The sequence below is a fragment of the Palaemon carinicauda genome, chromosome 16 (assembly GCF_036898095.1).
Source record: "Palaemon carinicauda isolate YSFRI2023 chromosome 16, ASM3689809v2, whole genome shotgun sequence".
Taxonomy (NCBI): Eukaryota; Metazoa; Arthropoda; class Malacostraca; order Decapoda; family Palaemonidae; genus Palaemon; species Palaemon carinicauda.
In genome coordinates, this window is record NC_090740.1 from 127,392,298 (window position 1) to 127,452,297 (window position 60,000).

The following is a 60,000-nucleotide window of genomic DNA, read 5'->3' on the forward strand; positions in this document are numbered from 1 at the left end:
CAATGATTGAATTTTGCTTATGGTATATATTTGGCAATGTATGATTAATGGAACCAAAAATAAAAATAAGTTTGAAGGTTTTAGCAAAAGGAGAAGAATGATAGTAAGAATTATGTTATTATGAGCAGTGAGTTTTGATGTGGATTGTGCATGCAAAGAATGAATATAGATTTGGTAATAAATATAACAGGATCGTAATATGATAGGTTGGGTCATAGAACAAGTGAAGTAAAGATAGCTGATGTTTCAGAAAATACGGATAACCCTTGTATTGTATTGTTTCCTTTCCTCACTGGGCTACTTTTCCCTGTTGGAGCCTTTGGGCTTATAGCATCTTGCTTTTCCAACTAGGGTAGTAGCTTAGCTAGAAATAATCAAAATAATAATATGGGAGCAAAGGTGTGAATGTTTAAAAGGATTACTGAGCCAAATGCCTAATATAGAAGTAAAGTTAGTATCTTTTAAGCTTATGAAAGAAAACATTTTGAAGCTATTGAGATGAAACTGTTCGCATAGTAGATGTGGTTTAGGCAGATTTGAAATGATGCGAAATATGGAGATGATGTAGTAAGAATGTTGGTGTGAGTGAAAGGATGGACCAGGAATTTTGAATGTGTTTGTTGCTTTGAAAGGAATGAGGGAAATGTGAAGTTTTATGAATAGAGGGCTCATCTATGATTAAATTGTTTAAGTATGAACTTTCATTTCATTTTGGGAAAACCACTCATATTATAGGAAACAACTTTGAAAAAGATTATGTATGCATATATACAGGTGTGTGTATGTGTATATATATATATATATATATATATATATATATATATATATATATATATTTATAGATATATATATATATTTATAGATATATATATATATATATATAGTGCGTGTGTTTATACAACTCTTTATATTTATAGTGTGTACTTATGTCTCTCTCTCTCTCTCTCTCTCTCTCTCTCTCTCTCTCTCTCTCTCTCTCTCTCTCTCTCTCTCTCTCTCTCTCTCTCTATATATATATATATATATATATATAAAAACAGTAAATGTTCCTGTATTCTAAAGGTTTAAATGTTTAGTTGACAATAATGGGAACCTAGGTTCGACTCCAAGGAGGAGAGTATAGAGCAATGTGAGCACAATCTTTCAACACCCACGTTACCTTTCATATTTCAGTTGTAAACTGCGTACCTGGTAGTAAGTAGACCCTAGTAGGTTTTTATCATTGAAGAGGTGAGCATGGCTTTGGGCAACTTCATCCCCAAATAATACAGAAAAAACAGGTGACATTTTTTTTAAGCCATTTAACCTCGACAAAATTGTTTAGACAAACGAATAAAGGAGGAATTAAGTAAAATGTGAATAAAAGCATGTAATTCTTTTCATATTTTTTTTCAGGCAAGTTTGCGTATTTTTTTTATTGATATTAGTTTTTCCCAAGTGATTTTGTTTGATATCTTATTCTAAAAAATAAAATATGAATAAATGCATATAATTCTTTTTATATTTTTTCAGGCAGTGTTTGCATATTTTTTTTATTAATATTAGTTTTTGCCAAGCGATTTCGTTTGATATTTCTTTTTTTATTCTAATGGATAATGTTATTTGCAGATGGTGCATTCGACTGTCTGCTTAGCGTGACACCAGTTACAAGAGGAGGAGGAGGAGGAGGTAGGCGGTGAGAGGGGGAGTGAGGGACGGCGTGTGTGGGTGGCGTTTGAAGGAGATGGAATCGTGGCGCCCCAACCCGCGGGCGCCGCCTTTCATTCCCCGTCGGGCACAGGGGCGTAGAGGGACTTATGGCTCCAAGAGTGGCTTCGGGAGCTCCAGCCTGACCACTCTCCATCACAGACATCTCCCTATTTTCCCCAGAGGAACCAGACTCGCTAAACTCTTTCAGGTAATATTCCCTAAACTAAATTGACATATATATTATATATATTTACATGTGTGTATATTATGCTTTGGATATATACAGTATATAATATTTATTATTATTTTTAGTATTATTATATATATATATATATATATATATATATATATATATATATATATATATATATATACATATATATATATATATATATGAATGTACGCACACGCTAATTAATTAATATTTTTTCTTAAGTAATAATTCACTTTTAAATTCTTACATTTGATGATTGAGTTTAGTTAGCTTTAAGCATAAAATCCCAAATAAAATTAATATTTTGTAATTCAACATTGCTTAATCCTTTAAATTAAATGCACATGAATTTTACATAAATGTCAATCTAACACAAGGTTGTCATGTGACATTAAATTGTTTAATTCCTGCTACCTAATATCCCCACGTATCACACGTGGTTAAATTGCAATATCTTGATGTATTGTATCCAGGGCGGGCTGATGCTTGTGCTTGTGGCGACAATTGCCATCAACGTTTCCTTTATCGTGGAGAAGACACGACAGCTGAGGACTCCCATTGCAACTATTGGTAAGTTTGACGCTTCGTCAATACCACTCGTCCGTCCTCAATGTTCGCTTTACGTCCTTGTAATACGCTGACGGTGGTGTTTGGGATTCTGATTTATGTTTTGTGAATATATAAATGTACTTGTAAATATATATGTATGTATCTATACTACTCATACATAAGTATATATATATATATATATATATATATATATATATATATATATAATGTATGTATATATGTGTATATAATGTATGTATATGTGTATATATATATATATATATATATATATATATATATATATATATAATGTATGTATATATATGTATATACTGTATATGTATGTATATATATATATATATATATATATATATATATATATATATATATATATATATATATATATATGTATATACTGTATATGTATATATATATATATATATATATATATATATATATATATATATTATGTGTGTATATATATAATATATATATATATATATATATATAATATATATATATATGTGTGTGTGTATATATATATATATATATATATATATATATATATATATATATATATATATATATGTATGTATGTATGTATGTATGTATGTATGTACGTACGTACGTACGTATGTATTTCAACATTCTGTGCATGTAAAGATGAGGTATGCTCCTGTAATTGTTCTTCATAAAGTTTTTGTGGATACCTCGTGTGTGAGCCTTTGAGCCAAGTTTCTTTTATCATATTTCCTTTCTGGGAAATATTGTGAATTAATTAATAAAAAACCTAGGTCTTGCACAATTTAATAACGTACATATTAAGCAAATGCATATGAATGTATTTAAAGAATGTATTTCATTTTATAGCCTGAGATAATCAAATTTACTGTATGATATTTGGTTCTGTTTGATAAGACAGCCAATAGAGCAGGAAATTTATTTTTGGTTCCCCGTGCCTTTTTTCAGAGAGTGACGGAAACGGAGGTGGTGCAGGTGTAGGACGGAGGAATAATCTGCGTTTGCAGGAGTCACCTCCTAAAACCCTTACTGTTGATGTCGTATCCAGTCAGAGTAGAGTTTCTGTTACCGTTGATGGTGCTACAGTAAGTTACATTTATATTTTAAAGTCACTATGGTCAAGTGATATAATATTTAATGTATATTTTTAAAACCTATTGGAAACTCCCTGACTAGCAATCTATTGGATGAGGGTTCAAGTCCCTCTCAAGCTTGATAGTTTCTCATGGTGTCTGTAACCTCACCAGCCTTGTGAGCAAGGGATGCTGGTTTTGGTGAGCCTATATATCTAACTACCGAGTCATCAGCCATCATTGCCTGGCCCTAGCTTGATAGAGAGGGACGTAGGCACCCATCATATGTGTATATCGTCAGCTTCGAGGACATTGTCGTGTGCCTTACAATTGCAATTACCAATGTTACGAACCAGCACAATTCTGTTACGATTCACTTGAATCTAGTAAATTGCAAGACTTTATGATTTTCTCCTATTATTTAGGGCTTGAATGTGACTACAAAATAATTTTAGTTTACTGCTCCTAATACAGCAAGGGAAAACAAACAAAACTGCTGGAGTGCTGGATGTATTGTATCCTTAACAATATACAGTACTTCTATATAATTGTTGCACCACAACTGAGGTCAAGTCCCCAAAAGAATGGTGGCCTGGCAATTGTTTTTGTTTCAGAAGGACGGTGAAATACATCTGATAGGTGATATATATATATATATATATATATATATATATATATATATATATATATATATATATATATATATATATATATACTCACACACATTTGTGTGCGCTTATTATGCATGGCTTCTTTATTGTGAGGTAACAATAGTTAAACTTATAAAGTAACAATAGTTGAATATAGACTTCTTAGATTTCTCATAATAAATAATTTTAGTTTCAATTCAAGAATATTTTACTTCCTTGCTCAGCCAGTTGCTACTATTGTATATTACTAAAACTGAATTTGCCTGTTTTGTTTCCAATTTTGTTGTTGTTGTTGAAATACCTCAAAGTTACTGTTTTTTAGGAAATAATTTAAATTTTAATTTTTCAAATACCATACCACCTGATTCTGTAAAAATTTATTTATTTCAGATTGTGGAGGAAAGTGATGAGCGGAAAGGCCGTGGAATCCATGTCCTTGTGCTTCACCAGGCAAGCGGAGCTGTTATGGCTCAACGGGTGTTTGATACTTACTCTCCTCATGAGGATGAGGCAATGACACTCTTCCTAAATATGGTTTCCCCAGGAAGAATATTGGTGCTAGCCATAAAGGTGAATTTGACATGTGTTTCATCACTTTAAAAACTTAATTTCATTGATTTTTCTCATATCGTTACAGAAATGTATTGACTGTGGTTTAATTAAATTTCTATAATGCATTCAAGTATTGTATGTAAATACTATATTTGTGCTTTCTGGAAGTGTATAACAAAATTATTTTTGTTTCAGGATGAAGGTACTTTTCAAATGAAGGGTGGAGGGCGGGATGCTCTGAGACGCATAGGTAGCAGTCATTCACATGAACTTGGATGGCGGGACATGTGGGCTTTAGTTGCTGTAAAAGGAGGTCGTGTTTATGGAGAGCAGTTATCCCGCAGTCCTGATTTCAATTCATGGGGTACACCTATTATGCTTAGGGCAGAAGTACCACTTGTACCTCTAGAAGGTTAGTTGCAATAGTTCATTTCAGAACCCCTATAATCTATGAAAAGGAAAAAAGATTGTGTAGGCACTTACTATTCATCGTTTATAGAGAAATTCATTCATTATTTAGAGCAATTTGTTCAATTATTCAAGTTAATATTGAGGTTATTAGATGAAGATTCATGCTGCTGAAGTAGGAAAGGTATAATATCGACTAACTGGAAAAAAAAAACTACCGTAAATGTTGAGTCTTGCGCATATTTTAATCATGCATTGTACTTTAAAAAAAGTATTGAAAGTCAAAGCAAACCTGTGACTCAAAGCGTAGATTAGCTTACAACGTTAGTATAGATTTTTTAAAAGTATCCTCAAATCAAGTTTGTAATTATTGAAATAACTGAAAATTTTACGAGAAAATAAGTTAGAAAACATTTTAGCATTTATTATTCTTAAAGTTTATTCAGATGGCAATGACATATGGCCACGATGAAGGCTCACTCCAATCTTATTTTTCATCATTGCTACCTATTTTCTACGTACTGTATTTTCAATGATGACATTTTTTGAGGTCATATCTTATTAACACTACAGTATAGCCTTTAATGTTCTTTCTACTTTATCATGTATGAAGTACTGCTAATTCTTACCCTTATAGCTTCTTTATGATATTCAGAAAACTGTGATATATCTGGAGAAGCATTAAGACACTTTATTTCAGGTGTTCTGCAGAGTGTTTAGTTTGAACTTGGAATGTTAGCTTTATTACACATTCTGAGATGGCTTTTTTAGTTTTCCCTCAAGTAAACATTTTGTAATAATGTTAATATTTTATATCATGTTGTTGCAAATTATTTGAATAATCGATTTTATCCATAGAGAGCGAGTGCACCTGGCCAGACACAGAAGACCATCGCCGCCGCCGTGAATTTTGCAGCCATATTGAAGGATACGGGTCAGTGTGTTCATGTACAGATCCAGCTCCATTGGCTTTCACCACAGAACCTGTAAGTAATTTTCTTTACCAAGTTATATAACAACTGAATGAAAGTATTTTAGGTTTTCTCTGAAGTGTGTAATATTTCGGGATAATTACTGGCAATATCCAGTTCACAAAATAATTTTTATGGAATCCTTTAACTATTCACTGTTTGTCTACTAAAAAGAAATCTAAGCCAAATTGCAAAGTTTACCCCGGTTTTTTCTGTTACGAAGTAAAATAGACTTATTACAGAGGTTTTCATTACTACCTGAGGTAAGTTGTAAACAGAATGTCTCAAATAATTACACAAAGATGTCCTAAGTGAAATAAGTACCAAATTCATGTTGTCAAAATTTCTAGATTAATGAATTGTAGCAGAATATCTTTCACTAAACATAATAGGAGTTATTTGGTGCATGTAAGATAATCTACCAGAAAGAGAAAACAAGGAAAATTTATAAATGAAAGTAATTTTACAAAACAATAAAGATGAGAAACATTTTTGTGATAAAAGATTGAGGGTAAAGAGTGGCATTGGTCAAGTCAACCTAATGATAGCTACAGGTATTGAGCATTATGTAATTGTATAGGTTAATTGTGTAGGATATTGATTCATAAATCATACTTTTATCCTTTTTTTTTTATTAGTAGTTTTCTTGAAAAAAAAAAATATTTCCCTTTAAAAATAGATTGAAATTACCTGTTAATAATGGATAAATCCATAGAGAGGTTGTGTTCACGATGAAATTCAAGTGTAAACCTTATTAATTGTGATATAACTAACCGAATCTGGTATGTATGATTGAGAAATTTGGATAGAAGGATAAACCAAAGAATATTTGAGTTAGGAGTAAAAAAAGGGAAGAAGTAAGAATTTAAATGGACAGACTGTTGACTTTGTAGTACTTGAATTCTTCTACAGGTAGAAGTAGTAGTAGTTTTACTTATGGTTAGGATAATGCACTTAAATTTTTTCATATCAACTCGCAGGCACCAGTGATCAATTGTAATTACCACATAATATTTTGACTCAATGTAACTTGTATTCAGATATATTTGCCTTTTTTTAGTACAGGCATATTGAATACTCGGGATACTACAAGTACACAAAGTGAAGGAATTGTTCTCAGAGAGGGAAGGAACTATTATATTCCTTTTTGGAAATTTAATTCTAAACTGCTTTATTTTCTTGCAGCTGCTGAACAATCAAGTTCATGATGTACCAGTGGCTATTATTGCAAGCAACCGTCCACACTACCTGTACAGGTAAGATCTCTAATGGTACTGTTCGATCTGCCTACTTGTGGTGTGAGTTTCGTTTTCCTTGAATGACGCACGTATTTACGCCCAAGTTCTCCCGAAAATAAGTCATGTACAATGTGGCAATAGTGTCATCGGATCACTTATGGCAATAAATGTTTTTCTGCTTCATTGGATCACCAGAGGGTTAATGAAAATGTTCAAGTTTAGATAATTCTTTTCAGTTAGTTCCTTACCTTCATTAGGGTACAGTATTTTGAAACTTCAATATTACTTTAAAATACTGAATCTTCAATAGTTATGTATAAAAACGAACACAAATTACAGTACCTACTGTAGTATTAAGAAATGGGCATGTACAGTACAAATGATGAAATTGTATGGAAAGTAAATACACTACCAATAAAACTTCAGTGAATTAACTGAAATGTGAAATAGTTGACTTAATTCAAGAAGCAAGAATTGATAAACTAAACTGAATCATTGAGTATGAATAAATCTAAAATTTACTTAAGAGAATGGAAGAATAAGGGAATTTTAATAATAATTTGTTTCTATACTTCCTTGATGTTCATATTACTCGTCTCCAGATCGTGCTTTATTGACATTTACCCTTAAAAGTTGTACAAAAAAGTCCTATTTTCATTTTTTTTAATAGACACAAAGTAAATTAATAACATATACTAGCAGTTAATGGTAAGAAGAAAAGTGCCAGGGCCTGTAATTTCAGTTTGTCTGTCACCATCGGTACAACTCAGCGTACCCCTCTTCCTAATTGAGACCAGTTTTATTGTGTTTGAAGTTTCCCTCCAATAGATTTGTTAGTAATTACTGCACAGGGATAGTCCTATGATTTAAATTATCATTGTGAGTAATGCAATTGCCTTACTGTTCCTCATAAGCAAAGTATATATCAAGTTTGAGTGGTAATGAAGCTGCTTTTAGTTCAGGGAGAAGAGAAATACATAGAAGGCTAGGCTAGTTGTTTATAGCAGAGATGGTGATGAATATGACATTGCAGCACTGATATCTAATACACACTTAACAAGCCAAGTTTTGTTAGTGATGTGCTTCAAAGTTCTTAACTTATGGTATTTACCAAACCCTGTTTAATCTCCAAAGGCCAGTGTGTCTTTGCATGTTGGTTGAATACTGTATTGACTACTGGGCACCATAGTACATCAGTTGAATATATAGCACTGAGCCATGAGTGCTAAAGGTCGTGAGGTCAACGGAAGATTCGTGGAAATCAAACTGAATGCAAGTAGCTGTCCTGGAAGCTATCTTGGATGCAAGGGAATAAGTTTATCTTCTTGCACAGTACAACAAAGGCCGTAGAACACGGTTGTTGTATTTGAGAGCGAAAATACAGTTAGGTTGTGTTATTGCATTAGCCCAATGTCATTTGAGGTGGTTTCAGGATAATGCTCCTATTCAGCATAACAACAACTTGGCTTCTTATTAAAGATGCTGATGGTATTGTAGATTAGACAATACTGTGCTCATGACCAAGATAATTCAGATTGGTTCTTGAATGATTCATTTACAGTGGTTGCATTATCACTGGAGTAGTTCATCAGGCTTCTACTAAAGGGTTGCAAACATTCATAGTTGCTACATAATGAGAGAGCAGCCATCTTCAAAATGGTGGCATCTAGATATTTGTAGACTTGATATTTCCCATGAGGTCTGAGGGAGTTTAGCTCATGGCCATGTTTTGTAAGTGGGAGCAGAATGTCTTAGACAGGTAACTACTGATGCAACTTCACATATGTGTTACTCAAGGGTCTTTGCAACATCCTTTTGATCGTTAGGTGCATTTGCTTGTTAGCCTTTTAATAAACCTCTGTTTCTGCTTCCTTTTTTTCATGTTGCTATCGCTATTCAACCTCCCAACTTTTACTAAATAGTAGAACTGCTGAGTAATCCTTCAGTTGCACATGGGTGACGAATTGCCTCCCCAATCCCAGTGTTTTGGGCTTATGAATCAAAATTCATAATTCCATTCCCCCTTCAAAAAGTCTTTCCTCCTCCGTAACATTATCTCCTTAAGGAATCAAATCCTCTCAGTACAGGTAAATTACTGTTAAGTTTTGATTTATCGTAATTATTTTTTGTCTATTTATACAGTACTGTACTATTTAGTGTTCAAGTATATACAGTACATAATACTCCATTATTCAAATACCGGTAACGCATTATACAATGTAGATTTTCTGGGGTTTTGGAATGGATGAATTCAATTTCATTACTCCTTGTGCAACTTGGCGTTTTCATTACTACGGTCCTTCTGTAAAACAAATATCAAGGAAGACTTGAGGTACTGCTGTATACATAAACTATCATTCGAAACTCACATTCCTGGAATATTTCTGTGTCATCTAGTAGTGTCTTACAACAGTACAACTAAGAAAAGTAGTTTGTTAATATTGGCAAACAACGCTACAACTAAGAGAAATGTTTTGTTAACATAGACAAAGATTAGGAATAAAATATTTAATTTGAAGTTATTTTGGTAAGGTTTTGTTTACTTGATACGTACAGTATATCTGATGTAAATATTCCATTACTGTATATTGTTTTGTTTTTGGCTTTGCATTATATAAGATGTTTAAAACCAATGAACAAGTTACCAGAGATTTGTAATTTCCAGTGACTCCATTTATTTTTCTGTTAATGGCAGGTCATTGCGTTCCTTGTTAGCAGCCCCAGGTGTTAATCCCGAAATGATAACAGTTTTCATTGATGGTTATTATGAAGAACCTCTTGCTGTCACCAAGTTGTTTGGTTTAAGGGGTATACAACACACACCACTAGGGGTGAGTTTAATTTTTCTTTGTACTGTTTTTACTTATAGAGAAATAGTGTTTTGGAATGAAACTTAAATATTTCATCATATCCTCCTACACCTATTGATGCAAAGAGCTAATTATTTAAGAGACAAATATTTAGCTCTGTTTATAAAAGTAATTCATCTTGTCTATGAATAATTAATGAATCGGAAACCCCAGAATGACAATGCTGTACAGTGTACAGTATCTGTAATAGCTGTCTCTTTTCACAATTATCCCACTTTCAAAAGGCAGACTTTGATTTTGTGCCTGCCTGTATATATATATTTGAACTGTCAGTGTACTGTTATGTTAACTTTTGAGTTATTGTTTAGCATTTTTTTAACATATTGTAATTCCACCACTTTATTCATGGTACATGAAAAAAAATCAATACTTATGATTGTCCAAATTAACAATGAACACTGAATGATATCTTTGGCACCAGTACCAGATTGTATAGCTCAAATAAAAAAAAAGATCCATAAATCCAAATTAACTTTAAAAGAGTAAATGAGATATGTAATCAGTGGCTGTTACAAATGAACAGAAATGTGGATAAACGTTAAGACATAACATACAGTACCTACCTCTTATGGGTAAACTAGCATCTGTATATTTTAAAAAGTAGTTTTTAGAGTGGAAATAAAATCTCAATTCAAAATTACAGTTATTGTTTCGAGATAACTAAACCTCGCCTAAACTCATTTCTAGTGTTTCACATGTACAGTATATGACATATCATAATTCTAAAATGAAGCATGGAATGGGGGGATGATGACTGTAACATGTAATTTATAATACAGTACAATACTGTACATCATATTTCAATATAATGCAATTTATTATACAATACTGTACAGCATGTGTATTTAAATAAAACTATGCTTTCTATAATACAGATGTAGTACAGTACAATACATCATGTATATTTCTGTGAAATTATGCCATTTATTAAGCAGTTCTGTACTTAAAGTATAATAATTCTGTAATACTGTACTGTAATGTGATATTAAGTATCAGTAGGAGTCAGCTTAGTACATAGTTTTTATATATCATTGCAGTATTTTCCACTGACCCTCTAATTAATGCGAAAAAATTTGTTTTCCAGGCTAGAAATGCTCGTATAGCACAACACTACAAAGCTTCCCTCACAGCTACATTCAACATTTTTCCAGCTGCTCGTTATGCCATTATATTGGAAGAAGATTTAGATGTATCACCTGATTTCTTTAGGTAATTTGAGAATCATTAAATTGGAATTGCATTACTGTTTATGAAACAAAAATTTAAGTACACTGCCTTTATTGTGATTATATATTAATTGTAAAACAGTAATAAGAAATTTTGATTATTTTCCTACATTTGCATTAATGTCCTGTGAACTTTTATATGAAAAAGTAAAATGGTTGTCATCTTGCTGTTCAATAAGAAGGCACTTTCAATGTTTCAATGACTACATGTCTTTGTAATGTCCTATTTCACTTCTATAAGGTGAAACTGTGAAATGCTTCTTTGATACACCTTTGCTATTACAGTATTCATTTTCAATATTTCTTATTTCAGCTACTTTAGTCAAACATTGAGGTTATTAGAAGAGGACCCAACTGTATATTGTATTAGTGCTTGGAATGACCAAGGTTATGAACATACGAGTACTGACCCTGCTCTACTCTACCGAGTAGAAACTATGCCTGGCCTGGGGTGGATACTTAAACGTTCATTATACAAAGAAGAACTGGAGTCTAAATGGCCAACACCAGAGAAGGTATGTTAAATGTTAAGTTTTGTTTTAAGGAAATATGTAATGTATATTCATATAAAGTAGGTGCTGAAGATCTATTAATCAAGTATTTTTGTGATTTGTTTTTTCATGAAAACTAGTGTTGGGTAAGCCCTGCCCACCCAACAGTCCACTGAGTAGCCCCTTTGATTTCAGCTAATCAAGCAGTATTTATGTACTCAAGTTCCTGTAGTCTAGAGTTTTTATACCTGTTTTAATTGTTCTTTTTCTGTGTGTGCTTATTTGTCTCTCTGTGATAGATGTCCCTTATAAGCCTGACCACAATTGTGGATAGCTTATGAGCTATGTTGATGTGGACCCATATCTCTTGTGCCCTTTGTACAGTGAGGATGACTGTGCACAGTTATAACTCGCTTACTAGTGTAAGATATGGCCTCTGGTGCAATGGTACGGAGTACTGTCAAGGAGGAAGAAGTCATCTAAGAGAGACTGTGGCTTCAGGGGCATCTAGAATGGAGTCTTTGAAAGGAAAACCAATAAGGAAGGGCACCCAATTTACTCTCAGGACAGGCTTCAGTAAAGGAAAGAGTATCACCATCCCCTAGTGAAGTTAATACCTCCCTGCCTCGTCATCGAAGTTTGCCTGCATTTGTGACCAGAGAAAGTTTTGACCCTCATTAGGCAGCAATGACGATCCATATGAAGATAAGGTACTGAAGGTGTTAGCAGATGCTAGGACCTCCAAGACTTCAACTGCTGTACCCTACTCTTCTACTGTTGAGCCTTGGAAGGAGCACTGAGAGACTTCCAGAAGCACGATCTGCAGGAAACAGGTCCCCCATACCTTAAGTATTCACGCAAAAGGCCTTTACTCGCTGACTCTGCTTACTAGATTTTTTTTTGTTCCTGCTTACCTTAAATTAGGACTACTTCCACAAGGTTTTCATGTGCCAGTTTATCCAATGCAAGAACACCATACATTACCATTCTAAGCGTGATCGTTCATCCACCGAGGACACCACACGTAAGGACACCTTGCGACAGTGCCCCCAGTCCCAGAGCTTCACAAGACTGCTTACCACTTGATAGGACTTCTCACTATTCCTCTAACGATCACAACATAAGTGTCACAATACATTCGTCACTTGCTCTTCTCAACACTTGAATTATCATTTAGGGATCCACGAGAACATAAGAGATTTTCCTACTAAATGGGACCATTCAGGTCCCAGAGACTTTACGATGCAGAGATCAATCGTCTACTAGGGGATGTTCCTGCATGGCCGAGAGAGATCTAATGCATTGGAGTAATGGGTCAAGATGAGGAACATCACAGGATTGTTACAAAGTCTTGTATGAAAGTTGACAAGGTACACCAAGATCACATTGTAGAATGAATGAATGATTTAAAGTTTTCAGGCATCCTGACATCTAAGGTCATTGACGCCGACATTGTAGAAATTCCTGTTTCCACAGACAGGTTGTTCAAGGATGCAGCCATGTGCTGTATAGTCCTTCAGTGATAAAAGTACATAGTGATTTGTCATAAAAAATGGATGTGAAAGCAAAAGGCACCCCAGCCTCTGAGGAGCTGGACCTTCAGACTGTTGTCCCCTTCTTAGGGCTACCTTCCTGGTTTTGTTCCAAGTACAAAATAGGAGTACAGTACACGAGGAAGATGAATCAATTAAAGGAACATGTTGAAACCTCTCTCATGAGAGTATTAGATTTGGGATTACATTTATCCTTTAGCATCTAACTCTGACCTTCACCTGTGGAGACAGAGAATCGCTAAATGCAGTGTACATTCGTGAAGATCTTTGCTCTTGTTTGGGAGTTCAATGACCTTGGCAAGGCTACCTTAGCTCTCCCATCAATGGTGGGATAATCTCCATTGTCAGAAACCGATGACCAACTCATACCATCCGAGTTCCAGGAAATCCCTTGCTGTACAAGCATGGGTAAAGATGTTGGGAGAACACTACACTAGAAGTCATACCGGATGGTTCTCCAGGCCTTTACAATCTTCTTTTCCTGGTAGAAAAGTCAATGGGGGGGGGGGGGGGGGGAGGACTTGTCATCAACCTCTCCCGTGATCAATTTTGTCCATCAGACTCCTTTCAAGAAGTAAACGGTGCTCACTGTATGATACGCCTTCAGGCTTTCTATAGATGTGAAAGATTTGTACTCTTATCCCCAGTGGCCACTGGTTTTACAGGAAGTACCGCTTTGTCCCTGGAGAGAGAGAGAGAGAGAGAGAGAGAGAGAGAGAGAGAGAGAGAGAGAGAGAGAGAGAGAGAGAGAGAGAGAGAGAGAGAGAGAGTGAGTGAGTGAGTGAGTGAGTGAGTGAGTGAGTGAGTGAGTGAGTGAGTGAGTGAGTGAGTGAGTGAGTGAGTGAGTGAGTGAGTGAGTGAGTGAGTGAGTGAGTGTAGTGTACCAGTTCAAAATTCTGTGCTATGGTGGACTGGCCATCACTCCCCAAGTTTTCCCCAAGTACTGCATTCACTATCAGCTCTACTTGGGTGAACAAGTGAACCCCAATGGCCTTTGTCATCTGAGAGATATCTTTAAGATTGGTTGATTCTGTTCTATATTTGTTTATGGATCAAGACGGACTTCTTTCCATTTGCCTTAGCCTGGGGATAATGGTTAATCAGGAAAAATGCAGTTTCATGCCCCAGCAGACGATGAGATACCTGAATGTGCTGCTAGACATGGCAGTATCGAGAGTGTTTCCATCAGGCAACTGTGTAAGTAGGATCTGGTAGGTAGTATGACCTTTCCTCACCGAATGAGAACTTCCACCTCAACAATCACATTGACTTCTTAGACAGCTCATCAATGGAGAAGCTTCTTCCTCTTAGGCGACTCTTCAGTGGTGTTTGAATTGTCACTAGTCAGTAGCTAGCGATCTGCCTCCCCATCTTGTAATAGTGGAACGGGAGGTACGGGACAATCTAGCCTAGTGGGTGAACAGCGAGAAATTCATTAAGGGAACTCCACTAGAGTACCCTCTTCTGGAGATACTGCTGTTCACAAATGCGTCCAAGAAAGAATGGGTCGCACATCTGAGGAAACTAATGGCATAAGGGGCCTGACCTGAAGGAAGTTAGACTGCATAAGCTTTCAGACAGTGTCTGTGCGTTAATGAGCAAAAACAAGTAACATGACCTATAGTGGCCTGTCAACAAGCAAGGAGGTATGGAAGTTTGCAAAGCAGTTGCCAAGACCTGTCAGTGCGGTTTATTCTCTGCAAAAGGAATGTTCTAGTCGATGCACTCGGTCATCAGAGAAAAATCGGGTGCAGAATAGTTTCTTCATCCGTTAGTAGCAGAGAGGCTTCTTGCTGTGTGGGATGGCCATCGATAGATGTATTCGCCTCACAGTTCAACAAGAAGCTCTTGATTTTCTGCTCCTCAGTTTTGAACCTGTTAGTAGCTGTAAAGGTTACCTTCCAACATCCATGGAACTACGTCAATCAACATTTTTCTGCTGTTCTGATTCAACGAGTCAGCAGAACATTAACCAATGAATCTCTGAATAAGTCTGGTGACTCCTAAGTGGTCATACGCTGAATGGTACCCATATATGCTCATGCTCCTAGTTAAAGTACCAAAAGAAGTACCTCAATGGCCTGACCTACTTTGTCAGCCCCATCTATAGAAGCACCACTACTCTGTGGCATCCCTTTCTCTTCCTGGGTGGCTACTAACCAGAGTCTCCTTTGCGCAAGAGATTTTTCATGATTCAATGCACAGGAGATGTCTGGATATATAAAAAGATCCTCTACATCTGTCTATCAGGAAAAGTAGTCCATATTCTGACAGTGGTGCAAGTCTTGAAGGTTTGAGTCTGGAAATGCCAGATGACCTTCACCTGCCACTATCCTTGGAAATATACCCACACTTTCCTGGATATGTTTACTTTCAAATTGGTGGTTGCTGCTTGACAGATTGTGTAATGAACCCAACTCCCTCGTGGAACAAGATTTATTTTTTTCCCTAAGATAGTGAGTGCGACATGCCAAGGATGAAAGGTGAAAGTGTTTGGTTCTCTTTCCTCTTTCTTTCCCCTCTCTTGCTGTGCAGTGGTTGTGCCGTTATTTGCCAGATTGGCCATTTAATACAGAAAAGCCTCCCAACCAAGCAACTTTATTGTAATTTTAAGTGTAGAAGTATCTCTGGCATTCTCCTTAGTAGAGGGATAGATAGAGATGTATGCAAACCCATTACTTTAGATGATCATACATATCAGACACCATAAGTTCTTCCTGACCATCTTGTTAAGACTTAGCAGAAACCTAGCCTTAGTAGCAAAGTTCCAGCTCTAATTAATCCTACTCCTGTTAAAGAAATCAGGTATACAGTAATTAAGAAAAATACAAAATTTTAAAATTGTGATTTTTCATTTCTGCAATTAATGGAGTGTTTGTTTAGGGGATTATAGAACATTTTATAACATGATATTCATATTTCTATATTTAGTTTTTATGTAAATTTTGTCATGCAGTATTAAGAATAGTTGTTTGTAGTTTATGTTCATCATAATTATCATACCCACATATAGTAGCCAGATATACAGGGACTTTAATACTTAATACCTAGTGAATTTTATAGTCTAGCATTGAAAGTACAAGTAGTCCATTCTTACTGGAGTCTCGGTGTTAGAAGGGTATGGTATGCACTGCTTTTTGCTTAAAAAATAGAAAAAGAATAAAATTGGAATTTGCCTGTCTAATGTATTTCAAAATTTCCATATATGTTTTTATCTATCAATAGTTATTTGCAGTTGGTTACTGTAATATATGCACTGGCTTTCTGGTTACAAAATTTGAAGGGATTGTTCCCACAGTTATTGATATTTCTTGCTAAAGTGATTACTTTGGAGTACTTTCACGTAATAAACATAATGCTGTATAGTTCACTTCACTTTTTCTGCATGTAGCGTGTTCAGGTAACTCCCCACAGTGTGTAGGTAACAAATTCCATAGTTAATAAGCAATCATAAACTCATACATGTTAATGTTTTTGTGCTTGTGCATTTGCGAACATATTAACATGTACGGCACAGTAATTTTCATATATTCACACTAAAGTAACCAAGGGGGATATGAATAAGAGCAAAAATTAGGATAGAGACAAATAATCAAGGCTAGCCTCAGATATTATTGGCATTCCAAGAATTGTTACCGATTACTTTACAGTAAAGGTATGTTCATTATATTTCTGAACACAAGACTAACCTCAGAATTTATTAGCAGTCCAAACATTATTGTTGTTTAATTTACAGTAATCATATTTCTTTTGATTGTTTTAATCCCATTACTGTTTCTTTGCTTTCTTGAATATGATCCTCTGTAAACAAAATTTTTCAATATTAATCTTACCCGATGATCATGTAGCTGTCAACTCTGTTGCCCGACAGAAATCTACGGTCGGGATACGCCAGCGATCGCTATACAGGTGGGGGTGTACACAACAGCGCCATCTGTGAGCAGGTACTCAAGTACTTCTTGTCAACAAGAACTCAATTTTTCCTCTGTCGTGCCACCGGCTAGACCTACTTGGATACGCTGTTGATTCTGGAGTTATTGTTCACGATTTGGTGATGTATTTGCTCTAGAGTTTAGCCTTCGCTATTCAGGAAGCTTTATCATTAGCTTAGCAAGCTTTTGGAATTAATTTGATTTAATTATGGTGACGAAGAGAGTATGGACTCTCTTTCACTTTTAATGGCCGACCCTTCCCTTAGACGGAAGTGTTGGTGTCGAAGAGAGTATAGACTCTCTTTCACTTTTTATACCCACCCTTCCCTTAGACGGAAGTGTGTTTAGGTTTTTGGTAATTTTGCTTAACAAAGTTATAGATTTATTTTATATCTCTCCGCCATTTATAGGCCTCTTCGATTAACTCAATTTTAGGCGGTCCTTACTTGGAACCGAAGTTAATTAACATTGAGCCCGTCATATCGTTTTTCCTGTTAAGAATTTATGCTATTTTAATTTTAATGTTTTTGAAAGAATTTCTTTGATAGTCTCGTACTGTTTTCAAAGTTGAACTAACGTTTTGTTTAGTCTCCGCAGTTGTTGACGTTCAGAACGTTCAACTTGCGCTCTATCGTTACGATAGAGAGAGAGTATTTCACGGTTTCACGTTGCAGTAAGTGTAAACCGATTCTAGCGTTTCGTTCATTCTTTCTTAGCTTAAATGGTTTTAATTCTAATAAAGGAACTTTTTATTTGGGAAACCTTTCAGTTTTTTTCCTTTAACAAATAATATGTTTTAACGATATATATAATTGGGCTCATCTCTCAGGTTCTAAGTCAAGAGAGAGAGAGAGAGAGATAGAGACGGAGGGAGAGAGAGGAGGATAAACGTTTCGTTCAAGCGGGTAACGTTCTCGTTTTTTGCTTTTCTCCCTAGTCGCTATAGGGGAAGAAGGTAAAACGTTTCTAGAGTTTTATTCTTGTTCCCAGGCTTTATGCGGTGAGAGATTTTAAACGTAGTTTATTTGATCTAGTGTTTAGTCTCTTTTCCAGCCACTGAATTCTTTATCTTTCATTATGTTTTTCTGTTACATTGTAATACTGTTTTCGCAATTACTACCTTTTAATGAAGGATAGGATTGCGTGTTTCAGGTACAAACCACTTAAAGTTTCGAGTTCAGTGAAATAAGTGCAAACAGAAAATCAAAAGTGATAAAGTGATATGCGCAAAGTGTTACAGTGTTGCGTTCGAGAGTTTGTCTGTTCGTGCCAGTTGTTCACCTAGTCCGATACCTCTTACAAGCTCCCAAGCCCAGGGGAGAAGTAATGTCGAAGGACTTATGGGTTCCACAGGCCTTGATCAACGAACAGACGTTTCCCTCCGTGGTTTCGGGTGTATCTACACACGTTGCCGACGTGATCACCCCACCCACACAAAGACGAGAGAGCCCATTTATTCCTCGTCTGCGGAAGAGGTTTCTCGCAGAAACCATGGACCAAATCTTGCAGCTTTTAAGTGCAAGTCGGTCCCTTCCGCGCAAGTCCAACGGCCTAGGTGTAGCCACTGGGTCAGTTCGGACTTGCTGCAGTACGACAACTGCACACCTCCCAAGAGAGGCAAGGTGGTACCGCAACAGGCAGTAACTCCGTCTGTTGCCGCACCAGCGGTTTTAGACCCTCAGTCACAACGGACAGTAGCTCCGTTTGTTGTTGTCTTTCATAGACCCTAGTGGTCCATGCTGCAGACTATACAATCTCAGCTTGCTCCTTCATGCAGGAGTATCATGCTGGGAGGTTGACAATGCACCTGTTAACCTACAACCCGCCGAGGTTGTGCGCTCAGCAGATACTGCGGCTGCCTGCTCCCACCCTCCACCTGTGAGAGCTCCACCACCGATGCGCAGTCCACCCTGCCAGACGCATGTTCTTGCTGCACCATCTGCTAACATGCGTGAGCTACCGCATCAGCAGTGGGAAGGTTCTGTAGAGCTGCCGGGTTCCAGCACTATGCGGCATTCTCCGCAGCCCATGCAGCATGCTCTGCATACCTTACAGCATGCTCCGCATACCATGCAGCATGCTCTGCATACCTTACAGCATGCTCCGCATACCATGCAGCATGAGCCGCATACCTTACAGCATGCTCCGCATACCATACCGCATGCTCCTCAACCCACTGCAGCCCCTCCCACGCTCCAGCACTCTGCTTTTGTTGTTGCTAGCTCCCACACTCCGACTGCGGAGAAGGTTGACGATGCACCCGTGGGCCTACACCTCCCACGGTTGTGCGCCCGGCATGGCTTCCTGCTCTCACACTCTTGTTGTGAGAGCTCCTCCACCCATGCACAAGTCAACCCTGCCAGATGTATGATACTCCCACACACAGAGCACTCCGTTGCCTTGCGTGAGCTACCACAAGCTGCCGTGTTTTGACACGGTGTGTCAGCCTCCGCAACACACTGTGGTTACCGCCACTCGCCAGCAGCAAACTAGTCAGTCAGGAGTTGAGGCTTCCCCACACAACTTTGGTTGTTGCCAACTCACAAACTGTCATACAGTTACATGACGTTGCCTTCTGGTCTGCTACTTATACACCAGTGCTGTATGTCCTCACGCTCCTGTTGTGGTTGACAGTTCAGTTTTTGACAGTTCACAGACTGTCAAGCAGTTTCATAACGTTGCCTTCTGGTCTGCTGCTTTTGCACCAGTGAAACCCTCATTGAGAGAACCTAGCTTTTCTCGGATATGGTTCCTGTAGATGAGAAAGTGCTGTTCTCCCTCCTTCTGATATTCCCTTGAGGACTCTGTCATTTGGAGAGGAGCCTTAAGCTGCTTAGCCTCCTATGGACTTTTATTTAAGCATAACATGCTTCCAGGGAGGGTAAATGGTTCCGCTTCAGTCGCTAACCCCGTCTGTTGCCACACCTGCTCCCATAGACCTTGGGCTTTGTTGCAAGACATGCAGTCCAAGCTTAGTCCTTGATAGAGGATTTTTTACGGAGTCAGTGTGTCACTGGGAAGACGTTCAACAACCAGCAGAGGTGACTTGTTGTGACGCAGTGCGGCAACCTCAGCAACCCGATAAGGAGTTGTCTGTACTACCCAGACAGTCTAGACAGTTTCGGGTTGTCGCTGTACTTCCTCGCTTCCCCATGGTTGACAGTTCACAGACTGTGCAGCAGTACCATGATCTTGTGTCCGGCTCCGTCACGCATCCACCAGTGCGACCGGATTCAGCGAGTCAGACGTTGCCCACTCCGTTGCCGTTTCCTCATCAGTTTCGGATGAGGAACCCTCTGATGAGGACATGGCTGAACGAGAAGATCAATCCCCAGCCCTGCTATCCATCCAGAAGATGCTGAAGAAGGAATATGGCCCTGTCAGGCTGTGGATGAGTCTGGTTAGGACACTGTCATCCGTGGTGCATTTGGTGTCACTTGGAAGACTACACCTCCGTCCTCTTCGGTTTCATCTAGCTCTTCACTGGAAAAGGACAAGACGCTACAAGCGGTCTCGATCCCGGTTTCCGGAAGATAAGTCTGGGCTAACCTGAGGAAAGGACTTTATCAACCTTTTATAGGGTCTTCCCCTGACTGTTCAGACTCCCAACCACGTTCTCTTCTCAGACGCATCGGACGTAGGCTGGGGTGCGACCTTAGGCGGTAGGGAATGCTCGGGATTATGGAACTCGCGTCAAAGGACAATGCATTTTAACTGCAAGAAGCTTCTGGCAGTAAGTCTGACCTGGAAAAGCTTCAGGTCTCTCCTTCAAGACAAAGTAATGGAGGTCAACACGGACAACTCCCTGCTTTGATGTTCATCTCCTAGCAAGGAGGGACCTACTCTCTGACATGGTGCGAGTTCGCTAGTGACCTCCTCTCCTGTTCAACAGGTCTTGACTTTTCACTAGTAACAAATTTCTTCCAAGGCAACTTGAATGTCTTAGCAGTTTGTCTCAGTAGGAAGGGACAATAATTCCAACATATTGGACCCTCCACAGAGATGTATGCAAGAGACTTTGGGTCACTTGGGGCCATCCAACCATGGATCTCTTCGCAACCTCGATGTCCAAGAGGCTCTCAACAGACCCAGCAGTGGTTCTTTTAGATGCCTTTCTACTAGATTAGTCTCATCTAGATCTATATGCATTCCCTCCGTTCTAGTTTATCAACAAGGTACTGCAGAAGTTCGCCTCTCACGTTGGGACAAAGTTGACACTAGTTGCTTCCCTCTGGCCCGCGAGAGAATAACTTACCGAGGTACTTCGATGGCTAGTAGACGTTCCCAGAACTCTTCCCCTAAGGGTGGACCTGCTACGTCTGCCACGCGTAAGAAGGTACTCCAAGGCCTCCACGCTCTTCGTCTCACTGCCTTCAGAGTATCGAAAGACTCTCGAGAACTAGAGGTTTTTCGAAGGAGGCAACCAGAGCGATTGTTAGAGCAAGGAGAACATCCACCCTTAGAGTCTACCAATCGAAGTGGGGAATCTTCCTAAACTGGTGCAAGTCAGTATCCGTATCCTCGACCAGTACCTCTGTAACTCAAATAGCTGACTTCCTCTTATATCTGAGAAAAGAGCGATCTCTTTCAGCTCCCACTTTCAAGGGTTACAGAAGCTTGTTGGCATCAGTCTTCCGTCACAGAGGCTTAGATCTTTTTAACAATAAAGATCTACAGGACCTCCTTAAGTCTTTTGAGACCACGAAGGAGCGTCGTTTGGTTACACCTGGTTGGAATTTAGACGTGGTTCTAAGATTCCTTATGTTAGACAGGTTCGAACCACTTCAATCAGCCTCCCTGAAAGATCTCACCTTTAAGACACTTTTCCTGATATGCTTTACCAGCTAAAAGAGTCAGTGAGATTCATGCCTTCAGCAAGAACATCGGATTTTCATCCGAAACGGCTACATGTTCTACATCTTGGTTTTCTAGCCAAACACGAGCTGCCTTCTCGGCCTTGACCAATATCGTTCGTTATTCCAAACTTATCGATATGGTTGGAAAGGAACTAGAAAGAGTATTATGTCCTGTAGAGCTCTTAAGTTCTTTTTTAAAAACCTTTATGAGGCCCGTCTGAAGCTTTATGGTGTTCAGTTAAGAATTCATCTTTGCCTATGTCAGAGAATTCTTTATCCTATTATTTTCAGACTGTTAATACGAGAAGCTCATTCCCTTCTGAATGAGGAAGACCAAGCTTGGCTGAAGGTAAGGACACACGAAGTTAGAGCTATCACAACTTCCGTGACCTTTTAATAAAATAGATCTCTGCAAAATATTTTCGACGCAACCTTTTGGAAAAGCTAATCAGTGTTCGCGTCTTTTATCTTAAGAATGTCCAGTCTCTTTACGAGAACTGCTACACTCTGGGACCATTCGTAGCAACGAGTGCAGTAGTGGTGGGGGCTCCACCACTACAATTCCCTAATTCCAGAACCTTTTTAATCTTTCTCTTGAAATATTTCTGGGTTGTCCGGAAGGCTAAGAAGCCTTCCGCATCCTGGTTGATTTGGCGGGTGGTCAAATTCTTTCTTGAGAAGCGCCTAGATTAGAGGTTGTGATGAGGTCCTTTAGTATGGGTTGCAGCCCTTAATACTTCAGCACCTAGGAGTCGCTCAGCATCCTAAGAGGATCGCTAGGCTCAGTAAGGAAGACGTACTTAAAAAGGCAGAGTAATGGTTCAAGTCGACTTCCTTACCAGGTACTTATTTATTTTATGTTTGTTATTTTGAATAACGGCTAAAATAAGATACGGGATACTTAGCTTCTTTGTTAACATGTATGCTGGTCTCCACCCACCACCCTGGGTGTGAATCAGCTACATGATCATCGGGTAAGATTAATATTGAAAAATGTTATTTTCATTAGTAAAATAAATTTTTGAATATACTTACCCGATGATCATGAATTTAAGGACCCGCCCTTCCTCCCCATAGAGAACCAGTGGACCGAGGAGAAAATTGAGTTCTTGTTGACAAGAAGTACTTGAGTACCTGCTCACAGATGGCGCTGTTGTGTACACCCCCACCTGTATAGCGATCGCTGGCGTATCCCGACCGTAGATTTCTGTCGGGCAACAGAGTTGACAGCTACATGATCATCGGGTAAGTATATTCAAAAATTTATTTTACTAATGAAAATAACATTTTTCTATTTTTTTTGTAGATGTGGGATTGGGATATGTGGATGCGTTTAGCTGAAGTTCGTCGTGGTAGGGAGTGCATCGTTCCAGATGTTTCACGGACTTATCACTTTGGGTCCTCTGGACTCAACATGAACTCTTATTTTCAAGATACTTACTTCAAAAAACATTCTTTTAACACATTGCCATATGTTGAGCTGCGGGATTTAGACAAGTGAGTTGATACAGTTAATGTGATACATAATATTACTATTTAAGTGTAAAATATTGTTATTGTTATTATTGACAGAACAGTATCTTTAAAGGTTAAAAGATATATTTTTATTTTTTCACTGTCTCTGGTTTAATTTTTTTGGGAGAGGATAAGAATTGGGTGTCTTAGTATAATGTAGGTTGGGTTAATACAAAGATAGTGAAGTGCAGAATCTTTAGTTACATGACATAGTAATGGTATCAAATGTTAGTTGATCTAAATAGTTTTAAGTAAGATAGTATAACACTGAGCTATTGGCATTTGCTTTTTTCTTTTATATGATGAAATGGTAGTATTAAAATTAAATACAGTATAAGTAACTATGTAAAAATTTTCATCAGGTAATTATTGGGTTTGAAGTTTCGTTTTTTCAAACTTTCCTAGGATTAGAATCAATGAACAAGAAAGAGCTATTTAAGAGGGTATGAAAACTACAGACATTAAGAATTGGATTGCAAGGAAGGGGGTTAGAATAGTGTAGGCAAGGCATGTGGTTTGCATAAGTTGTGTTAGTGTTATTATAGGATGTTGATTATAGACTTCTGAATATAAATTTCTGTAAAAGAACAGTCCTGTAAAAGCTATTAAAGCTGAAAAGGGACTAAAATAATCGTAAATGGTAGAGTGTATTAAAAAAAATTTAAGAATCTGGAATAAATGTCTAGAGAAATTGCTGGAGGGATGAACATGAAGTTTGACCAACATAACATTTCAGAAACTTTCATAAGATCTTGAGGGTTATCAAATGGCATTGGAAGGAATGAATGCGAGTGCCAGTAAGCTAATAATGTAAATTTGTACGCAATTTTTCTTTCAGTGAAGAAGCCAAATTTTTTAATTTTGAAGAGAAATAAGGTAGATTCTAGGATTTATAATATTTTCGTAGGCATCTGTTCTAAGTAGTTACAGTAGTATGATATTTTACACAAATGGACCTTCAGTGAAGGTCTGATATTTTGAAACTTGTTAAAGGCATGCCAATCAAGTTTTAGAGATATTCCAATTAAAACTGAAAATACAAGAATCAACTAATAATGTCCCTTTACTTTCCAACTTGCTTTGAATTTAGCTTGAAGAAAGATGCATATGAAGAGTTGGTGAGTGACATGTTACGTCGTGGAACGGTATTGGATCACACTCGTAGTCCATGTGAAGAAAACTTTGTACCAGACACAACAGGTCATATTTACCTACTCTTTATTCAGATGGAACACCACAAAGATTACACAACCTGGCTACAAGTTGCAAAGGTTAGCTGAAATAAAATCTTTGTTCTAGATCAATGTTCAAAATTATTCAAAATAAAATATTACATATAATATCAATACTGTATTAGAATTTTCCACATCAGTGGAATGTGAAAGTGTAATTTAATCAATTTGACAACCAAAATCATGCATAAAAGAAACTTAACTATTTTGTATGTGTCTTGTAAACCATCTATAGTATTGTGCAATACTAGTCTCACATTTTTAGTTTTATACTATGGTATAAGGATTGGGCGTATGTTGTTTTTACTATATATAGTATCTGAAAAATTTTAATTTACTAGTCACCTCAAAAGCTGAAGGAGATTGTTGAAATTTAGCATATTAAATTAGCCCCTTGTTATATATTCTTTTCAGGGTTATTCTTCAGTTTTGAAATGAAAAAAGTTGTTAACATTAATTCAATTTAGTGAAGTGGCTGTAGAATTCATGAAAACTCAAAGATCTCTCCTTAATGTACTTATAATGATTCATAATTACTGTACTCGACTAGATCTCAAAGCTAAAATAATTTGAAAGACCCATTAGGTTGGATACTATTTTTGTTCTCGATATTCTTCCGTATGAAAGTGATAAAATAATTTTTAAGTCAATTTAAAGAAATTTTTGAAGGTTAAAATGTGCCTCATATTTTTCAGTGTTTACGAATTTGGGATCTAGATGGCCGAGGATACCACCACGGTATGTGGCGACTCCATATCAAATCTAATCCTCTCCTTATAGTTGGTGTTCCTTTTTCACAATATTCGTAAGTACTGGAAGACTGTTTCCTTATACAATGGTTAATGTTTATAATAGTCCCCTGATGTTCAGTTTACAAATGAATTTGTTTTATAGCAGGCTTTTAAATGAAAGGTAAAGATTATTTAAATTTAGAAGTTTTTAATTTGGGAAATCTTGAGCAGGGCTTGAACACTGATCAACTAAATGAAAATCTTGGACGTTTCTAATATTTCAACTTGGAGTAAAGTCACAGCATTGTAAAATCCAGGAAGACAATGAGCATAGAAAAGCAATACTAGATTATTGAAGTACTATACCCTGTACCAAAGGAGAGATAAAGTACACCAGCGAATGTATTAAAAAAGGAGTTGCCAGATTTAATTTGAATTAGAGTATTTTTCAAATTATCTGGTCATTTAAGACCAAATGCAGGTAGTTGTAGGCATAAATTATGCAAGATCAAATGCAGGTAGTAGAAGGCATTCTCTGCCATAGCCAGACACAGGGATATGTCATACAGAAATCTGACTTTAATTCCAGAAGCAGAATAACCTAAGAAAGGACAGATAAATAACATAATTCACAGAAATAAATAAGTGTGTGTCTAGATGATAATAAGTATTGATAGTATACAACCAAGTATTTATAGAATAGCTAAAAAGGGAAATGGGTCTACTGTACTTAAAATTTGGTTAAAGATTGTGAAAAAAATTCCTACAAATATATTGATCAATAAGCTAAACTATTCACTGGAAGGAAAGATCACTTGCCAAGTCTATGAACATCTTTTGAACAGCTCATAAGCTCAAACATGTCACAATGGCAGTGAAACAAGCATATATTCGTCAAATGCAATTTGCATGATATAGATTTCTGGTTCAAGTTGTTTGTATGTAATACCTCCTCTGTTTAGGAAGTGTTTTATTCAGCTTGTTCTATTCAGAGATAAGATTTATGTAAGTAAACATGTTTAAACTGAAATCCATTATTTTCATACTTCTCAATAGAGTTAGTAACCACTACCCAGCCACTTTTATTAAGGGGATATTTATCTTTGCTGCATGTTACTTGAATATGGACCGTGGTTTATACTTTCTTTTTGGGTGACGCCGTCCTACAGTGCTCCACCCTTCACTTCCGTCTCGGGAACAAGCGAATGTTTTGGCTGCCTAATTTAGAGGAGTAAGGGTGTCATGAATTATTCTTATACTGTATTTATTTAGAGATCATTAAGCTGGTACTCCCACTTGATAGCTTGTTCTATTCAGAGGTATCAGAATAATGGATTTTAGTTAATATTTCATGTTTTTTTACAAACTAATTTAGCATTTGTTCCTAAATGAATACAAACCATTCGTTCTTTACCTATAGGAGATGGAGAACAGGGACGGCTGGAATACGACAGTTAAAACTTTTAATGAAGTGTAAATAACTATCCAGTACCGGGAAGGCAACCCCTCCTCCCACCGCAGCTCACTACAACCTCAATTGGATTTCAGCTGTCAAAAAGTGAACTTGTTTCTCTCTGCTGGAAATTGGCAGTTTTTGCTTTGTTCACTTAGAAAATTTTCAAATTTTTTTTTCTTCCAGCTTGTGTCTGTGTGTGTGATTTGTCATCATGAAGGAGTGTCTGGGAGTACTGCCCAAGACCTGCAGCACTTATGAGTAATATTGAGGTAGATCCTTGAAGGCTGTGCCATGGTTGCCAAGGTCACGTATGGTCGAAGGCCTCACTATGTGATGACTGTAGGGAGTAGCCATGCTCCCAGTGGGTTTTGTTAGAGAGGAGGAAGAAAAAGAAGGCCAAAAAGCGACTCTTCTCTTTCGGGGTCTTCCTCGAAGTCTAAGAAGTCTCAACCTTTTTCTTCCTGTGGAAAAATCCCTTTGCAGACTTTCCTGGTGTCCTTCAAAAGGTCTTCAGGTAAGAGTGGTGGCCTGTTAATGCTTGGGCAGTCCTGGCGTCAAGGAGAGATTGTTGTTCCCCTAGCGTTTGGCAGTACTTCCCTCCTCGGCAGACTTGGCTTTATCATTTAATTTTCAGAAGACAAACTTCGGCATTTTGTAGAGGAGAAAAATTGTGTCCAGTCCATCATTCCTTTGACTTCAACAGGTGTCCGTTGCAGCCGACAACTTGGAGCTTTTGATGCCAGAGGAATTGGTTCACCTGGTTGCCCCGATGTTGCACCTTCTGGGAGGTCTTCTGTTTTGGAACATTTAGGCTCTCTAAGAGTCTATCGTTCTACGTGATCACATTTCTGCCCAAGGAGATTTCTTCGTCGCTTCCTGCTAGATTATCTACTTCCAAACCTGCTACCAGACTTTCGGAGCCTAGACCAACGTCTCATAGAACTTTTCCATTTTGAGCTCCCCCTCACACTGCGCGCAGGGGCCACTCTCTGAGGGTTATCAGGCTCCAGCCTTGCCCCACATAAGAGATACCAGACGTTCTTTGCCTTCTTCATCAGATTCTCATTGCAGATCTTGTCGGCGATCTTCTCCATAGTATTCAAGAGGACTGCTACATTCGTGTTCGTCCAATCGTCTCCCTCGTGCAAGGTGATCTTCCCCGTCATTGGGGTATGATTATCAATTGCTAAGCTACAACCCTAGATGGAAATGCAGGATGCTATAAGTCCAGGGGCTCCAACAGGGAAAATAGCCCAGTAAGGAAAGGAAACAAGGTAAAATAAAATATTTTAAGAACAGTAACATTAAAATAAATATTTCCTATATAAACTATAAAAACTAACAAAACAAGAGGAAGAGAAATGGGAAAGAATAGTGTGCCCGAGTGTACCCTCAAGTAAGAGAACCCTAACCCAAGACAGTTGAAGACCATGGTATAGAGGTTATGGCACTACCCAAGACTAGAGCACAATAGTTTGATTTTGGAGTGTCCTTCTAGAAGAGCTGCTTACCACAGCTAAATTCTCATCTTCCCTTACCCTGAGGAAAGTGGCCACTGAACAACTACAGTGCAGTAACCCCTCGGGTGAAGAAGAATTGTTTGGTAATCTCAGTGTTGTCAGATGTATGAGGACAGAGGAGAAAATGTAAAGAATAGGCCAGACCATCCAGTATGTGTGTAGGCAAAGGGAAAATGAACCGTAACCAGATAGGAGGAATCAATGTAGTACTGTCTGGCCAGTCAAAGGACCCTATAACTCCTTAGGGGTATATTCTCAACAGGTGGCTAGTGCCCTGGCCAACCTACTACCTATAGCTGCCATTCATCTCCAGTAGGACAATCCAGGAGATTTTCTCCTTTGGCATTTTGCCACTGTTCGCCATCACGTTCTAGGCTATTGTCACCTACAAGTAGACATTGCAATTCCCCTTATCGTTCTAATAGGGCTTTACCCTCCCAGTCAGACCATTCTTACCCCTCACACTCTAGGGGTGCCTCGCTGGAGCGCTTTGGACTTTTTTTTTTTGTCTCTGAAAGCTTACCACACGAGCTTTTTTTTTGTCTCTGAAAGCTTACCACACGAGCTCTATATTTTCTGCAAGACGATCCAGGGAATTCTTTTGATGCAGCAGTTTTTCAATCCAAGAAGATTCTTAAAACCTTCATGGATGATCACCTCTTTCTAGCAAGAGGAAAGACTCTTAGGAAAGGCAAGATCGGCGCTTGTCCTGTTTCACCGCAAGACCATGCCCCTCATAGACTTTTAGATTCGCTTCAGCGTCAAGAACCTGACCTTAACAGGGGTAGTTCAACTGTTAGTGTTGAACTTCATGGAATTTCCCCATCTAGTGAAGACTCGGCAGTAAGACGGAGGAACTGATCTTCTTCCCTTCACTGATTAACTTGTCTGCAGTCAGGAGAGACCCCCGCCATTGCAGGTTTAGGACTCCAGTTACGCCAGAGAGAGGTTTAGTAAAGGTAAGGTCACACAAGCTTCTTGTCCCCAAGGGAAATTTCCTTTGGGGATACCTGAAAGCTTATTGCCATTTCCCTCACGAAGCAACATCCCCAATATGTTTCAAAATCTCGATTACCTTTTCCTAGGACTTCAGAGATACAGGACTGTAGACTCTTATTTTCAGGATCTACATATCCCTTTTCAGTGGGAGTTTGACAGAGAAAGGAAGGACACAAAAATTTAAAGCAAGTCATCAGCACTGTGCGTGCAGAGACCAGCCCATCACATAGAGATCGCCAGAGTTGATGACCCTACAGACTTCCCTTCCTCATCGCAGATGCCGATCCAGCTCTCAGCCAGCATGGAATCAGATCTCCAAGAGGAGGACACAGGAAAGGAGGATTTCTCTTCTGAGAAAGGCTTGGCGGAACTTTGACTTATCCCACACTCCATGCAGGACGGAAGACACCCCTGGCAAAAGAGGGGGTCGTGCAGTCTGTTTCTTGGTCCTGCATATCATGTGTTCAGTGAACGGCATCAGGGGAACCTCTTCTCTCCTCTCAGTGTAGGGGGTGGACTATAGTCGGGCACCTTTGCTCCTCTCCCCTCCTGTACCAAGCTAAGCCAAACCTCCAACTTCCTTGGACGGTTATGACCAAAGAAGTCATGCGGAAGAAAAAAGACCAGATACCCGGCAAGAAAGACTCCTTGAAGTTGTTAAAGTCTTCTCGGCTGTTGCCGATTCCTCTTCCCAAGCAGAAGAGAGACTACAAGGTAGCAGATGGTCAGCCTTCTCCCCTTCCTTTAGACCCATCAGTGGCCAGATTAACGTAGCAGATGGTCAGCCTTCTCCCCTTCCTTTAGACCCATCAGTGGCCAGATTAACCCCGGCCTCCTTTTCATAGACGGAGACTGCCAATATGAAGTCAGTGGCCATGAATGCCTTGTAAGCAGCATCTTGACTGGATAACTGGATGGGTACACAACACTGAAAATCTCTCTCATAAAAAGAGGAAGACCCTTCAGGAGATCATGCTGTCCAGGGCTAAAGCTTTGGAATATCAGATGTTCCAAGCAGCAGCAACCAACCAGTGGGCCAACTGGGTGTTCAAGCGTAGGGAAGCAGTTTCTGGAGGCTTTTGCAATGAAAGTGGGTTACAAGAATGCCTCTAGGAGTTTCCTCCCTTTTCCCTCTAAAGGACATTGATTGCGCTATGGAAGACGAGGAAAGAGACGCATGATGCATTCCCTCAAAAGGCCGTCTCATTTAAGCAGCAGTAGCTATCAACCTCAAAACATTCTGCAACTCGAAGATCAGCATAACCCAGAAGAGCAGGGGCTGAAACATACCACTCAGGTACCATCCTGAAGAGACTTTCCATCTCTTTTCAACCCAGTCATATATCAAGCCGCACGAGAGAATGGGGAAAAGGGAGAGATAAAGATGCCCGATAGGATGGGTAATCCTCCTACCCTACAACCAGTGGGGTGATGCCTACAGAGGAATTGGAGGTGGTGGTGCTTTTATGGGGCAGAAAATTGGACAGTCCAAGTCCTGCAGTACAGATAACTGAAGAACCCTTCAGTTCATCTACTCTCCCCCTCCCTTAATTCCTCCTCCGACAGTATCGTTGTTGTTTCAGAAAGGGTCTCAGAAAAACCTGGCCAAGTTACAGGAGGTAAAGAAAACAGTAGACAAGAATGTTCAAGAGATCGATGACAGATTATCCGGCTTCTACAGTCACCTTTCGTGTTGGAAAGGCATCTGGAGGTTAGAGACTTATTGCCCTCTTGGCATTGAACCAGTTAGTAATGTAATCCAGATTCAGAATGGAGGCACTAGTCACCATCATCCAAGCTATCAGGCCAGGAGATTTCATGATTATGCTGAACCTACTGTACGGCTACTTGCAAGTTTTGATCCATCATTTGTCTCAGAATGCGAGTAGTCATAGGCCATAGGATATACCAGTTCAAGGTCCTCTGTTTCGGCCTCTAAACAGTTCCCCTGGTCTTCATGAGGATCTTTGAACTGGCATCAGCTAACAGGATCAAGCTACTAAGGTATTGGATGACTGGTTCATCCTGGTTCATTGAGAAAAGGCTCTCTGGTTTTTTCAGGATCTGGGGATCCAGATAAATCTGGTCAAGTCTTCCCTAATTCCATCTCAATGTCTTGCCTACCTGGACTTGGAAATCAACACCCTCCCAGGGATAGAGCCCTACCCTTTCTTCAGTGCTCCCTTTATCCAGCTTTTGAATGGCAGAGACTACTTGGTCATCTGTCGATCACTCGAAATCCTAGAGTGGGCAGAGAACAACTCAATCTTCCTGTCAGTCCACTTCATTCCAAGCAGGAAAAACATTGTTGCGTGTCAGTTGAGCAGGAGGACTCAGATCATAGGTGGAGAATGGTCTTTGGGATTTCAGATAGCATAGGAAGTAATAACTGTGGGGTTCTCCAACTATAGACCTGTTCGCAAACTCGCTAAATGCGAAGCTTCCAATATACTGCTTACCAATACCAGATTCAGCAGCGTCATTCAAGGATTCATTCCCAATGCTTTTCTGCCATTCTGCCGGTTAAGAAAGGTTCTCAAGCGGCTAAGGGAGACCCCAAACCTCGGGGTGATGCTGATAGCTCCATTTTGACTGCATCGAGAATGGTATGCGGATCTAATATAACTCCTGTGGAGTTACCGAGGAACTTCCACATCTTTTATGACAGCCTCACATCAGGATTTTCAACAGCAGCGTAAATTCCCTACGTCTACATGCATAGAGACTATCCAGCATCTCCTCTCTCAGAAAGGATTTTCTAGAGACTGCACAATAGATGTCTGGATATCTCCGGAAATTGACGACTGCAGTCTACCAGGCAAAGCGCGCTGTTTTCGGTGGTTGGTGTTGTCTAAGGGGTATCTCTTCACTCGACGCCTCTATACCAGTAATCCGTACTTTTTGTTTTACCTTCGTAGGGAAAGCTTTAGTCAGCTTCTGCATTCTGCAGTGAAAGGTTATCTCTTGGCTTTGAGCCAAGTCTTTAGACTTAACGGATTAGGCATGTCTTCCTCAAAGGAAATTTGTATGCTAATACAGAGCTTCGATCAGACCTTCCTTGCAGTCAAAGTCGGCCTACGGTCCTGGGAAGTTGTGAAAATTTTGAGATGTCTAAAAGAAGCACCCTGCGAATCTCTTAAACAAGCATCTGACAGGGACTTCACTTTGAAGACAGTGTTTGTTCTCTCCTTGGCCTTGGCCAAACAAGTACATGTATTGTACATGGAGTGGCAGCTGACATCACCCATTCAAGGGGTTAGAGGGAAGTTTCTCTAATCTTTGTTCCAGAATTTGTGGCAGACACAAAACCTGACATCTTCAGATCCTAGATTTTCGTCCTTTTCCTTCTCGAGTTTTCTTTCAGTAACTGAGGGATCCTTATCAACTTCTACCGTGTCATATTAGGGCTCTGAAAAAGCTATTTGAAACATAACTGGCCGTCCAGGCCTCGTTTACAGATCTTGATATACATGGAAAGGATCAAGAAAAGGGACTCTAGAAATACTATTTCCTTTTGGCTCTTGGAAGTAAACTCCAGAGCAATAGACCTTTCCATATCTACTATATCCTGAGTGAAAGCTCACAACATTAGAGGCCTTGCAGCCTCATTAGCTTTCAAAAATAACTAATCTGTGATGCAGGTTCTCAGGACAGGAGTTTGGAAGAGATAAACCACCTTTACAGCCCATTAACTGTGGGATGTGATCCACACGACCTTGGACACATTTATGCTAGGCCCTTTAGCTTCCTTAGATCCTTAACAGGAACCGAGGGTTGAGGTTAAGACTAAGCCTGGGGTGAATGTGAAGAGTGCTTGGCTTCCTTTTCCTTTCAACCTTTCCCTTTTGGGGTTCAGCTTCAAAACCTCACCAGCTGGGCTTGATCTAGAGATAGGCAAGCTCATTTGCTTTGTTTCAGGGTGTACAAGCACTTTTTCCACCACACTAATTAGGAGGGGAAGTGTGTTGTAGCCAAATACACCTGTTACTTCTGAATCAGCCTTCGTCTTTCTTCGCTTTGGTTACAGCTCAGAGAAGTCTAGCTCATGTACAGTACTGCACCTTTGTTTGCATGGGCTGTGCTGTGATTGGGTGCCCCCACCTATACCTCGCAAGGTGTAGGGGTTGCAACTCAAGCACTAGTGCCAAGTCCCAGATATCTGGGTTAGGTTTCCAGCCAGTGGGAATGGGGACTCGCTCACTCCTAAGGATGAGTCTCCTATAAGTAAAGAATGAACAGTTTGTATTCGTGCAAGAACAAATGTCAAATTAAAAAAATAATTTGTATTTTTCATAACTATACAAACCTGAGATTCTTACTCAAATTTGCCTGCCAGCACCAACCCCTGACATAATGTCCCGGCTGCAATCCAATTGAGATTGTAGTGAGCTGCAAGGGGGCGGTTGCCTCCACGATACCGGATGGTTATTCACACCTCGTCGAAAGTTTTAACTGCCATATTCCAGCCGTCGCTGTACTCAGTCTCCTATAAATAAATAACTCTGGTTTACATAGTTAGGAAAAATAATATTTTAATTATAAAATAAATTTTTGAATATACTTACCCGGTGAATATATATAGCTGCAACTCTGTTGCTCGACAGACAAAAAACTGTAAAAAACTCGCCAGCGATCGCTATACAGGTTGCGGGTGTGCCCATCAGCGCCAACTGTCGGCCAGATACCATACTCAATGTAAACAAAGACTCAATTTCTTCTCATCCCACTGCGTCTCTATTGGGGAGTAAGGGAGGGTCGTTTAATTTATATATTCACCGGGTAAGTATATTCAAAAATTTATTTTATAATTAAAATATCATTTTTAAATATTTAACTTAGCCGGTGAATATATATAGCTGATTCACACCCAGGGTGGTGGGTAGAGACCAGTTAAATATGTTTACATCTTATGAGCTAAGAGTTTTTATTTCATTTTAGAAGTTATCAATATAACAAAAACAAAATAAATAGGTACCTGGTAAGGAAGTCGACTTAGACGATTACTCTGCCTTATAAGTACGTCTTCCTTACGGAGCCTCGCGATCCTCTTAGGATGCTGACAGACCCCTAGGAGCTGAAGTATCAAGGGCTGCAACCCATACAACAGGACCTCATCAAACCCCTAATCTGGGCGCTCTCAAGAAATGACTTTGACCACCCGCCAAATCAACCAGGATGCGAAAGGCTTCTTAGCCTTCCGGACAACCCATAAAAACAACATTAAAAACATTTCAAGAGACAGATTAAAAGGATATGGAATTAGGGAATTGTAGTGGTTGAGCCCTCACCCACTACTGCACTCGCTGCTACGAATGGTCCCAGTGTGTAGCAGTTCTCGTAAAGAGACTGGACATCTTTCAAGTAAAAAGACGCGAACACTGACTTGCTTCTCCAATAGGTTGCGTCCATTATACTTTGCAGAGATCTATTTTGCTTAAAGGCCACTTTAAGCAAAGCTCGGTCTTCCTCACTCAGATGTGAATGAGCTTCTCGTATTAACAATCTGATAAAGTATGACAAAGCATTCTTTGACATAGGCAAGGATGGTTTCTTAACTGAACACCATAAAGCTTCAGATTGGCCTCGTAAAGGTTTAGTACGCTTTAAATAGAACTTAAGAGCTCTAACAGAGCATAAGACTCTTTCTAGTTCATTGCCTACGATCTCCGATAAGCTGGGAATATCGAAAGATTTAGGCCAAGGCCGAGAAGGCAGCTCATTTTTGGCTAGAAAACCAAGTTGCAGCGAACAAGTAGCTTTTTCCGACGAAAATCCAATGTTCTTGCTGAAGGCATGAATCTCACTGACTCTTTTAGCCGAGGCTAAGCATACCAGGAAAAGTGTCTTAAGAGTGAGATCTTTCAGGGAGGCTGATTGTAACGGCTCAAACCTGTCTGACATGAGGAATCTTAGTACCACGTCTAAATTCCATCCAGGGGTAGCCAAGCGACGCTCCTTGGTGGTCTCAAAAGACTTAAGGAGGTCTTGCAGATCTTTATTGTTGGAAAGATCTAAGCCTCTATGCCGGAAGACCGATGCCAACATGCTTCTGTAGCCCTTGATAGTGGGAGCTGAAAGGGATCGTCCTTTTCTCAGGTATAAGAGAAAGTCAGCTATTTGAGCTACAGAGGTACTGGTCGAGGATACAGAAACTGACTTGCACCAGTCTCGGAAGACTTCCCACTTCGATTGGTAGACTCTAATGGTAGACGCTCTCCTTGCTCTAGCAATCGCACTGGCTGCCTCCTTCGAAAAGCCTCTAGCTCTCGAGAGTCTTTCGATAGTCTGAAGGCAGTCAGACGAAGAGCGTGGAGGCTTTGGTGTACCTTCTTTACGTGTGGCTGACGTAGAAGGTCTACCCTTAGAGGAAGACTTCTGGGAACGTCTACTAACCATCGAAGTACCTCGGTGAACCATTCTCTCGCGGGCCAGAGGGGAGCAACTAACGTCAACCTTGTCCCTTCGTGAGAGGCGAACTTCTGCAGTACCTTGTTGACAATCTTGAACGGTGGGAATGCGTAGAGATCCGGATGTGACCAATCTAGGAGGAAGGCATCTATATGTATTGCTGCTGGGTCCGGGACTGGGGAGCAATAGATTGGAAGCCTCTTGGTCAGCGAGGTTGCAAAGAGATCTATGGTTGGTTGACCCCAAGTGGCCCAAAGTCTTGCACACATCCTTGTGGAGGGTCCATTCGGTTGGAATTACTTGCCCTTTCCGACTGAGACAATCTGCTATGACGTTCAAGTCGCCTTGGATGAACCTCGTTACTAGGGAGATGTCTTGACCTTTTGACCAGATGAGCAGGTCCCTTGCGATCTCGTACAACGTCAGTGAGTGGGTACCTCCTTGTTTGGAGATGTACGCCAAGGCCGTGGTGTTGTCCGAGTTTACTTCCACCACTTTGCCTCGAAGGAGATACTCGAAGCTTTTCAAGGCCAGATGAACTGCCAACAGCTCCTTGCAGTTGATATGCATGCTCCTTTGACTCGAGTTCCACAGGCCTGAGCATTCCCGACCGTCCAGTGTCGCGCCCCAGCCCAAGTCCGATGCGTCCGAGAAGAGAACGTGGTTGGGAGTCTGAACAGCCAGGGGAAGACCCTCTCTTAGGTTGATATTGTCCTTCCACCAAGTCAGACAAGACTTTATCTTTCCGGAAATCGGGATCGAGACTGCCTCTAGCGTCTTGTCCTTTTTCCAGTGAAAAGACAGATGGTATTGAAGAGGACGGAGGTGTAGTCTTCCTAGTGATACAAATTGTTCCAGGGATGACAGCGTCCCTATCAGACTCATCCACAGCCTGACTGAGCAGCGTTCCTTCTTCAGCATCTTCTGGATGGATAGCAGGGCTTGCTCTATTCTGGGGGCCGACGGAAAAGCCCGAAAAGCTAGACTGTGAATCTCCATCCCTAAATACAGAATAGTTTGGGATGGGACCAGCTGCGACTTTTCCAAATTGACTAGGAGTCCCAATTCCTTGGTCAGATCTAGAGTCCACTTTAGATCCTTCAGACAGCGACGACTGGAAGAGGCTCTGAGAAGCCAGTCGTCCAAATAAAGGGAGGCTCGGATGTCCGATAAGTGGAGGAATTTGGCTACATTCCTCATCAGCCTCGTAAACACGAGAGGAGCTGTGCTTAGGCCAAAGCACAGGGCCCGAAACTGGTAGACCACATCTTCGAAGACGAATCTCAGAAAAGGTTGGGAGTCTGAGTGAATGGGGATATGGAAGTAGGCGTCCCTTAGGTCTAGCGAGACCATCCAGTCTTCCTTCCTGACCGCTGCTAAGACTGACTTTGTGGTCTCCATGGAGAACTTCGTCTTTGTGACAAAGACATTCAGAGCACTGACGTCTAGCACCGGTCTCCAACCTCCTGTCTTCTTCGCAACTAGGAAGAGACGGTTGTAAAATCCCGGTGATCGAAGGTCCGAGACTTTGACCACCGCTCCCTTCTCTAGCAAAAGAGACACTTCCAGTTTCAGGGCTTGTCTCTTTTCTTCCTCTCTGTACCTGGGAGAGAGATCGATGGGGGACGTCGCTAGAGGGGGTTTGCGTACAAAAGGGATTTTGTACCCCTCTCTGAGTAACTTCACAGATTGTTGATCTGTGCCTCTCTTCTCCCAGGCTTGCCAGAAGTTCTTGAGTCTGGCTCCCACTGCTGTCTGAAGTTGCGGGCAGTCAGACTCTGCCCTTGGAGGACTTAGGTCCTTTCCTCTTCCCTCTTTTCCCTTCGGCACGAGCACCTCCTCTGCTGGAGGCTCTGCCACGAAAGGGCGGAATAAAGCGAGACGCTGGAGTGTCTATTCTCGGTCTAGCAGAGAATGTAGGCAAAGGGGGAGCTTTGCGAGCCGAGGACGCAACAAGATCATGGGTGTCCTTCTGAACTAACGATGCGGCAATTTCCTTTACCAAGGCTTCAGGAAACAGGCACTTGGAAAGGGGAGCAAAGAGAAGTTCAGATCTCTGGCATGGCGTAACTCCAGCAGACAGGAACGAACAGAGAGACTCTCGCTTCTTCAGGACTCCGGACGTGAATGAGGCAGCTAGCTCATTGGACCCATCACGGACGGCCTTGTCCATGCAGGACATAATGAGCAAGGAAATATCCTTATCTACCGAAGAGATTTTCCTGCTCAGGGCTCCTAAGCACCAGTCTAAAAAGTTAAAGACTTCGAAAGCCCTAAATATCCCTTTAAGAAGGTGGTCCAGGTCCGATGGTGACCAACAAACCTTCGAGCGTCTCATGGCAAGGCGGCGGGGAGAGTCTACAAGACTTGAGAAGTCGCCCTGGGCAGAGGCAGGAACTCCCAAGCCGAGAACTTCTCCCGTGGCATACCAGACGCTCGATCTAGAAGAGAGTTTAGATGGGGGAAAGGCAAAAGCTGTCTTCCCTAACCTCTTCTTAGACTCTAACCAGTCTCCCAACAGCCGCAAAGCTCTCTTGGATGAGCGTGAGAGAACGAGTTTCGTAAAGGCAGGTGCGGTAGCAGGCACTCCTAATACAAACTCTGACGGAGGAGAACGAGGAGCCACAGAAACAAAGTGGTCCGGAAACAACTCCTTGAATACAGCCATGACTTTTCTAAAGTCCAATGATGGTTGAGTTGGCTTAGGCTCGTCCAGTTCCGAAGGTTGATCGTCTTGTGGTTCAGCAACATCCTCATCAGATAGTTCCTCATCTGAAAACTGATGAGGAAACGGCAACGGAGTGGGCAACGTCTGGCTCGCTGAGTCCGGTCGCACTGGTGCATGCGTGACGGAGCCGGACGCAACGTCATGCACAGTCAGTGAACTGTCAACAACCATGGGTGCGCGAGGACGCACCGCGTCCACCCGAGACTGTCTAGACCGTCTGGGTTGTGCAGTCAACACCATACCGGGTTGCGGAGGTTGACGCACCGCGTCAAAACAAGTCACCTCTGATGGTTGCTGAACGTCCTGAACGTCAACAACCACCTCCGTGCGTCGCCTAACGTCAACGGGCGGCTGGCAACCCACACTGGGTCGCATGGGAGGAGGAACCACCTCAACTGGTAGACGCGAGAAGGTAACCTCAGCGTCAACAGGACGCACAACAGACCGCTTGGAAGGTTGTTGGCCAGAAGGTTCAGCAGCAACCTTCTCCGAATTAAAGTCCTCCATCAAGGACGCAAGCTTGGACTGCATGTCTTGCAGCAAAGCCCATTTAGGGTCTATGGGAGCAGGTGCGGCAACAGACGGGGTTAGCGACTGAGGCGGTACCGCTTTGCCTCTCTTAGGCGGAGAGCAGTCATCAGATGACGGCAACGAGTCCGAACTGACCCAGTGGCTACAACCGGGACGTTGGACTTGTCCTGAAGGGACCGACTTACGCTTTAAAGGTCGTGAGACCTTGGTCCAAAGTTTCTCACGAGAAACACCTTTGGTCGACGAGGTAAAAACGGGCTCTCTCGTCTTACGTAGGTAGGGGCGATCTTGGGGAGATACGCCTGATACCATGGAGGGAACGTCTGTTCGCTGATCAAGGCCTCTCGAACCCATGCGTCGTACGACATTGCTTCTCCCCTGGGCTTGGGAGCTTGCAAGAGGTCCCGGACTAGGAGGACGACAGGCACGAACAGACGAACCCTCAAGCGCAACACTGTTCACAACACCTTCACTAGGCACTTTCTCACTTCCCGCGGCACTTTGGCACTTTAGCTCCTTAACATCCGCCATGAGTTGATTGCGGTCACTTGCAAGGGACTCAACTCTCTCCCCCAAGGCATGGATAGCACGCATCATGTCAGCCATCGATGGTTCCTGAGTGCTAGGAGGGGGGTTAGGAACAACCACTACAGGGGAAGGAATAGGTTGAGGGGCATGAGGAGAGGAAAAATCTATCGACCTAGAAGAACTTCTCCTTAATCTATCTCTCTCTAGCCTGCGTGTGTACTTCTCAAATTCGATAAAATCGAATTCCGAAAGGCCCACGCATTCCTCACACCGATCTTCCAATTGACAGGTTTTACCCCGACAATTGGAACAAACAGTGTGAGGGTCGAGAGAAGCCTTTGGAAGACGCCTAGAACAGTCCCTAGCATTGCATTTTCTAAACTTGGGAACTTGTGAAAGGTCAGCCATTTTGAATTGGTCAAGGGAAAATTCCAAAAAACGGTCTAAGTCATCAACAATGAATCCGATACAAAAAAGAGTTCAAGGATTTATTTGAAGAAAAACCCTGCACAGCGAAAGCTCAAAACCAAAATAGAGTACTTCACCAAAGATGATGGAAAAAAACTCCAGGTTCAACAGCGAGTAAAGTACGTCTTGTCGACACGTCGACAGAGAAGAAATTGAGTCTTTGTTTACATTGAGTATGGTATCTGGCCGACAGTTGGCGCTGATGGGCACACCCGCAACCTGTATAGCGATCGCTGGCGAGTTTTTTAGTTTTTTGTCTGTCGAGCAACAGAGTTGCAGCTATATATATTCACCGGCTAAGTTAAATATTTAAAAATAAGTTTTTAAAATGTCATATTTTTCATGATTAGCTGTTCATTACATTACATTGCCAGATTTCTCATATTGAAAAGAACACAGTAAGCAAAAACAAAGTTATTGTAGGATTTTTAATTGATTACTGCCCTTATACCTAGCTCTCCTTGTAAAGACAGGTAAATATTTGATTTCTAAAATTACTGTACTTTAATGAAGTGCTGTACAAAACAGTGTTACAAAGTTTTATTTGGGTATTAGTGATCATACACTCTATTTTTACAGGAGCTACAAGCCAGCAAAGTTGAAACCATTATACATGGAGAGGAAAGATAAAGAAAAACCCATAAAAGAGAAGAATTTTATTCATAGATAACAACTGGCTTTTTTGGTACTGAAGCAACTTTATGCTGAGAAAAAAGAAGACAGTCTTCTAAAAGATCAATTACTTGAAGTTATAAAAAAAGCTTATGCAGTGGACTTTGCCCTTAATTTAATCAATGCTTGGTCACTGCTAAGGAGTGTCAGGATTTAGCAAGATGGGGAAAATAAACTTTTCAATGATGAATAAAATTGACCATATGTAGAAAAATCCAAAACAAAATAATTTAAAGTTTTTTTTTGTGCGTGAAAGATTTCAGGTATGAGGGATCATTGGTCAGTGGAATTCACATTTTTTTTAATGTTTCGTGTCTTTTATTTAGCCTATTTCACAAACTAAGGAGAAAGCATTGTTATCAATAATAGTAGGTCTGTAGAGAAAAACTTATTTTCGTGTGGCATTAGATTTCAATATTTTGATATAAGGTTTAATAAAGAATATTTTTTATTATAATCTACTTGTAACTAGTTGTACAAAGTAAATTATTAAAAATATCTGGAGAATCATACTTCTAATTTGAGGGTTCTTAAATGCATTTATTTAAGAATAAGAGCTGTATCTCTTGAATACAGTAAGAATTCATTCCTGCTCTGTGAGAAATAATGATTTTGGATAAAGAAACTGACCAAATAGATAATTTTGTCTTTTCTGTATAAATTTCAGCCAAGCTTTTTTAATAGTGATTTGAAAATTAAAGTGTTGATATAACTACATCACATTTGACATAGTGCACTTTATTGAGCAATAAAGGTATTTTGGTAACAGGATAAAACTGAACATTTGTTTTCCATAATTTGCAGGGTTATATAAATTTGCAGCATTTAGTTTGGCGAAATTTTGCTGATGTACAACGAATTTGAATATAAACATAACCTATAGATGTTTTTACAGTAAAAGTTAGTGATTCTATTACATGTGTGCTCTGTAGAAAGACTAAATTTTTATGCAGTTCTTTTATCGCTTCTAACTTTTCGCGATTTTTACTTTCATCTCCTTGCCTTGGTCTCTTCTTACCCTGCAATCCATTTTTTCTTTCTAATTTCTACCTCTTGGTTAAGAACAAACTTCAGTCAAGCCCTCTGAATGTCAGAAATATGACTCATTGCATATTTTTCTTGAATTTTGATACTTAAACTGCATCAGGGTTTTGATTTGAAATAGGGGTTCTTTATCTTGTGGATTTGAAAGAAAAGATTTGAAAATGTATTAAACCTGCCATAATTTCCATTAGACTACATTTTTTAGAAATTTTATAAATATTTTAAAATGACTCTAAATAAAGATAATGTCAAAACAACTACAGAAATAGTAATTATGGAAAATAGTTTTGAAGAATTTTTATCTAAATTTTGATACCATGTTGGGTCTTTATTAGTTTACATGTTATTTGTTGCACCCCTCAAGTTTTCAGAGTACATACTGTACAGTACAGTATTAGAATAATTTCTTTATATATACTAGACAGCTGTGACATTATTTTATATCTGTGGATAGTGTCATAATCTTATTTTTCTTTGTATTGTAGTAAGGCATGTAAATTTAGGATGATGGGAGAACACAATAAATTATCCTGTTAATCTGGAAATATCTAGTTTTTGGGCAATATGTGCTTTGTTGCTTTAACAACACTTTCATGGACTCAGAAGCTTCCTATAGAAGAAAGATTAATTATATAAAAGTAATGTAAATAGTGTCTGCTTAGAATAAAATTATATTTTTTACAATTGATGTAACTGTATGTATAGAAAATAATTGTTTTGAATTATGCTGTAATTGGCTTAATTGTGCAGAATTCCGTTATTGGAATTAACTGGTGTACAGTATATATGCAGTATTTATTGTGGCTAAAAGCAATTTATAAACTTGTATGCACTGAGAATGTTTATTTTGAAGAAAATTTGTAAATATTAGTTAGTAATGCTAGTTTGGTTTTCCTTTTTTCATTGAATTCTTTGTACATTTTGTGAAATTCATGCCATTTATTTTGTCTGTGGGCTTAAAATTAACAGTTGTTTTTCCTTACGGTACATTAAGCATTGATATTCAGAGGTAGAAATTTGTATATTGTCTACATAGAACAGTAATAAATAAGTCTCTTGGTTGTTGGTATCCAAATTACTGAATAATTGGGTAAAATCACAAAAAATTCATAATATCTTGGAGAATAGTTTTGAAAAATAGCAAACAACATACAGAATTGCCTCATGAATTTTTTAACTTTGGTTGGTTGTATTGCTGTAAACCTTTTTCCACTGATTTGTAATGGTAACCTGTATGATAATGGGAAATTACATTCTCTCTAGTTTAAAAACATTGTTACATATAACCAACAAAGGTGCTATAACAACTTAAGAAGGTAGGTAACATGTATGAAGAAACTTGCTTTTGTTTTATTGTATATTTTGTAATGTGTTTCTGTTTTGAAGGTTGACTTACAGATTATGGCATAAAAATTTTTTCTGCTTCTTTAAGTACTTTTTTTTGGTGATGATGAAAAAATATTTTGTGTATAGACAGCAGAATATTAGTATCGCTACAAAAAGAATTTTGATATATTCTCATGTAGAGATTCAGAGTTTGGAAGATGAGCATGAGAAGTCTCTGTTAGCATGCTGTAGGAATTAGACACACAGTACTATAAATGGGTAGTATAGATTGATAAGAATTTTTGATAAAGCTAATAGATATCACAAAATGGAAACTGATGTATGTGTGATGTCATGAATATCAATGTTTAATGGTGTTCTTGAGGAATAATTTTGATGCAAACGAAACTTTTGTTGTTAACGGTGACTAAATTTAGTACTATTCTTTGTAAATAAGTTATCCTACCCAACATTTCTATGCTATTTCTCTTAAAGTTTTGTTTTTCATATCTAAATATCTTCAAACGGAAACACAAAAGTTGGATTTCTTTTAGTAATAGCAATGAAAAATGTATTTTAAAGATATTTCATTGTCTTTACACATTTGAATTGCCATGAAATCTATATTCTTTAGGAGAATTTATTTTATTATACAGGGCTAATTTATCAAATTCTTGTATCAGAATATTCAGATGTATTTTATATGCTTTTCAAAGACAAACTTATTATAGCATCTAAATCGTAGTTAGGAAAAGCTGCTGTCAGTTAATGGTGCTCATAAAATCTTCTAACCAATTTCTGAAAGGTGGCTGTGAACTTTTAAAGTTTGTTTTTGCAACAATGTACGTAAACATAATTGTGCTGGCATATTTGGTCTTGTTAAGAGTTTGTAGAGATTTTTTTATTTTGTGCAGAATATGAAAATTGTCTTTTGCCTATATTGGTTGTATTAGACAAACAATTAACCCAATCTATTGTTTAGAAAAAGTACAGGCCACCCTTCTCTATTCAGTTTCTTTTATTTTAATTTTCTTTCTCACTCTTCCTCTCTAAAGTATACTTCCATTTACTACTGCTTATTCTCCACAACTATTAATTTCTGGTCCAAGGCTACACTTTTACTGAATAGGTATGCATTTAATTACTTTTCACTGTTTTAGATTGAGGTTCTATCCTTCAACAAAAAATTTTTGAAGATGAAAAACCTTTATGATAAGATAAGTGTCTGACCGATCATTGTCACTGACCTTCGAACTAGATTAAAAAAATAAATATGGATGTTGGTTACCACATTGTTGATCTCTGTGTATGTCACGTGTGGCAAATGTTTCTGCCTTTTGCATTTTCTTACTGTTCTTAAGAGATTGGGTTAGACTGGGTCTCTCTAGTTATGAACTTTACAGAGATCATGAAGCATCAAGGGCCTTGTCTGTCTCCCATGTTTTTTTAGAGTAACCTTTGTTATAGATGTCCATGATCTTGGAATCCAGTCCCTTAATGACTGCTCTGGCATCATTCCATCAGATTTTTCTGCACAAAAAATTAGTCATACTGCTGTCTTTTGCTAATCAAGCCCTTGATAAGAAACTGTTCAGCTTGTTACCAAACATAAAATTGTGACAAGAAGTGTTCCATGGTAGTACAGTTATCATGATTTCACATTCCAGGTTGCCAACCTATGGAACAATATTTCCATCTCACTAAGTAATGTTAAGCTATAATTTTCCACTACCTACAGCCTCCTCAAATTTTATGTTTACTCATATTGTTGGTATTCATCTAATTTATTATGTTCCTTAGTCACAACCTAAACTTGAATTGAATTCTGCTCATATTTTATGGAGTGTTTTGTCAACCATACTTTCTTACAAGTTGACAAATTTCTAATAAGAGCTGATATCTGCTTTATTCACCTTCTCACTTATGTAGATATTGTACTGATCCTTGTAAGACAATGATTTGTTTAAAACTATAACTAAGCATTTTGAAGATGATAGTTACATACATGTGAACCATTTCATTTCAAAATGTTTTAACCATCCATCCATTCTAATAAGGCTCAAAAGTTTCTCTTCATGAGCAAAGCTTAGGTTAGTATTTCATTAATGCCTTGCATTGAAGTTGTGAAAAGTTTGGTAAAATTTAAGTACTTATATATTGGTTTTGTCCAAAGATCACTTTCATTTTTGTTGTGCTAATGTACAAATTGTTTACAAAGTTTTTGATTGAGGGAGAGTAGCAAGTAGAACTAAATTAAGTGACATTAGGAGAAACAGGTTATTGGATACAGTATTTTAACATTTTGGTGTTTATGCAAATGTTGCACTACTGTACATAATGTTCACTTGTATTCTTAATATGTTTTTCTTATTTTTTTTACATATATAGACTCTGACCTGTTGAATGATTACATTATTGCTAATATATGGATGATAAAAATATACTATAAATGAATTATCATTAGTACAGATTATATGAAATACGAAAATATTTTCAGGATCAGTATTCCATAAATTTATCCTTATGTGAAAAATTGTATGGTGTAGTTTTACTGCAATTGCTTTCCAATGGTTAATGACAAATTAAGAATGTGCAATGACAGATCGAGGTAAATATCATAAATGTTGTGAAATGCCAGTACAGATCACAATTTTATAAAATTGAAAAAAAAAAAATGAAAACTAAATGATATGAAAGGAAATTGTAAATCATTACTCTAGAATATCTCAAAACTTTAAAAAGCCCCATCAATATTTGCTTGAGCATACAGTGCTGTATACAGTATGTGTGGAGGAATAAAATGCTGTTACTTTTTCTTAAAATATTGCATCTGATTATTCTGTAACGGTGGTTGTGCTAAATATAAAATACTGAAACTTTAAAATATCGCATCTGATTATTCTGTAATGGTTGTTGTGCTAACATGTAATTTTTATTAATTTATTCTTTTAATACATGGCATACATGTTTTCAGTTATATAATTTAGTGGGTTAGTCATTTAGCAGTGCTTTGAAGCTCGTGTGTATTACTTTTAGCAAGATGTACGTGTATTCATACTATGTATGTGTACAGTACTGTACTGTATATATTTCCTTTGTATGTAAAAACTGTAATGAAATATATATATTTGATTGTTGGAATAGGAAACTGGTAGCACTTTACATGAATCTAATGGTGGAAAAGTGTATTGAACCGCCCAAGTATATTATCTAGCTGTAATTCGTAAGATTTGGTCCATTGCATCTGATTGGTGCTGAGCTTCCACTGGAGTTTTATGTTTAAAGAGTTATACTGTACATGTATGTTAACTATGTGCAAATTTAGTTATTAACTCTATAGTGAGGTAATAACTAAATATTAAAATCAGTTGCACTCCAATGTGTGTATACATATTCATTCTCTCTCTCTCTCTCTCTCTCTCTCTCTCTCTCTCTCTCTCTCTCTCTCTCTCTCTCTCTCTCTCTCTCTCTCAATGGAAATAAATGTATAAATATGCTGTAAGTAACTTTAGCATAAGCCATAGACAAGATGTGTAAATTACATGATATAAGTGCTGGAAAGTGAGTCTTATATGTACAGTATACAATAAATAAATTTTATGATAAATTTATTGCTTATTTTTACCAAGTGAATGGAAAGTCATGAATCACATCAAAAAATGGAGTCTTCATATCTGAGGAATCCAATCAGTTGATGAAGGAGTCTTCATACTTGAGGATTAGATTGATTATAAATTGAAGCCGGAGCACTGTGAATGTTGAGGTCAAGGTCATTCAGCGCCGTCATAAGATATTAACGTCTTAACTAATTCAAGAATAAGAATATTTTAAAACTCGCATTCAAGTGTAACTACCAGTATATGCCACTTATGAATTAGAAATAATACATACATTCATACATACATATACCAAGGCACTAACCCCAATTTTGGGGGGTAGCCGACTTCAAACAAATGAAACAAAAAAGGGGACGTCTCCTCTCTATAAATTGAAATAAAAACTAATTAAATTTCAACAAGATTAATTTCGTATAGATACACAGCAAGCGTCTCTACATGAACATCTATAATATCAGCAACGAATTTACAAATTTTGAGCAGCACACGGTTATCTGCTCAACTAACAGTACTGTATACTGTTACAATGAACACACTTGGATTTCCTATAATAGAGCAATTCCTCTAATAATAAGCAAAAGATTAAACTTACAAAAAACAATTTTACTGTCAGAAGTAATATGCTCAGGGATACCAAATCTCGCTATCCATCCTGATAGTAAGGCAGATGTACACGAGGTGGACGTTGCAGTTTCCACGGGAATGTCTTCAGGCAGAGTGAAGCGGTTGATGATGGTAAACAGGTAACAATGTTCTTGTGATATGGGTAGGGGGCCTACAACACCAATATGAATGTGGGCAAAGCGCTGCTGAGGTTGAGGAAAGGTGCCCACTCCTGAATCCATGTGTCGATGTACTTTTTGAGTTATGGCATGAAGTACAGGCGCGGGCCAATCCTTAGCATCCTTAGTAATGCCATGCCAAATAAACTTTGTCTTTAGCAGTTGTAAGGTATCCCTGGTCTAGGTCTACCTTTACTGATGTCAAAGAGGAGGGTGGCATTAGAGTTATTGAAAGGGACGTCCAAATGAGCAATGTGTAGGATGTCCTACATGCTTGGTACAGTACTCTGGATCATTTCGCTGGGCTTCTGCCAAGGCATTGTAATCCAATCCTAGGTGAATGGCAGCCAATATGTTTCTTAACAGGGCATCAGCAACAGGATTAATTTTCCCAGGGACGTGCTGAAGGGTACAATTGTATTCAGCCATGGCGGATAGATGTCAGAATTGACGGGCGGAGCAGGGGTTGAACTGTCAAGTGAAGGCATGCATCAGAGGCATGTGGTCCGTGCGAATGAAGAAGGGCGTACAGTACCTTCCAAGAAGTGGCAAAAGTGACGGACAGCTAAGTGCACTGCCAGCAATTCACGGTCGAAGGTAAAGAAGCCAGGTTGCGCCTTGGACAGTTTCCTAGTGAAGAATGCTGATGGACGGGGCAGCCCGTTGACCACCTGCTCGAGGACTGCCCTAATAGTGATGTTGCTGGCATCGGTGGAGAGAAGGTGAGGTGCATGTGGCACAGGAAAAGTGATACCAGCAGCAGTTGATAGGGCATTCTTTGCATTGCAGAAGGCCACTTCTTGAAGGTGACTTCACTTCAGGTCTTTAGGCTTGCCCTTGAGGGAGGCATAGAGGGAGGGGGGGGGGGGCAAGAATGGCGACGATGGCTGGTAGGAAACGGTGATAATAGTTGATCATGCCCAAGAATTCTTGCAGTGCTTTGAAGGTCGAGGGCGTGGGGAAGTTCTGAACAGCGGCTACCTTCTCAGGAAGGAGGTTGACTCCTCCAGGAGTGATGTGGTGCCCTAAGAACAAAACTTCATTGGGACCAAAGGTACACTTGTCATACCAGACTGCAAGTGTTCTGTAGTAAGCGGTCCAGCACGATGTGTAGATGACGGTGGTGTTCTGCTTTGGAGGATAAGAACACAAGTCATCCATATAACGGATTTTGAGCGAAGCGAAAAATCTATTTTTGGGTGAGATAGCCATGATGTCCTGATGGAAGGTTCCTTCAGTAGCTTCCTGAGGGTATATATGACTACAGTAGATATTCCCAGAGAATTAAACTAAAGGTTTCACAGAATTCTAACTTCTGGCGCGAGTACCCATAAGGTTTCCCTTTAGGATATCGTATAATAACAGGGGACGTATGCTTGACACGCCACATAGCTATCTGCACCCCACATAGCGTTTACGCTTCGAGGGGGAAGTGTGGCAAGTATGGGAGGAGCCTGACAGGCCAGAATAGAGAACTAGGGCAGGTCCATCAGGACGTCATGGCTATCTCACCCAAAAATAGGTTTTTCGCTTCGCTCAAAATCCGTTTTTTTGGGCTCAAGCCATGACGTCCTGATGGAAGTGTGCCAGAGAATTAGTGTATCGAGGATTTTCCCCGTTTCAGTAGTGCCTTCGACTTCAAACAATATTCCTTTGGTCTGATGACCTTAGAGACCATGACATCTCCGTTACATGTCACTACCAATGGCATAAACTATGACTTGGCTTCCTGCCTCCCTGACAGGGAAGTCCTGTTTGGACGAAAGGAACATCTCGAAGTATCCTGATGAAGATAAACTCACCTGTAGACGAAGATCTTGTCGGTCTCGCGGACAGATCAGGAAAGTTAAGTGCTTGTGTTGGAACAAATATTTCACTTTTCTTTGGTGAGCATATCTCAGACAGGAGCAATATTATAATATGAAGTATAATAAAGGTAAAAATAGGGGCAATAAAACTCTGTAACAGTAGTGTATTTCATATAGTAGGGCGAAATAAGACGCATATGGTAGCGAAATTTCTATTTTATTCGAGAAAATATTCGCGATAATATGAAATAAGGTAAATAATTTACAGTAAAATTGTTGATTAACAACATAGACTAAGGACTACAACAGACAAGGGTGTGGAATCTGAAAAGGAAGAACTTGCCATTACACCCATGAGTTCCAGGGGAACTAAAAGTCTTTTAAAGTCACAATACACTTCATAACCAAATAAACATGTGGCACATGTGTTCAAGTCTATGTTACTTCACCTTGTAGAAGGACAGTCTCTCGTGACACTAAGTGGCACTTAAAATCACTATGTATCACACTAGGGTCAACACAGGCACCTGTTGAGTTAGAGTCCCAAAATAACTCACTGTCCTACGCAGTACTAAGCAGCAGGTTTTAATACACTACCTGCGGCTACCACGAATCTCTTGACTTTGTGCACTTGCTTCGCATAGTGTTTGAAAAACACTCTTGAGGATTTCCAGCCTGTGAAAGATCGAAGGCTTTCGAAATCCATTCCTTGAAAGAAATTTAGGGAAGAGGCGACTTTTCTAGGTTCATGACCTGCGGGTGTACTGTCAGGATCCGCTCTGCGAATAAAGTAGCTGATCTTCGCCCTTAGTTGCTTAAGTGACAAATCGCTGCCCGATGTTTCTCCTTTAAAGCGTTGTCCTCCGCCAAAGTCTGAAGTTCTTCGAAGATAGACCTTTAGACTCTCCACTGGGCATAGAGAGACATCTTCCTTCAGAGGGCAGATTCTCCATGGGTCCCACCTTTTAGTAGGGAGTTCATTCTTAGCGAGAAACGTTGGGTCCGGGAAGAGGGTAAGTTCCCCTGTTTCGGCGAACTGTATCTGGCCCTCTTCTCTAGATAAGGCCACTATTTCACTGACTCGGGCTCCCGAGGCGAGAGCAAAAAGGAAAATCACTTTTTGAGTCAAGTCTTTCAGAGGGCAAGATTCATTGTCCAGGCTAGAGGCAAAATGGAGCACCTTATACAGAGACCAGGAGATGGGTCTCGGTGGAGGTGCAGGACGGAGTCTAGCACATGCCTTCGGAAGTTTGTTAAAGATTTTGTTGGACAGGTCTATCTGGAAGGCGTACAGTAGTGGTCTTGTCAAGGCTGATTTACAAGTGGAAATCGTATTGGATGCTAAGCCTTGTCCATGAAGGCGAATGAAGAAGGACATACAGAAATCTATGGAGATTTCTGTAGGATTCTTTGCCTATCCATCATGAAGTTGAGAACCGAGGTATGTAACTAGTGACTTGCACAGATTTGGAAAAATAAGAAGCTTCTGAATTCATCTTACTCAACTTACAAGGGTATTTCTCAGCAATAATAAGGTTACTAAAGGTTTGAAAAAGAGATAATTCCTCACTTTCAAGGTCTGCTTCAGCATTTTTTATCTCTTAATTTTCTTGTCTCGCAGGCTGAACCAAGGGATTATTGGATATAAGGGATTATTATTATTATTATTATTATTATTACTTGCTAAGCTACAACCCTAGTTGGAAAAGCAAGATGCTATAAGCCCAGGGGCCCCAAAAGAGAAAATAGCTCAGTGAGGAAAGGAAACAAAGAAAAATAATATATTTTAAGAACAATGACATTTAAATAAATATTTCTTAAATAAACTATGAAAACTTTAACAAAACAAGAGGAAGAGAAACGAGATAGAATAGTGTGCCCGAGTGTACCCTCAAGCAAGAGAACTCTAACCCAAGACAGTGGAAGACCATGGTACAGAGGCTATGGCACTACCCAAGACTAGAGAACAATGGTTTGATTTTGGAGTGTCCTCCTAGAAGAGCTGCTTACCATAGCTAAAGAGTCTCTTCTACCCTTACCAAGAGGAAAGTAGCCACTAGACAATTACAGTGCAGTAGTTAACCCCTTGGGTGAAGAAGAATTGTTTGGTAATCTCAGTGTTGTCAGGTGTATTAGGACAGAGGAGAATCTGTAAGGAATAGGCCAGACTATTCGGTGTATGTGTAGGAAAAAGTAAAGTGAACTGTAACTAGAGAGAAGGATCCAATGCAGTACTTTCTGACCAGTCAAAGAACAACATAACTCTCTAGAGGTAGTATCTCAATGGGTGGCTGGTGCCCTGGCCAACCTACTACCTGAGCATAAGTGCAAAAGACTGGTTTTGTTAATACATGTCTTAGCGTCTATATTTACCTTGCTAGAGGTAATCCATGATGAGCTAGTGGCCAAGTTTGCAAGCAAATGGAGCACACACCATCCAAATCATGATGCAAATGATTGATTTTAGTTGAAACTCCATTTACCCAATCAAGATTTAAGGGAATCATATGATATGCCACACCATCCACATATGTAATAAGAGTGCTTATTTTTGTGAGTGGAGGGATATTAAGATTCGGAATACCAACTTGGTCCTCTGCATCACTATCTATTTGTCTGATAGAGCGAGGGGGGATTGCAATATTGCAAGGGTTTATCAGGAGAAGGGTCTAAAGTAATTGAAGAATGCAAGGCTCTGTGAGAGGCTATCAAATCTGTACTTCGCAGAGAACTATCTGAACCCATACTGTAAGTAACAATAACACTAGACTAAGTTATGAAGAAAGGTTAGGTTTGGCAACTGGGTAATGATCAAAATCACCAATTTCAAGAGAGGGTTTACTGGACTTTGATTTTCACAAAGGAAGCTAACTACATCAAGAGCTTTGAAGCTCATCACTATCACAATTGGCTGATCCCACCATGAGAGGGACCGTGAGGCGAGCGCACTCCTCACCATGGCTATTTAAATCATAGTACAGGGTATCACCCTCAACTCTACACAGAGAATCCAGATGTACCAACCGTGTGTCACACGATCGTACATAGTAACGACATTTTATTTTGTGTATATATTATGCTTGTATCTTCGCTCTCCCCTCTCACTGACAAGAACCTAAAAAAACATGTCTGTTTTTCTCACTGTTACTGTTAACCAGTGAGCTTTTCGGTTGAACATGAAATTGCCTGTTATGTCATTTGTGCCCTTTTTGCCTGGAGTCTATGTATATAAAAGCGAGTGTTCTGTAATAAAGTTACTCAGTTGCTTTCATTCCGCCTTTGAGTCACAACCTCCTCTCGGCTCGTCACATTGGTGACTCCGGAAGTTGACTCACTCCTCCCGCCTTCCACCCCCCTCGCCCCTACGTCATTGGTACTATGGCGGACTCCACGGAAGTTGACGCTGTCCTGTTGAAATTTTCGTCGTTCCCCAGCGGAGAGGCCTTTGCTTGGTTTCAGCGCGCAGAAGTCCAGTTTCGCATCAAGGGCGTGACTCGCTCAATCACCAAAGCAGATTATGTTCTTGCGGCGATACCCGAGGACACCTTCCCAGAAATATCCGACTGGCTTTGTGAACAAGGAGACACCCCAATAGCATATGACGCCCTCAAAACATACCTTCTGCAGCAGTACTCGCCGCCGCCAGCCGCCCGTATAGCAAAGCTTTTTTAGCTCTTTCAACAACCATTGGGGGACCAAAGGGCTTCGCTTGCCCTCAGGGAAATGACCAGTATCGCTCGCCTGCAACCTGCCGCAGACAGCTCTCCTCGTGAGGTGAACCTACTTCGTGCCCTTTGGATACACCGTTTACCCGAACCTGTACGTGCTGCCATACCCGATGTCGATAGTTTACCCATAAAGGACTTGATGACCAAAGCCGACGCCCTTATGGACAGCCACTTCACGACCTTCAAGACCTCCATCAACGCCTCCCCTCCTGACGAAGAGGACGCCTATTCACCGTCAACCGAAGCTGACGTAAATGCTGTAGGGCATACACACCTACCCCGTGACGTGCCGAAGCGGCAAAAAAGCCACCCACCCCCCACCACTCGCGCCCCAACCAACGACTTCTACAGCCACTTACTGCCTTCCATCGGCCGCAGTTTTGCTACTACCACAACAGATTCGGGGCAGCCGCGAAGAAATGTGCAGAGGATTGTCAGTGGCCAAAAAACGTGTAAGTAGGCCATCACTCGTGGCGGTGGCCTCCGTGTTTCTAATCTTTTCTTTTTACATGATGCAGGAACGGGCGTGCGATTTTTGGTGGACACGGATGCTTGTCGTTCTCTTTTGCCAAGGGAACTCTTGAGGACACGACGTACAGTAGTCTGTCTACATCTGCCGATGTCCGCTTGGTAACTGCCAACAGATCTGCGATACCCACCTACGGTTACGAGAACCTCACATTATCGTTTGGAAACGGTAAATTTAATTGGAAGTTTCTCGTTGTTGACGTCACATTGCCAATCCTCGGTGCGGATTTCCTCTCTCATTTCCACCTTCTTGTCGATGTCGACCACCGACGATTGGTCAACGCAGACTCGTACTTGTCGACACCTCTTCAACCCGCCCACTCCAACCTCGCTCTCCACATCAGCGCACCCACGGATGCCTACACCCACGGATGCCTACACCCACCTCCTCACGCCGTACCCGGAAGTTTTCTGTCCAGAACTTCGCCAAACGCCCACGGCTCCTGCCAAGCACGGTATTTATCACCATATCAAGACAACGGGACCCCCAGTCTTCACAAAATTCAGACGTATGGCACCGGAACGATTGACAGCCGTCAAACAGACGTTCGCCGAAATGGAGGAAATGGGCCTTTGCCAAAAGGCCTCCAGCCCATGGTCGTCACCCTTACACATCGTTCTGAAGAAAGATGGCTCCCTCCGTCCGTGCAGGGATTACAGGCGCCTGAACATGCCAACAGAACCGGATCACTATCCCCTCCCAAACATCGCCGACGTGACCTACGACCGCCGTCACCACTCCGTTTGGTACATACACCTTCAATTACTCCTGTTTTGGCCTTTGTAATGCTGGGGCCACTTTTCAACGTCTCATGGATGGCATCTTAGGGGACCTCCCCTTCTGTGTATGTTATGTGGACGACATACTTGTGTTCTCTTCCTCAAAAGAGGAACACCTCCGTCACCTGCCCATCGTGCTCGACCGCCTGCAACAAAACGGCCTTGTAATGACAAGTGTACCTTTGCCGTCAACGAAGTGTCGTTCTTAGGGCGCCACATCACTCCTGAAGGAGTCTATCCCCTCCCTGAGAAGGTAGCAGGCGTTCAGGACTTCCCCACGCCCTCGACCGTCAAAGCTCTGCAGGAATTCTTGGGCATGATCAACTATTATCACCGTTTTCTGCCAGCCATTGCCGCCATTCTTGCTACCCTCTACCCCTCCCTCAAGAGCAAGCCAAAGGACCTGAAGTGGGGTCCCCTTCAAGAAGCGGCCTTCTACAATGCAAAGTAGGCCCTATCAACTGCTGCAGCTCTCACTTTTCCTATCCCACATGCCCCTCTCCTCTCCACCAATGCCAGCGACGTCGCTATTGGTGCAGTACTCGAGCAGGTGGTCATTGGCTCGCCTCGCCCATTGGCCTTCTTCAGCAGAAAACTGTCCATGGCAGAATCGGGTTATTCTACCTTTGATCGCGAATTACTGGCGGTGCACTTGGCTGTCCGTCACTTTCACCATTTCTTAGAAGGTACGCCCTTCGTCATTCGCACAGACCACATGCCTTTGGTGCACGCCTTCACTCGACAGTCTGACGCCTAGTCCGCCCGTCAACGCCGACATCTCTCCGCCGTGGCTGAAACAATTGCACCCTTCAATACGTCCCTGGGAAAATGAATCCCGTTGCCGATGGCCTGTCAAGAAACACGTTGGCTGCTGTTCAACTGGGATTGGATTACAACGCCTTGGCTGAAGCCCAACGACAGGATCCAGAGTATCAAGCATGTAGGACATCCTGCACGTCCCTCCGTTGGGAAGACTTCCCCCTCGAAGACTCCAACACCACCCTCCTCTGTGATGTCAGTACTAGTAGACCGCGACCTTGGATTCCTGCTCCCATGCGCCGGTGTTTGATTTCATTCACTGCCTTTCACATCTCTCGTGCTGTTCTACTGCACAGCTGCTGAAGATGAAGTTCATTTGGCATGGCATTTTTAAGGATGCTAAGGATTGGGTCCGCGCCTGTGCTTCTTGCCAAACTTCCAAAGTACATCAAAACATGGATTCAGGAGTGGGCACCTTTCCTCGACCTTAGCGTTGTTTCGCCCACATTCACGTCGACGTTGTAGGCCCCCTACCCACATCACAAGGACATCGTTACCTGTTTACCGTCATCGACCACTCCACTCGTTGGCCTGAAGCCATTCCCATGGAAACTGCAACGTCCGCCTCATGTACATCTGCCTTACTCTCAGGATGGATTGCAAGATTTGGTATCCCTGAGCACATTACTTCTGACAGGGGTACCACTTTCACCTCTCAATTGTGGACATCATTAGCGAATCTCCTGGGCATCACCCTACATCACACAACTTCCTACAACCCCGCTGCCAATGGAATGGTTGAACGTTTTCATCCCACCCTCAAAGCAGCTTTGATGTCCCGCTCCAAGGATTCCAACTGGTTTACTCAGCTTCCCTGGGTCCTTATGGGACTAAGGACCACTCCTAAAGACGCCCTCGACGTCTCGGCAGCTGAAATGGTGTATGGCGACCCGTCGGTCGTCCCTGCCGAATTTTTTCTTTCTGCAACCTCCTCCGACAATCTCCAGCGCATATATCACGTCGTGGGAAAATTTACTCCTTGCCGCCAGACTTACAAGCCTCCAGCGAAGCATCACATACCGACAGACTTGCACTCTGCAACGCACGTCTTCCTACGCAACGACACTAGCAAGCCACCGCTAACGCCCCCTTTCCTTGTGATCCGACACAGTCCGAAAGCATTCCTACTAAATATTCATGGCAAAGAAGACTGGGTCTCCATTGATCGTCTAAAACCTGCTTATCTCCTGCCAGATGACCCGCCTACAGTTCGCCTCTCTAGATCAGGGCGCCCTATTTAACATGTACAGTATGTCATTTTTAAGGGGGGAGCCATGTACCAACCGTGTGTCACACGATCGTACATAGTAACGACATTTCATTTTGTGTATATATTATGCTTGTATCTTTGCTCTCCCCTCGCACTGACAAGAACCTGAAATAACATGCCTGTTTTTCTCACCGTTAACTGTTAACCGGTGAGCTTTTCGGTTGAACATGAAATTGCCTGTTATGTCTTTTGTGCCCTTTTTGCCTAGAGTCTATGTATCTAAAAGCGAGTGTTCTGTAATAAAGTTACTCAGTTGCTTTCATTCCACCTTTGAGTCACAACCTTCTCTTGGCTCGTCACACAGATCTTGATCTCACAGAAACAATTCCCTTGAATACTCCATGCAGTAATTGCTAACAAATTTAGGGGAAGAACTCTTAAAGGACAGTACAGTAATAGGTAAAGAATCTGGAGACTGTCTGAACTAAACTCTGTCAATAGAGAAATTGTAGGGACAAAGAGAGATTGGTATGCAAGTTCTTGGCTTTTTTTCACTTATTGCTGGAATGTTCCAGTCTCATACTAAGAGCATGTGTCATTGAAGGGAAAGAGAATGGTAATTTAAAAAAAAAAATTACGGGTAAATGTCGATTAAACCGAGCTTGTGAAGTAGAAGCAATTCAGTGAGGGTTCAAAGGAGTAATACACTCAATAGTAAAAAAGTAGCAACTAGCTTTTACAATTGTTCATCTTATAAATTGATGTGATTGTTAGTACTTTTATAATTACTCACTAAGTTACAATTCTAGTTGGAAAAGCAGGATGCTACAAACCGTAGGGCTGTAACTGAGAAAGTAGTCCAGTGAGGAAGGGGAATAAGGAAATAAACTAAATTATATATGAGAAGTAACGAATAAAAAATGTAAAATATTTTAAAATCAGTAACAACGTTAAAATAATTCTGTCATACATAAACTATGAATAAAGACTCGGGTAACCTGTTCAACATGAAAACATCTGCAGCAAGTTTGAACTTCTGAAGTTCCGCAGATGCAACTGTGAGATTGGTAAGATCATTTAAATTACAATTTGGTCACAGCTGGAATAAATTTTTATTTAATACTTTGTAGTATTGAGCCTTATGATGAAGAAGGCAAGAATATCTGAATTAACTGCATAACCACCACTGTACTACGTACAGGATAGTACCGTATGAGATCTGAATGCAAAGGAGGGTCAGAATTAAGAAAAATCTTTAAAGAACTAAGTTAACAACGGTGCCAGAGAGTAATATCCAGATCAGGAATAAGAAGTTCAATAGACTGCAAGATTTTGTCCAATAATTGAGATGAGGGTCAACAGCTAAAAACTAGACAGGAGAGCAATACTCAAAACAATGTTGAATGAAAGAATTACTGTAAAACATTTCTTTAGCTCAGATTCCTTACCGAAACTCCTGAAAGACTCTAAATAAACCAATATCATGCGCAATTGAAGAAAAATCTGGCCAAATGTGTTTCTCAAAAGTAAATTTGCAATTAAGAAACAAACCTAGAATCTTGAAGGAGTTTTATATAGAATAGTTAGGGAAACATTATCAATGCAAAGATCTGGATGTTTAGGAGCCACTGTTCTTGACCTAATTAAAATTATAATTTATGAATAGAGGTTAAGGAATGAATATAAAGAGTTTTGTATGAGAAAGTGATTGTACCAACTGTGATGTATGGATCGGAGTTGTGGGGGATGAAAATGACGGAGAGACAGAAATTGAGTGTGTTCAAGATGAAGTGTCTGAAGAGTATGGCTGGTGTATCTCAACTAGGAACGAAGTAGAAAGGGTGAGAACAGCTGTAATGAATGAATTAGCAGCTACAGTGGATATGTATGTGTTGAGGTGGTTTGGCCATGTAGAGAGTACGGAAAATGGCCGTCTGGTGAAGAAGATAATGAATGCAAGAGTTGATGGGAGAGGTACAAGAGGAAGGCTAAAGTTTGGATGGAAGGATTATTACTATTATTATTACAAGATAGGCTATAATCCTACTTGGAAAAGCAAGATGCTATAAGCCCAACGGCTCCGGCAGGGAAAAAATAGCTTAATGAGGGGAGGAAACAAGGATATAATAAACTACAAGAGAAAAATATACAAAAGAAAATATTTCAGGAACAGTAACAACATAAAATTAGATTCTTCACATACAAACTAGAAAAACTTAAAAAAAAAAAAAAAGTAGAGGAAGAGAAGATAAAACAGCATGCCCGAGTGTACCCCCAAGCAAGAGAACTCGAATCCAAGACAGTGGAAGATCATGGTACATAGGCAATGGCACTACCCAAGACCAGAGAACAATGGTTTGATTTTGGAGTGCCCTTCTCCTAGAAGAGCTGCTTACCATAGCTAAGGTCTCTCTTCTACCTTTAACAAGAGGAAAGTAGCCACTGAAAAATTATATTGCAGTAGTTAATCCATTGAGTTAAGAAGAATGGTTTGATAATCTCGGTGTTGATGGGTGTATGAAGACAGAGGAAAATAGGCCAGATTAATCGGTGTATATGTAGGCAAAGAGAAAATGAGCCGTAACTAGAGAAAGGGATCCAATGTACACCCAGCAACAACACCGGTGTCGCCTCGCTAGACCCGACTTGGATACATCATGTCCTTCTTGCCCTAAAAGGTTGAAAGGTGGCCTGAGTATAAACAACCATGACATCGTTAGGAAGGTTCGAATGTGAGGAGGAGGGTAATTACCGATATCAGTCAAAGAAGTGCGAGGATTGATGATATACAGTATATATATAAGTATATATATATATATATATATATATATATATATATATATATATATATGCAATATAATGTATATACACAATATATATATATGTATATATATAATATAATACATAATATATATACATATATATATATATAAATATAAATATATAATATATATGAATATATATATACACATATATTCATATATATAATATATATATATATATATATATATATATATATATATATATATATATATATATATATATATGGAAGAGATAGAGAGGTCTTATCTCTTATTCTTTTAGGAAATGCAATCCTTTTCGAGAATAGTTATCGAAAAATATAATCACACCGATATATTTGAATTCCTTATTACATTTCTATATGGAACATCCTTAAATATTGTGGAAACTGACGATTCCAGTTAAAATACGTGGGAATGATATATCCTTTGCATTATTCTAGCAGCAGCTGCTCTCTCTCTCTCTCTCTCTCTCT

General features: G+C 39.9%; 1 protein-coding gene across 1 annotated transcript; it reads left to right on the forward strand.

Annotated features, from left to right (window-relative positions):
• Nucleotides 1–1,612: 1,612 nt before the first annotated feature.
• Nucleotides 1,613–46,922, forward strand: LOC137655867 (protein O-linked-mannose beta-1,2-N-acetylglucosaminyltransferase 1-like). Its single transcript, XM_068390061.1, has 14 exons — nucleotides 1,613–1,897; nucleotides 2,377–2,473; nucleotides 3,422–3,558; nucleotides 4,587–4,766; nucleotides 4,944–5,160; nucleotides 6,015–6,142; nucleotides 7,313–7,383; nucleotides 10,061–10,196; nucleotides 11,320–11,444; nucleotides 11,775–11,976; nucleotides 23,600–23,790; nucleotides 24,899–25,079; nucleotides 25,736–25,845; nucleotides 40,989–46,922. The coding sequence occupies exons 1-14, from the start codon at nucleotides 1,724–1,726 to the stop codon at nucleotides 41,077–41,079; spliced, it is 2,040 nt and encodes a 679-aa protein (XP_068246162.1). The 5' UTR covers nucleotides 1,613–1,723; the 3' UTR covers nucleotides 41,080–46,922.
• The last annotated feature ends 13,078 nt before the right edge of the window (nucleotides 46,923–60,000 follow it).

Bases quoted from the DNA above. Each gene is read 5' to 3' on its own strand.
- LOC137655867 (XM_068390061.1), top strand. From the start codon at position 1,724: ATGGAATCGTGGCGCCCCAACCCGCGGGCGCCGCCTTTCATTCCCCGT. The intron at 1,898-2,376 runs GTAATATTCCCT...TATTGTATCCAG, and splicing joins GACTCGCTAAACTCTTTCAG to GGCGGGCTGATGCTTGTGCT. The intron at 5,161-6,014 runs GTTAGTTGCAAT...TTTTATCCATAG, and splicing joins ACCACTTGTACCTCTAGAAG to AGAGCGAGTGCACCTGGCCA.